General features: G+C 47.3%; 1 protein-coding gene across 1 annotated transcript; it reads left to right on the top strand.

Moving 5' to 3' along the window:
- The first annotated feature begins 14,300 nt into the window (after window positions 1–14,300).
- On the top strand, window positions 14,301–70,220 carry meis1b (Meis homeobox 1 b). Its single transcript, XM_028989371.1, is given in 13 exon segments — window positions 14,301–14,998; window positions 16,141–16,361; window positions 16,635–16,776; window positions 16,917–16,967; window positions 17,426–17,476; window positions 18,203–18,349; window positions 24,405–24,516; window positions 37,132–37,277; window positions 53,439–53,515; window positions 63,479–63,537; window positions 64,399–64,488; window positions 69,371–69,448; window positions 69,451–70,220. Coding segments are annotated over 13 exon segments (1,389 nt in total). The 5' UTR covers window positions 14,301–14,986; the 3' UTR covers window positions 69,654–70,220.
- Window positions 70,221–72,089: the final 1,869 nt, after the last annotated feature.

The following is a 72,089-nucleotide window of genomic DNA, read 5'->3' as shown; positions in this document are numbered from 1 at the left end:
TTAAATAGCTCTCAGACAATCACATGTGCATCGTGAGGGAGTTTCTCTTTGTGTGTCACCCCCCCCCTCCTACACGTGTTTGCACGTTTCATTGAGGTGGGAGACTTCCGCCCCAGGTCTCCCAGTGTCCCTGGCACAGGAGTCAGCTGTCTAACAACGCTTCTCAGCTCATTAAATCAAATCCCTTGGACCACGCAGAAGAATTTAAATTAGAGCCTGCGTTTGATGTGCGGCCGAACCCCCCCTTCCCCAGCTCCGTCTCCTGGCTCGCCATACGTGGCAAGGCTCACTCGGAGTCTGGGTGGCAAAAGGGGTCGATTAAGGCACTGGTGGGCGAGAGTCTCCAAGGCTGACCTTGGAGAACTCAGCTGAAACTGTATATGTGTAAATCCAGTGCAAATCCCCTGACCTTTTTTTTTTTTTTTTTTTTAAACAGCTCAACTCCCTACAGAAACCGGATCACAGCACTGTTTACAAGACCTCATGATTCATTTTGGATAAGAAAGGTTGACAAGACTGGACTCGGGTTGCTATTTGAAAAGTTGGTAACCTGAGCTCTCCAAGAAAGAGAGCACAGAGGAGTTTAATGGGGATGTGAGGTAATACCTATGAAATAATTGGTGTTTACCCCTTGTCTTGGTGCTAAGTGATGGGACGTTGCACACACAAAAAGACACAAAAATTATAACGTTGGATTAATGCAATTGAACGTTGTTAAATCTAAACTGAGTAAAGAACAAAAACAACCAGACAAAAGCCAGGATAAACCGTCTGTACATAAGTCCACAGAATAATCATTTAATTGTGCTGTTATTAAATCATGGATTAAACTGATTTAGAAGATAAAAAAGAAAACAACCAGTCTTTCTGAATTTCTCTTTGGGGAAACAATATTCGACTTTCCTTTCAACTGCTTCAGTTTGCTTCGCTAAATTCTAATAGCTGCGCTTATAGATCTGTAAAGTGAACCAGTCTGATTAAATAATCAAAACCTAATTACTCAGTCAGGATCCTTTATGCTCTGTAAGTCCACTTACTAAAACCCTGCTTGACAAAGTCAGTTTGAAATTCAACATGCTCAGCATCTGGGGAATTAAATGAAATTTGTTGTTTTTTTAAGCCCACCAGGATCTTGATACTCTGGCCGCAGGGTCTGATAGGAACATCTTTTCCCAGTTCCCGGTATCCTTCATCCCCTAACCCCCCCTGCCACTCAGCTCGGCCATCCTGCAACCACTGCTCCCAGCCTCTGTATCGGGTGTTGTCAGGGATTTGCTTCCTGAATCCCTCAAATCAACAGAGGATGGATGCCCATTGTATTTAATCAAAGCACTTCCTCCCCATAATCCCTCAATTTGAACAGGGAGAAAGGAAAAGTGAAGGGGAATGTTCTGGATGGAGCCATGACGGCTCCCATATTATACAGTATCATTTGGATTTCACCAAAAGCCAAGGCTCAAGGCGCCATTCTATTTTTTGCAGGCATTTAATTTATTTGCTTTTTTTACTTCCTTTATTTTTTGAGTGTTGTTAGCGTACCTGGCATGTTCAATTATGACTGCCTGTCACCTTCCCTGATCAAACCTGTTTACTCTCAGCTGCAGTAATTGACTTGTCACCAGTGAAAACCTGCTTATTGGCATAATCTCTATGGAGATCCTGTCATACACAAAATGTTTGACAATATCATATATATATATATATATATATATATATATATGCGCACCTCCATACTTGCATGAGTAGAGTGGAAGTCATAAATCTGCTGGAGTTGACAGCAGTTAATCCCTTTCAGCTGGATAAATGAGAAAATCCTGTTGACATTTTTCTCCCCTCAGCCTTAGGGAGAGGACCTCCCTTACCTGTAGATGTCTAAGAGTGGCTTTTTGGCCAGCTTGGTATGATGGTATAATTAGCCCTGCACAGTGTTATGGTTCTTTTAAGCCTCATAAATTGCACACAAGTGTAAACTTTAGACACAGGCTTACCATCCTTTGCTTCGGTGCCACAGAAAAATAACTCAAGAGCTTCTCACCCCATACAGTGAAGATGTACTGTATCAGTATTTCTTTGCACATTAGGTGTCTCTTTGCACGTGAACGTCCACAAACATCCCCTTTAAATTACCCAGGGACCATTTATATGTCTGAACACTCCAACCTACTGCATGCACCTCAAGAATGATTAAACACTAGCTCAAGAATGGAGTGTATCAAGAAATATTTACAGTTGCAGTCTTTTTTTTTTGCATGTTTAAAACTTTTCTCTATTTTATCATTTTTACCTGTAAAAGGAAATCAAATAAACAAATACATTTTTTAGCGCCATTCCAAAGTCTTTCGTTAACCAATGAGATCCGATGCCATATAGGAAGTACTTCTTTTGCATTAAATATACATTTCATAAATGGATGTATATTTTTCGTGAACAACCAAGTGCAGTTTTTTGTTTACATCTTGTTACAGGCATTCATTTCCAGCACCACCTTCTAACCCCTAGCCAGCCTTGATGGAAATGCTGTTATTTACACATTAAGATATTAAGTTGCATATCTGTATAAACAAAATACATGCTGGATAATGCATTAATACAGAAATGTGTGGTCCCCTTTAATGCTTCCATTCAGACTCAGTTGACATTAATTATCCAAGCAAACAATGTAGGCCTTGATGCCTGGTTTCTTAAATTACTTTTTCCAACCGAAAGAAGACAAAACAAATGGAAGCAGACAAGTGCCTTCTCCCAAGAGCTTCATTAGGACTTCAGGAGAGAGACCCTCACTCCAGCTGGCAACTTGGTCTTTATGTCTGCTGAACCTCTCATAATTTACAATATGGGTAACAGCCAGTCCTTTTCACCTTTGTCCTCTTTAGATTAATTTACCCCCAAAAGACTAAATAAGACACCAAATGCCATTGTGTCATCTGACACTTTAGAATAATGGTGACTGAACATTGTGCTCAAATACCCTTTTTATTACCCCCTTTTTATTTGTGAAATATGATTGCAAGCTAATCACATATCAGCTAACACCACACCACTCTTCCAGAGGGAGCATGCCTTTATCATGTGAGTAATAATGAGTAAAACTACACATGATTTGCAAAGATATCCCTGCACTAATACATTGCAGACAGTCCTATATTCTGATATTTTACAGTATGGTCAATATGGTCTATTGTTTACCTTTTAATGTTTTTTTTTATTAATTTAAAATCTCACTAAGAAATCCACTTGTTGTGCAACACTTGTCATAGACATAGGCATGTTGTAAATTCACCCCATTTGTTTTTCGCTCTCTGTTTCTTTCCCCCTCTCTTTTGCTTTCCCTTCCCTCACTGGGACCTACAAACACACCAATCCCTTTCTCAGCCTTTGGTTCCAACCCAGATCAAATGTTAGGCTTTAAAAAAAAAAAAAGCTAAAGTTTTGATGTGGATGAGCAACTGCCTATAAAACAGTTTAATCCCTAATGCTGTAATGTATTTAATTTCACACTCTCTGATGGCGTTGCCCCTTTTAGGATTACAGAGAGAAGGGGGTTGGTTAGGGCGGTGGCCACTGAAGCCCTTCGGACCCAAAGGGGGAAGATGGAATTCTAAAGAGCTGGAGGCCTTCGCTTGAGCTGGATACACACAGAAAGGAAGAATCCTGCTTTACAATTTGAATGCCTGTTGTATTCAAATAGGAAGCGGGAGCTTTGGAGTCCAAAGAATGCAGTGATATCTGCATTGTCACAAAAAAGCTCGGCTTGAAAAGGCCAAGCAAATCCCATTGTAGGCATGTGACTGTGGAGCTTCATAAAGTTAAGGACCAATATAGTTCTGGCCTTTATTAGATGTGAATCTGCTCGGGTGCTAAGGCCACGGAAGGGATATTGGATGCAATAATTCCCTAGTATGGGACCACGCATAGGCCCTTTTATATTGTCCCCTAGTATCCAATTAATGGGCTTGAGGACCTCAGCCAGCAGAGCTTAGAAAAGTTGAAATGAGAAATCTGCATTGCAAGAGAAAATTTAGGCCAAGTTTGGTTTGTCAGAAGTTGAAAGTTTATTTTGTTTATTTTTTATCCCATAGACCAATTCACATGTGTAATAGTTGCAAGTAATCTAATAGTTGCAACTAAGCTGCAAATAATATGCTATGTAATAAAAATGGATACTTGGTGGTTATATTTAATGGTGGGTGAGAGGAGTTATACACTGTAAACATGCACACAAACCAGTTTGGTACACACATAAACACGAAGCACAAAGATTAGCTGCACGTGCTCAGTGAATTTCATGCATGCACTTGCATGGAGGTGATCTCAGCTGTTGGATATATTTACTCATAATAAGAGCTTAGCGCCCCCTCCCCTATATAAAAATATGTGGTGATTTATGCGTTAAGCACTAAGGGATTGTGTTGCCCTGCTGGTTTGAAGGGTTTCTGCAGCCTTTGTTTTCCATGTCCATGTCCGAGGTTCTTAGTGAGACCTCAGCTGCTAAGACCCTGTATGGTGACACATCCCCACAGCTTCACACCTTGTTAAAGCCATACAGATACCATCAAACCATGCAATGTCCATGGCTGGTACCGACCATTCCAGGGCTAATGGGAATTTGCAATATCTAAATGAGTGCATGTACTTTTCATGTACTGTGGACCATGTGTGGAAGTCTGAGACAAGGAGATTAACTTGTCTCTGACATGAATAAAATGGAAATAAGATTTAAAAAAAAAATCTTATATTTTATTTCTATTTTATAACTTCATATTTCTATATTTTCTCCTGCGGGCTGAATCAGGTGACGTGTCCCAAAACATTGAAATGTGTTTATTTAAATATTTTTATCTGGTTCCGCCTGGACTCATCTCTGCTTGCATGCAAAAAGATGCGTCCAGTCGCAGGAGCATTGTGAACACACAACAAACACGTTGTGGCCCCTTTTTAAAGTACCTTGGCTGTAGTGGGTCTCTGTTTGAAAGTGAAGTGATTGTCATTGTGAAACACAGCACAGCACACGGTGACATAACGAAATGTGCCCCCTCATTTAACCTGTGGGCAGCCATGACAGGTACATGTGGAGCAGTGTGTGGGGACGGGGCTCAGTGCCCCCCTACATTATTAAATCACTGTTTGAAGAATATGTAAAGGCAGACACAAAATATTCATCTGAATCGTCCCTAAAACCCATTTGCTCCCTGGCTCCATCTTTATATAAGGATTGTATGTGGCTAGCATGAAATTCACATCCGTGTAATGCATTACATATTTATAAATTAATCGTACTGATTAACACGTTAATATTTGACAGCCCTAATTTTTATGCAAGTGTAGTACATCTGGCTTAGAAGTTGAGTTTGTACTGCTGAATGGGTCTGTGATGCACCGCTTTCCTCGTAATAAGGTGCCTTCCAAAAAGGAAGTGAAAGAGTTGTTTACCTGAACATGAATGTGCGCCGGTCATTCTGTGCTGTTAATTAATGGAGAAGACCTGGGTTCAGTCAATAACTCTGTTTGTTGGTGTGAAGTTCTTGTTTTCTCGGGCCCCGATAAAGCAGTCTGTAAGCATTTGTTCAATTCAACTCCAAGCAGTGAGATGTAATAAGCTAATAATAAGATCTGTTAAACAAACCCAGATTAATGCCACTAATTTCTTTTTGGGGAACCTGACCATTAATAGTCCATTAAGTGAACATGACCTCTTCCTCTTGCTGGATGAAATTTCAGCCGTGCTGAAAATAGGTGGAAGGAAATTCTCATTTCCATAATGCCTTGAAATAATGATTGAAAATCGGCAGCTTTATTCTTTATTTTCTTTGTATGAAAAGGTCACGCGTAGTATGCTGAAGTCATAAAGAGCCTCCATCTCATTATTTTGGCATTTCTTCTGCCAGGCCTCTGCTAGAACCCTGGAGCCCAGGAATGATATATTGCCCACAGTCAATAGCGGATCTATAATGACTGTGTTGTTGGCCATTCACTTTGGGATAATTTATCTCCCTGCTAATCAATAACTAATCTTGGCCATAGTCAGATGAGATGAAATAAAGTGTGGAATGATGAGCGTGAGTGGCGAGCAGAGCTGGGCCCACAACGGCATGACTGCACTTGCACAAAAAAGCAGCTTGGGATTTATGAGCATGCGCTAAACTTTAGCAAAAAAAATGGATGCCTTATGAAACAAAAGGAGTGAACTTCCTTTATCTCCGTTAATGAGTCTGGCCTGAAGAGCTTGATAGTAGATGGTGAGCAGGTGCTTGACAGTCAGCGTGGCGACTCCTACGTGAGTCACGCTGCCCTTTTTTTCCGTGACGCCATTTCAATGTACAGTAACGGTCAAGCAGTCAGCTGCTCGGGATTCTGGGTCTTGGCCATAAGGTTTTTTTTTTTAGTATGGCACCTGCTACTGGTCCCTCTAATCTCTTTAATAGGTCACTTCGGGCTCCGTGCTGACCTTTCATACCTGCACTGGGTTCAAAAGGAGGAGAGGACGTTGGAGAAAAACAGCCTAAAAGCCAGAAAGAAAGACAAAGCGAGGGAGGGAGGGATGGAGAGGGCAGGAGAGAAAGAAAGCAAGAGGGCAATGGCAGGGTGCTGTTAATTCTTCCATATCTAAGCTTCTTTGCTGAAACTCCCTTTGTCTTCAAAGTCCAAGTCATTAAAGACTAATCCTATCACTCTACCTAATCTGAAGTCATGGAGCCAGAGTCCAGCTTTCCTGAAACTGCCTTTGTTGCGTCCCATATAGATGTGGCGCTACGTTTTGGTCAAGAGAGCAGCTGCAGTCCTTGCCCTCATCCCTGTTCTTGCCTTCTTGGGACCTTTATAAAAGCCTGATAAAGTGCCATTACTGCACTGTGATCTCCTTGACTGTCGAAACATGTTTTTACACCCCCCTCCCAGGCTCGCCAAAACCCCCAAATCCAAGAGTAAGTGTTGTTGTCATCCTCCGTCATGAAGACACTCTGCGGTTTTAATTAAAAAAAGGGGCTCGGATGCGCATTGCGGGCTTGATAGACCAGCACAGCGTCTACCAGCCATATGAGGAGGATTTAAAAGATTTGTTTTTCACAAAGTTCCTGTTCCAGGGAGAGGAAATGGGTTACCGAATGAAACCATTAAAGGAGTGTTGCCCAACAAGCCTTGGTATTTTAATTTGGGATTGAAGTGCTGGAGCTGTTTATTCTGCGAGCGTCCGGGTTGCCGGGGCTTGTTAGCGGGGACGGCATGGAGAGGACAGGCCGAGCCGGCAGAGGGGATCTAGGCTCTTTTGGGCCGCCGTGCATTCCATTTGAATTCAGCCTTAAGTGTGGGGTTACTTAGACACAGCTGGAGCCCTAATCCACGTAACTTTCATAAACATGTCCGGGCAGCCGGCTGATTTATACCAGCCTTATCACGAGCAGAAAGCAGGCCGAGGGTCCAGACGCACTCTCCCCTGGCTGGACAGTGAAGACGGCCTGGCTCGCTGTACCAAGGGTCATTTCACCAATATCCGTTTCCATTCCTGCGCAGATGCCTGCATGGTGCAGCGGGACGCAATGAAAACGGGAGTCGTAGATTAAATGTCTAGGCCGCCTCTGCGGACCAAGCAAAGTGCATTCCACAACAATTCTGGGGCCAGCATTTATATTATGCAGCGCTGACGTCATTTCGGGTCGACTGTAAACCTGATTACTGTAAAAAGATGTTTGGGTTTCTGCACGGACGTACGCACACTCACCTATATGGCCATTATAACCATGCCTTTTCGCTTTTATCGTTAGTGGGTAATGAAATAAAAACCATGTGCAGTTCAAGTGAGACTGCAGTGCAGTAAATCGACGGGACAACGAGAGCTCAGTTTAAGTGTGCAGTAAACGCAGGTACAAGTCTTCATTAAGGGGTCTCAGGTTACACCGATGCTGTCAAATATTCGCTTAGCTGGAACCCGTGATGCAGCCCATTGAGGCAGACGCTGCTCTTGCACAGACCCCCTTTCCAGGCGCACCTTCGGGCCCAGGAGGTCAAAGGTAAACGTTTAAAATGTTTATGCACTGCCCTGCGATGTGAACTCTTTGGTGGATCAGCCTGAACCGTCAATTTTCAAAATGGTTCCAAATGTGTATTTTCTTCAAGTCTGAACTTTAGTGAACTGCAGCCATGTGTTTATATATCACTTTCTCTGAAGGTAAAGATCAATTTAGTGGTAGTTCAGTACCACTACTCGGCTGTGGTGGCCTAGAGGTTAAGGAAGCGGCCCCATAATCAGAAGGTTGCTGGTTCGAATCCTGATCCGCCAAGGTGCCACTGAGGTGTCACTGAGCAAAGCACCGTCCCCACACACTGCTCCCCGGGCGCCTGCCATGGCTGCCCACTGCTCACTTAAGGTGATGGGTTAAAAGCAGAGGACAAATTTTATTGTATGCACTGTGTGCTGTGCTGTGTATCACAATCACTTCAATTTCTGATTTATATGTATCTCTTTTTCTGTCTGTTGTGGGTTAAATAACCTCCAGAGGCGTGCATATAGTTTTTTTTCTCTTAAAGATCTACTTAGTGTCACTGCAGAGACAAAAGAACAGGGTTTAAATTAATCCTTTTTAATTACATATAAGACTTCATGTACAACAGAGTTACATTTGAAGACAATATCACAAAATAACATCTTCAGAGTTCATATATTTATATAAAACCTCATAATTAATTTTGTTTTTAATTATGCTGTGAAATCAAACACATATAATGATGGAGAACAAGAACTAACTAGGTTATACATGGCTCTCACGATTCTTGTGTAACACACACATACCCATACATGTCACAACGCCAAGTCATTCAGGTAGCACCGTGAAATGTAAATCCAGTGAATAAAACAACAAATCAGCACCATATCAGTGAAACAAAGCCTCATTGCTGAGAAGATTAATATTCATTCCATTGTTTCCAGTTATATCACGGGCCAACGTAATGATATTTTAAATTAATGAAGTGATGAAATCGCTCAAGGAGAAGCCAGTGATTTACCGGAGTGCTTTTAGCTGATAGAAAAAGGCCATTCCTTCAGATAAATCACCCGTTGGGAGGCCCGGGGAAAAGCATGCTGTCTCTGCCAGAGTTTACAGTTCAATTAGTAAAGCACAAGGACACAAGTTCTTTAGCACTGTTACATGGACACGTGGATTTTACATGTCATAGGTTTAAAAAAAAAAGGCAAAGGCAAAAAGGCATTCATTTCTATGATTTGCTGGACAGAAAGAGAAACAAAGAAAAAGTATGGCTGCAAGTCTTGAAAATGTCTGCACAGATCATAACAACAGCCCATGACCTCCAGATGCTCTTTCGCTGGTTTGAGCTCTGTTTGGATAAAAGGACCGTCGCCGTAACTGATGCCACCCTTCTGAACGGAATATTTATTCTTACCTTCCCCTGTGCCCCCCTCCCGAGTCCTTTTCACGTGTGTTTTGACCATCGTGCCGAACATGCAAGATCTCCAGGGGACCCAATTAAAATTTTTCTAAGGGCGCTCGCAAAACAAAACCCAGCCCCATGATGTGGTTTTAGCAAATTTGACCTCTTACAATGTCTTACAAAATGTCTTGCTATTGTAAGGTGCTAATTTTTTTAGCCAACGCCGTGAGCAGTTGCAGTCCTATAATATCTGAAAAGGAGCCTGTTTGATCTGGGGACTTTTTTTGCAGCAGGATTTTCCCTTCACATGCAGTCACCCATGGTCGGCCAGGCCGGCGAGAATGAGTTTCAGTAAAGCCTTGTGAATGGAAGTGGGGGAGCACGGCCTCCTCTGTCCTTTCGAGAACCCCCCCCCTTCTCTCTCTCTCTGCGGTGTAGCTTTCCTTTGGGGGTACGCGGCGGGACCCTCTGCGTCAGATCCCATTCAGCCATTGTTAATCGGAAGGGTCCGCAATCAAAGTGCTGAGTGTGTGGGTCAGGAGTTGCCGTGAGTCATCTTCTCCCCGGAGCCGAGGCCCGAGGGACCCGGACTTTGCATGCCCGCTGCATGTACGTGCTGATTATTCTTCTTGGAACTGTGATAATATAATTTTTATGTTTTTTAAATCTCACATTGCCTTCAGGAGGAATAATTTAAGCTGTTGTTCTGATACAAAGACGAGATAACAGGGCAGTTCATTATTAGAAGTATTTGTTAGGGTAATATGACGCTCTGTGCTTGTGAATAACGGCCCGGATTTCCACAATAAAGCTGCAGTGAGCAAATGAGTGTGTGTATTTAACTCTAGTCCAGCCTTATGGCTTCATTAACCCTCCCCTTTTTCACAGCCGGGCTGTTTGTTGGGGTGGGGTGGGGGGGGGCGGCGCACCCACCCACTGGTGACAGGGCCGACACATCCACCCTTGGCAGGTCATTTGTTATGTGAGCAAGTGTGAGGATGGTTGTGCGTTTGTTCTAGAAGTTGCCCCCTAATTCCAGAATGCGTGACCACATTTTGTCCCGCTCGGTGTGGGGAAGGCTCTGATAGGAACGGGCCCGGCGGCGCAGACACCCCGATGCAGATCACATACGGATCCATCTGAGCCGGGCGTGAGCAGAGGGAACGGCCGGGCCTGTCATTAGTGTCAGGCTACGCCGCTTTGAGGGCAGCCTAAAGTCTTCCTCACGTCCTTCCGCGGAAATCTGGGTCTTCACACGTCTCCCGCAAAACGCTCCCTCTCTTTCTCTCGCGCTCCTTCCCTCTCTGAGGTGCTGATCAATTCACAGCCTCCCTGGGAGGTGTGAGACTCGTCCCTGCACTTTGTGATTGGCCCCCACATGACATGGGCTCCCCCTTCCTCCTTCCCTCCATCCTCTCTCCTGCTCATCCAGGGCAGTCACTTCACTTTTCACCTCTGGGCCCCGGCAGCCTGTGCCCAGCAGACGACAAATGCAACCAGATGAAATCACACTAATCCGCTGTTCCCTCTCTCTCATGTGGCTCTGATCCCATTAGCACACCTGAAATAATAGCCCAAGTGACAAATGCTGCGGTGCCTGTGGCACAAAGAGCGAGCGAGCCGGGGAAAGGGAAGAGTGCGCCACAGATTCAGAATCACTGTCACTTTTGAACCACACTGCAAACCTTCAATTGTGCAGTCTGGTGACTTGTGGCCCAATGTGAAAATTGACTGGCCCAGCATTTAGGGCCGTTTCAGTTTTTATTTTTTCAGCCGTGTGTTTGCTTCCATTTATCAGCAAACCCCTAGATCCGATATTATACTGTGCAAAGTGAAATGAGCAGAGGGCCATCCCGACTCAGAAGCTAGTGCTTCACAGAAAGTTCTGCAATTGCAAGATATGTATACATAGAACGGTGTAGATTTTATGTGACCTTTTTTAAATCTGGGCTTTTAATACTGATGATCATATCAATATTTTAGCTTAAGATATAGTGATGTATCCATAGCAAAACTGCTATTCACGTGAACGTGTTTTCCTGAATAACCATACTGAACAAAAGGCAGTGTCAACTAAATAATTAATTATTAATATCCTATATTTATTTGAATATAGTCTTCAATTGGCCTCTTGATATACTCCTGTAATACTATTTATTTATTTCATTTCCACAAATGTTAATTAAGCAAAGAATATAACTGGAAATGTTCCGATGCAATACAAATTTTCTGACAGCATGGGTTTTTTTATAATGCAGTGACCAGTAATTATTCTATAAGAAGACTTTTTACATAATAGCTATATAATAAAATAGCAGTAATAACAAGTATTTTATATTTTATAACGTTAAGCACATTAAATTCACGGGAAAGCTTATATTTTAGAACTATGGAAATCCATTGCACGTAAAATTGTTAAAAACCATAAATGATCCTTACAAGCTTTAAATAAACAAGAAGCTTTTTATAAAGTGTAATGTATTAATATGAATGTTTTACAGTTGTTACGCTTCTGCCTTGATGAGGTAGGTCTGGTTAAAAGTCCGGGACTTCAGGCGCCTGGTGAAGCTCGGTGTCGTTCTCCTCGCCGCCGGTAGGAGGCGCGCGTGAATCGGCCGAGACGCGAACGAGCCGCCGAAGATCCTCCGAGGACCGTTCGTCTCGCCTCCGCCATATGGTCCGATTCTCGGACTGTTTACCCCGGTTCCCTCCCTGTCCCGTTGTCGGACGCGCCAAAAAAACACCAGCGAGAAGAAACGGGGCAATTTGGCCGTTTTTAAAAGCCCCTGCCGCTCCGGTAGCGCGGCGTCTGGAACCACCGCGGCGCCGGGAGCGTTTTGCGCACTTTGGATAATATAACTTACGCGCCTTGGTTTTTTTTTAATGCGTTCTACTTAAAAAAAAATAAAATAAAAAAAAAGCAATTCATTGCAATTATGTGATGCTTCCGATGTACTTTCACGAACGGTGGAACTATTGCGGACGAGAGTACGAGGTGTTTTACGAAACTTTTTTCAGATTTAAAATAAAATGAAATATATATATTTGTAATGATCCGCGGCCGTCGGCGGTGTAGGTGCGTGGCGCTGTTAATGCTTCACTTTTTTCGTCGAAAAAGTTCCCTGTCTGCGTGTGTCGGTGATTGCGGGGACGCGGGCTGGAAAACATAAACGACCCCCGTTTGACTCCTGAGCGACGAATGAAATACAAAAAATATTCATAAACCGATTAAAACTGATTGCGGCCTAATGATTATCACACGCGAGAAAAAAAAAAGTTTAATTCAGCCTAATAGTTAGTTAAGCGACTGAAAAGTTGCAGAAATGTTTATTTTCCTCCCCAGTATTCAACTGGATTAAATCGGAGCGGATTTGCATATTTTAATCAACCAACCAGCACGTTGTATGGAGTGAATTAAATAAAGCGTAAAATGGGAAGTTGTGGAAGTTTGCGGAAGAATGAGCCAGTCTGTGGGGCTGGGTGTGCGTGTGTGTGTGTGTGTGTGTGTGTGTGTGTGTGTGTTTGGGGGACACCTGCCTGCGGCGACATTTTAGGGACCCTCCCTAAAAGCAATAAGTAGTGAAAGTCGCTGGCTAAATTGCGCTCTTTTGCGTCCCTTTACAGGCGCTAATTGCAGCGACTTAATGGCTTTATGATGCCACTGACGGCAGTTCGGGGCTGTGCTGCAATGCGCCTTTCATTTCACTTCCAAAAACCGGACAACTTTTTTTTTTTTAAAGCAGTTTGGCCTTTGTTAATGGTAAAAGCACACGATACCAGATCAATAAGTTCCAACTCCAACCATATCTCAATTTGTTGTAATTATGTGCATAAGTGAGACGTGAATAGAAACCTCTGCGCATACGAATAAAGCGACTTACCCGTAAAACGACTACATTTCAAAACTTCAACGTCTAACCCGAAATCAACACACACAAAAAAAAGCCGAAACCAGAAGCCGTCTCCTGAACTCCCGCCTTTAGGTCCCCACGAGTCCTCTCCGGTGGACGGGCTTTTTAATCGCCACTTCGTGTCGGCAGATTCGGCTCGGATCGATGGCAGACTAGCTTCACGCACCTATAATAACGTTCACGAGCGTTATTAGAACGCATGATGTCACGCAGAATGCCTATATAGTTATATAGTTATGTTCCTGGTCGCCGTTCATACAGCGATGTACAGTAGACGGTCACTGGTATACAAAAAAAAAGAAATGTTCTTTCTGATTGCGTGAGAGTTTTAGGCGAAGTTCCACGTTTTATTCTCAGATGGTCGAAGCAGACTGTAATTGGCGTTCTTGAAGATGCACGGAACCTCCGAGCTTTTCCGGAGACCCAACGCCGCGAGTGCGCGTAACAGTGACGATATCGATCGATCACTTTATAATCGATCAATTTCTGAGCCTATGGGGAGCCGGCACCGCTCGCGCGCGCTTCAATTGGCTGTCGCCCCAAACTCTGGAAGCCTACCGCGACTCGGAACGAACCACTTCGGCCTGGCGGAGGGGGGTGTTTCAGTCAACGAGATGCCGTCATTTCCCCGCTATTACCACTTATTACAAAGTAATAATAATCCTCATTATTCACGGACAACAAGTACACGTCTCTGTTAAAATATTCGTATTAACTCTTGTGGTAAATATTCTTTTTTTTTACTTCAAACATGAGCGCCGTCCTGCGGTGTAATTCTGTACGTTATTGTGTGAGTTGTTCTTACCGGTCTTCCCATGAGACAGAATAACAGCAAAAAAACCCCCCAAAAACCGCCGATAACGTCGCACCGAGGCGTCGTGATTATTCCGGCGATCCGCGCACCTCCCGCCGCCGCCCGGTCGCCCGCCCCCCCCTCCGCCCAGCGCCACTTGCCGCGTCCCGCCGCGTTGTGTAACACGCGACCTGTTATGGCCACCGCTACTTCCGGGTTCGGGCAGTCTGGTCCAGATTGAGAGCTCCGCCGCGGCAGCGCGCCGCCGACCGTGGCTCCTTTAAGAAGAAGCGGGGGAAGCAGGAGGAGAAGAAGGAGGGGAGGAAAGAATTAAAAAACGGGAAAAGAAGAGCCGCCGAGCCGGAGTCGCCAGCCCGCCTCCTCGCGATCTCATTTATAGCCGCTATTGCATTAAAAAAAAATCAACAAAACAAAACCAAAAAAACAAAAAAAAAAAAACAACTCGGGAGCCGATAGCGACCGGAGACGCGGAGCGGGAGAAGCCGCGCCGGACGCCGGAGGACCGTCACCCCCGCCGCGACTTTGACAGCCGGAGCTCCGCGGCGGAGCGCCATGCGACTCTGACGGACGCGCGGCTGCTCCTCTCTCCCCGCGGAAGAAGAAGCAGACTCTGCCCGCCGCCCGTCCCCCGTCGCGGGAGGGAGAACCGCGGACGTGGTCGCTGAACTTGAGCTGCTCGCCGCGGATTAAACAACGAAAGAAAAGAAAAAAAAAAAAACCCGAACAACGTTTCCACTTGAGTTTATTTTTTACTAGTTTTATTTTTTCTGTATTATTTCCTTTGCTCTGCTGGAATTTGCCCGCTTGTCTCGTCTTCATCCTGGCCTCGTAAGGGATATATTTTAAGCGAAAGGAAGACGAGGGAGAGAAGAGGCGCGCGATGGCGCAGAGGGTACGTACTCCCCAAATTCTAATAATCATAAAAACAATACAATATAATACACATAGAATAATAATAATAAACCGACGGCAGCCGCGGGCACCTGGAACTTGGCGACTAAAAAACTTCTCCCCGCGTTTCCCTGAGAACTTCTGGGTATTTTTTTTCAGGGGAGGGGGGCGTCTGGGGGACAGGGGGTGGCCGTCGTCCACATGCTTCTGTACCGAAAAGCAGGACGATCGTGATCTTTTTTTGACGTCAAAAAATACAACCTGATTTATAAAACGCCAGACGCGTGTGAAGTGACATTTCACCGCTGCACAAGGTTTTTGTGACAAAATGAGACAAATCACGGATCATCACAACAAATAGCAACTAAATAGAAGAAGGAGACGAAGAAATCATTCATAATTTTGTGCGAACTCTGCCGCAAAGGATGCAGAATTTGCATTTTGTAAATTATATGTAAACTATTAGAAAGTGGGACAGTTTTGATTTTTTTTTTACTGGGACCAGTACAGAACCAGTCGTAGGACTTTTCGTCCCACTTTCTCTCACATTAACCTCACTGTAAACTACAACTAATGGCAATTATGATTTTTGAAAGTGTACCAGTATGCATGGAATAACTAACAACAACAACATTTCTACGTTAGCTGCCTTAATCTTCTTCTGCATAACTTTTACAGGCAGTGAAGTAATCCAAATGTAACGCCATTTAATTATTGAAGATTAACATTTAAAATATTTATATAATATATACATATATATAGTAATAAAATATATAATACGCAAGCCTTAGATACACACTCAGGAAGTTTTTGACACCACTGATTGTTTGGTAATTATTCATTAGTTATATATGTTTGCAGCAAGTGGCATAATTATTTCTAAAATTATTTATAGGAGTGTAAGTAACGTGTGATGCAGAAATGACATGAGCTGGCACGATTTCTTAAAGCCCTGTATACATTAAAATGTGCCATTTTAAGCGCTGCGTTAAGCGACCTCTCGTCGTTCGTGGGTGATTGTTGTGTTTTTTTATTAGATTTGTGAAAATGAAATATCAGTTTTATTACACGGTCGTAACGGCGGATTCGGGTCTGGGCCGCTGCTGAACTTTCACCCCCCCCCCGTGTTTTTGCTGCGCGCAGTACGAAGATCTGCCCCACTACGGGATGGACGGAGTGGGGCTCCCGACCGCGATGTACGGGGACCCCCACGCCGCCAGGTCCATGCAGGCGGTCCACCTGAACCACGGGCCGCAGCTGCACCCGCACCAGTACCAGCACAGCGCGCACGCCAACGCCATGGCGCCCAGCATGGGCTCCTCCGTCAACGACGCCCTCAAGCGCGACAAGGACGCCATTTACGGGTAACGGAGTCGCGCGCCAAACTTTCCCGAACTTTAACACTCCAATTAAACCGCGTGGATTTTGTCACGGATGTTTTTCAATTTAAACTTTCTTGGCGTAATTCATGGAGAATCAGCATCGGCATTTTGCACTATAAATAAATTTCATTCATATGTATGCTAGTTACATATTTATGAACGAGAATATGCAGAATATTTTAGGCTCACCAATAAATACGCTTTCTGACGTCAGCAGCTTAAACGAACTTTTGCCGTTCCCTTTCTAATTCGCAGGCACCCCCTGTTCCCACTGCTTGCACTGATCTTCGAGAAATGTGAATTGGCGACCTGCACGCCCCGAGAGCCGGGAGTGGCGGGCGGCGACGTCTGCTCCTCCGAGTCCTTCAACGAAGACATAGCGGTCTTCGCCAAGCAGGTCGGGACAGACGGACACTTTTATAGTCCTGCATGCTGCCACTGACTGTAATTCTGATGGAAGTTACCATGTTCTCACGTCGCACAGCAGTGCTGAATAAGCCTGAAGGTGCCAAATCTGACACATTTCTTACGTTTTAGATTCGGGCAGAAAAACCTTTATTTTCATCGAATCCAGAGCTGGATAATCTGGTGAGCAAAATTAAAACAAAAATCTATCTATCTATCTATCTATCTATCTATCTATCTATCTATCTATCTATCTATCTATCTATCTATCTATCTATCTATCTATATATATATATATATACACACACACACACACACACATACATACATACACACGAATATAATTATACCGATATTACACAACAGACCTTGATTGGATATTTGAAGAAATGTGAGCCGCTGTGATTTCGTGATAGGAGGGCTGTCACGTGGCTTTCAATCTCCTTTCTTCTCCAGCAGAAGATTTTTTTTTTTTTTACCATATCTGGCCATTTGCATTCGGCCCCGAGGCCCCAGACCCCAATTTATCTTTTACCGACATCCCTGCGCTAATTGTTAGGCCTGACAATGTGCGTAAACATAATTCGAAATACGACGAGGGTGATTTATTCTTTACTCTTGTTTTTTTTTTTTTTTTGCAGATGATACAAGCCATTCAAGTTTTACGATTTCATCTTCTGGAGCTGGAGAAGGTAAATGCACCCCTCGCCGCCAATGGCCGCTGCTGCTCCTCAGACCTTATGGGCTCAATTTGCATAAAATGTCCCCCCCCCCTCCCGGTCCGTTGTAATTAGTGTCAAAATCAATCACGCCGCCGATTTCTCTTCCGAGTTTAATTACAACGTGATGCGCCGAAACTGGAACAGACACCTATTAGCAATAATCTCACTTTACTGCGTTCTTCTCCACTTCTTCTTCTTCTTCTTCTTTTTTATTGGGAACGCGCAGCAAATATCACGCCGGCAAAAAGAAACGATCATGAGGAGCAACCTTCATCATAATAATTACACAGCAATTTATCAAGAAGAACTAATAAACTTAGAAGAAAAAAATGATTCGCGCTTCTGTGGGAAAATAAAAGCGTTATTGCATACATCGTAGGCACGAACGATGACGACATCGGAGCAATTCCTGTCCAATGGGATGGTTTTTGGGGACTATTTCGGCGTTCCTGCGTAATGGAACGACGTAAAGTGGACGTAACGTGACCGTTCACGTCGAATGCCACGCGGGCGGATGGATTTTGCACGGGTGCTCAGTCCTCTTGTCACTGTCAATTTTCTCAGATATCTTCATTTTTTAATTTTTACTTTGCGACCCCAGCGACGAACGTGAAGTTCTTCCATAACAAGGGGTGTTCCAGAAGTGGGGGGGGGTCCACGTTGTGAATTATTTATTTACATATTTTCTTCTCGCAGGTACACGAACTCTGCGACAACTTCTGCCATCGGTACATCAGCTGCCTGAAGGGCAAGATGCCCATCGACCTGGTCATAGACGACCGAGAAGGAGGCTCCAAGTCGGACAGCGAAGAAATCACGAGATCGTCGGGGGCCCTCGACCAGGTAGGTCTGGGGGTCCCACCCCCGCCCCATCCTCTCTGCCGAGGAGGGGGCTTATCTTCTGGGTCACCACTTTATCCCGCGCGCTTATTTGCATACTATTAGGGTCTGTTTTAGCCTCCCGTCGGAATGAGAAATTTGCGAATAATGCAGCCATTATTAGTTCATTAAGAGCTGCTCCCGGAACCGACCCGCGGAGATGAGCTCGTGAAGGCATCGCCATAAACTTGACCTGTTTCGTGTCGATTTTAATTTAGTCTCCTCTCCCTCTCCGCCCTCCCTTTTCTCCATTTTTTTCCCTCCCGCCCGGTTTAATCGCGCAGGGATGGCGGCGCATTATCCGGCCGGTGGAGACGGCGGTTCGGGGGGCGGGTTGGTGCGCTCGTACGCCGGTTCCGGCGGTGGACCCCGAGTCGTGCAGAACTAAGAAAAAACACACACAAAAAAAAAAGAAAGAAGAGGGAATAGAAAGTCATCGAGGCCGCCGGCGTCCGAGGGTCCCGCCGGGACTACTTTGTACAAGTTCGCGGAAGGCGCAGAACCGGACGAGTGTGAAGAAAGTGAATGAATTCGCGTGATAATCCGCAGCAGCGGGACTTTTCTTTGAGCGCGATCCTTCGGGGAGGCGGTTGACAAATGTTCGGATGGGAGAGGAATTAAGGAGATAGAAATAGACTCGGTGGAAGCCCTTGGGTTTCTAGGTGTGCGGCGCGATCAGAAGAAATTACGCTGCGCTCGGGGGCACCGGAGTCGGATCTTTAATTGACTTTTAAGATGAAGGCTCGTCCTATTTTTTTTTTTTTTTTTGTCTTAATGACGGTCCTGCGCGGTACCTAAATACCCGGACTGATGTCCTATATGTTTACCCCAGTTTCGTCGAGAGGTTGTGCGGTGGCGCGGGGTTCGGCCGAGGGTTCCTGCAGAACTGCGCAGGCGCGCTGAGCACCGGCCGCCTTGGTCTATTTTTGGGGACCTCGGTCCTCGGCTGTTAGCCGGCGACACCCCTAACGAATTTGCGTGGTGTGTGCATTATCTCGTTCCATATGTATTTTTAATATATGCCCTCGGGGCCTAGAGTTGAATTGGACTGGAAGAAGAAGAAGAAGAAGAACAAGCGTGAGGAGGAGGAGGAGGAGGGGAAAAAAATAAAACAGTTTCTGTGCAAATTCCCAACAAATGTTAACAAGAGGGAGCAGGCAGGCTCATTTATTCATAAACCAATTTATTCCAGCATGGAGTCTGTGGCAGAAGACGACAGGAAAAAAAAAATACATAGAAATGAATTTATTAAACTCTTTGGTCCGGCCTCTGCGCTAAACTTTCCGGCTTCTGTGCACCAAAGTCACCTACCAGTAATAAAAAAAAAACTATTTTGCAATTCCAGCGCTGCAGATCTCTCTCTCTCTCTCTCTCTCTCTCTCTCTCTCTCTCTCCTTTCACTCTGCTGAATGCAGCACAGCCAGTTTTGGAGAGAGGGGTTGCGTACTCCAGGCCGCGGGGACCGGCGCAAGTCCCCCCTAAGGTGCTGTGCGATGCCTGGAGCGGGTTTACGGTAGAGCGGTATTAACCCCTTCCGTTCCCGGACCTCTTCCCACGCGAAGGACTTGCCTCTCCTGTCGCAGCACGCCGCCGCCTCGCTCTAATCCCGCAAATATAATCCTGTTCAGTCACGTGCCTTAATTATGTCATCAGAGGAATTACGGTAAATTACGGCTTATTAAAGGCTGCTGGCCGGTGTGTTTGTGCGTTCGTTTTTTTATTTTTTTTTTCGTCCCTGCACTTGGGTTTGTAATCACACCCTGGAAATTGAAACGTGAGGCGCAACCCCCGCCCGGCCGGCCCCGCCCTCGACCCTCCGGCACGTTCATGCAGTTGTACTTAATTGCTCAGAGAACTAGGAGTGGCCCTGCAATTTGCTAATGAACTCAAACGACTCGAAACCCTTCAGAGCGTGGCGGTGGCGGCGGCAGGGCCGAGGGCTCACTCCAGAACTCGAGAGCTCTCACGCCAGTCAGCCTGGAGAGGGTCCCACGTAATTAAAGCGCTCAGTGCTTTTCTTTCCTTTCCTTTCCTCTTCTTTTTCCCTCTTCAGCCTCAGTATTCGCCAGTCGATGACGGAGTTAAGCGTCAAAGAGGCGGTTCCGCCTCACCTATGAGCTTCCAGGTTGTACTTTGTGTTGCGCTGCGGGTTCTTTACCGTGATGCCTGATCTACGTGCCGCTCGACTAGTCGGAGGGGGTCGAGATTGTGACCCCCTGGCCATGTGAGCGAATGGAAACCGTGACCGTCAGAAACGGCCTACATTTTCCTAATCAGCGCGCCGGCGCGCTTCTCCTGTATCTGCGCGGGTCGGGTTCCTCTGAATTTTGTAGGCACCTTCGCCTTCCGCCTGATTGGCCCGTTAGGGTTTGGTCAGAAAGGCCCGCCGACGTTTTCTAGCGGTTATTCAGTTATTTATTCTGTATTCAGGCTTGTTGCAGCGACTGTGAAACATGAAGTGAGGGGCGGCGTCCGGCGCCCGGCTCTCTTTGTGTGAACGCGGGTCGCCCTCGAGGACTCAACAAGTGATACAAAGACCGGACCACGTGACCGGAGCGCGACCGTGCGTGTTTTCTCCCCTCTTCTCCCGCTGCAGTTTGGCGTTAGTAGTTTTGTCCAATCTCTTTCATCCTTTCAAAAGAAGATTGTGATTATTTTTTTAAACTCATTTGAGCACTTGAAAGTTGAAATGCTCCGCTGCAGACGTCTCCTTCCTGCGTTTGGCACCCAGTCCGGCGCCGGCTCAGCTTTTGTCTTGTACTTAAGGTTTTTGTTGTTTTTGTTGCTGCTTTATTTGCTTGTTTGCTGTGCAGCAAAAGTCATTTGTCGTACAATAGCTAACGGATTAAAAACAACGGGTTACAACGTGTAATTATGCTTTCTTCACCGGTTCAGAGACAGACGGAGTCTGAAAGCTTTGCCGTTTCGCTGTGCAATTTTGATTTCACTGCAGCAAACGTTTTTTAAAATCTATTTTTAGAAATTTTTTTATTATTGAGAGCTTCGGGGTAAGGAGTAGGTGTACGGGGGAGGGGATTGTTCTTTTCTTTCTTCGTGTGTGTGTGTGTGTGTGTGTGTGTTGCCGTGCATACCATTAGCACATCCTTTCACGTCGCAAGCTCCAATGTTCAAGCTGCGGGTTAGAGGAGCCACATGGTCCCTTCTCAGCCCACTGGAGATCTCCACCGGCCCCGCGCTCTGTTCTGAGTAGGAGGGTGCAGGTGTGGTGACTCTGCAGGCTCACACGGGGGACATTGCGTAGTTCACTTACTAACTTTTCATTTGTACGATCAAAACTAAAAAACATAAAAAAAAATGTGCAAATCTGTATGAGTTCTGTATTGTTCTGAGCGTTTTAACCATATATATTTTTAAACAATTATAATCGCAATTATGAATGATCGTGGCAGCCTAACAGTTTTTGCATGTGTGCTAGTTTAATATGGGCAGGACTGTGAGAAAGGGAGCCTGGCACCTAAAACCCAACACAATGGAAACGCAATGAATTGGAATGCCTCACCGAACATAGCGGAATCAGAATTTCCAGCAAGGAAAATCTTTTCATGGCGAATTAAGTGGCGCAGGAAGAAAATGGTAAAAAAAAAAAAAAGAAGGTAGGCACAGATCACAAACGCTGCTCCCTGGGCTACGCGCCGCAGATTTAAGAACTTTAGCTAAAGCTACGCAGAATAGAACGCGGAAAATTGAATTTACTAAACAATTAAGCATTGAATTAATCTACGTCCCGCACTGTGGAGAGCGAGCGAGCGAGAGAGAGGGAGTCACAGGGAGGCGAGCGGAGGGAAATAGGGAGAGAGGGAGGGAGAAAAAAAATGTGTGTGTGTTGGTGGGGGTCTCTGGAGGGGAGGGGAAGGAGAGAGACAGAAAGGCTGAATAAATCCCAGCCAGCTCATTAGAGGGACAGTGAATATATCAAGTGTGCTGTTGTGTGCAGCGGGACGGCTTTTCCTCCATCTCTGCCCAGCCATTTTGGTCCGGAACGCTCCCGCAACCTCCGTGTGTTTGTTTGTTTATTTATTTAATTATTCGCGCATCTGCTTACGGGCCGGGCCCGGCTCCGGCGGCGGTGCCGAGCGAGCTGCGCTGCGCTGCGATCGCCTGTGCTTTCTATTAATTACCCGTTAGATCAGCGCTAGTCAGGAGTGTCCGGGCGGGTATAAATAGACTGAGTGTACCCTGGAGATGTCACTCGGCCCAGTCTGAGGCCCTCCCCCATTCCCATGGGCCCCGGCTTCAACCTCCCTCAAGCCTCGCTGGTCTTTTGTTCAATTACAGTTAATGCAATAGTTTGCCATTTTCTCCTTCTAATTATATTTTCAAGTGGGATTTGTTGCACATAAAAAACATCCTCGTACATGTTTGGGGCGCTGGGGCTTTTGTGCTTGGCATTCTCTGTCCCTGGGGTGCTGTACCATTCTTCTTCACAAAGCTCTGAATAAACAAGAAACCCCCCGCCTATTTTTTTTTTTGCTTTTTTTTTTTGTTTTTTTTTGCTTTCAGTCCTTTTCAAAAGCCAGAGTTGTAGAAACCCAGCAATTTCTGCTTTAACTGTTTGCTCTCTGAGCATGTGTTCTGGATTACCTCTTACAGCATGCTTCTGGTATGCTGCATAATACACAATTTTTTTCTTTTTGCTTCTTCTTTTCTGAAAAATACTAAAAGAGAATTCTTTTGCGCTAGCACATTTACAGTGGCTGGCACGACTGTTTAAAAAAAATGCTTGTCTTTACTTTTTTTAGATCCGAAAAACCAGAGTTGCACCAAATGGCACTAACGCACTCACACTTAGAGCACTGACTCCAAAGAGGCAATTCGTAATGCAAAGCGCCCCAAGACCCTGACGTGTTTTAACAGCGAACCAGCAAGGAAATAGTCACTTTGCAAGAATTAATTAGATGTAAAGCATTTGATGCCACACACAGTCAATAATATTATACTCCTTATTATCGTTTATTTTTTGCCTCATATTAATATTCAGGGTCACAGGAAAGAAATCTTACTCCACGTGGTATTACAAATCTTTTTATTTGTGAAAAATTTTTTAAATCTTACTTCACACACAAGCCTGTGTGTCATATGCAGGTCGGGAAGGGGGGGGGGTCCAGCCACTCGCACTTCCGTCCGAATCAACGTTGCTGATTCGGGATCAGCCCGTGATAAGAGGCAACATCTGTTTTGTGTTCTATAGTACAAGCCTGCCCGGCATGGGGCAGAGTGAGCCCAGGCCCGGCCACCCCATTGTTCCGCTCCTGTCCCTTTATCCTCACGTCTGCTCCATTTGCCACATAACATCCACCCAACAGCTGACGCCCGCTCCCCACTACACCTAAGCTCAACTGTCAATAGGATTTTTTTTTTTCTTCTTAATTTCCATTATGATTGACTGGGCCTGTAGAAACACCCTCCCTCGCCAACACTGCTATAAAAGACCTGGTCCCCAGACCCCTCTCCTGTCTCCTCCGCCGCTCTGCTCTCCTCACATCTCCGTGTCCTCCGGCCAGTGCAGAGCCGCCCGTCACCTCTGTCTCGGTCTCCCAGTCCCGCTGGATCATGGACTTCCTCACTCTGGTAACGTTGAGCGCTTACGAACGTGCGCCTGCCTGGCGTTGGTGGGGGACGCGGGATTATATTTAGCATGACCTTGGGCTGCAGGGTCACGCGCAGGCAGGAAGCGCGCGGTGGAACTTTAAATAACGGAGTAATTACTCGCAGCGGCGTAATTGCTTTTGCGGAGATGTTTTATGCGCGGTGTTGCGCCGGGCTGCTGAGGTCGGAGACCTGATCGGTAGGCCCGCCGCGGCGGAACAGAGTCAGGTGGACCACGGGGGGAAAAGCCGCTCCGCCTTTTTTTAAAAGGAGAAAAAAAGAGGCGGCTAAGTGAGGAAGATCTGATAGCGGCGCAGCCTTTGTGATGCGGCGGCGCGGAGCGCGCTTATCGCCGCGCCGAGTCCCTGCGGTCTGAAGGCTGATGGTTCGCCCCTCTCCTCTCTTCCTGCAGACCTCGTGGAGCAGAGACCACGATGACACAGCATCCACACGCTCCGGGGGCACACCGGGACCCTCCAGCGGGGGACACACGTCACACAGCGGGGACAACAGCAGTGAACAAGGTAAGAGCCGTGGATGTGTGTGTGTGTGTGTGTGTGTGTGTGTCTGTGTGTGTATTTGCTGTGGTCGGACACTTTTTGGGTAAAATCCACGAGTCTCCCCATCCCAGCGTATGTACATCACTGGAAAAAATTACACTTATTCTTTCACTTATTTCTCAGGTCATGGTGTTGTGTTTGTGTCAGATGCATCATGATCTTTAAATTCTTCCACAAACTGTTCATCACTTTTTAAACTAAATGTCAATTGTTGTCATAAACACTTATTAGCTGAATCTGGCTGAATGCAAAAAGGTTACATTAATATACATTTATAGCCATGATTAAATCATTTAATACTAACACTCTAATACTAATACTTACATAGGAAGGAGTTAAAACAGGATTTAATCAGCAGCTCGTCATGTTGAAGGTGTGTATCTGCATTTCCTTCACATCTATAACTGCTTCATTAACTTCAACAACGACTTATGCATTTATAATGGGCCTTTCCAGAAACCCAAGGCCGCTGAACTAATGCTATAAAAATAGTTTTTAATAAAATACAGGGCCATTGGCCCCTGCTCAGACGTAGCCTGCCTCAGAAATATCCTCAGCTCAATGCAAAATGCATGAAAATGAATAATTAGTCAGCAGAAGTGTTGGCTGCGATTTGGGCGGAGGTGCACTTAGGCGATAGGCTCGGCGTTTCTCCGTGTCACTGCGACAGGGGCCGCGGCGCGCTAAGGAGGGGCGGCGGGGGGTGGGGGGGGGTTCAGACAAACTGTAGGCAGAAACGCAACTTCATTTATTATTGAAGCGGGATGTCAAGGCGGCAGTTTGGGGGGCTGCGCAGCCAGCAGGCAGAGCTGGATGAGAGGAGAAAGGACCACATTATGTTCTGGATGACTGAGCAACGATTTATATACCAGCGCTGTGTGTGTGTGTGTGTTTTCTGTTCTAACATGGAGAAGGAGCACGGCAGTAAGAGGCGGTCAGATGGCCGATGACTAATGGCCGGGGTGGCCAGACTCGCCCTGATTGGCTGCCCTAATGAGCACATTTTGTGCCGCGTTTGGGCTCCTGCTCGCTCTGACCTTTGCTCTTTATTGACCAAACTGACACTTCATTTTTCACATACTTCCAATTATAGCAAAGGCTTTTAATGTCGAGCCCCATTCCCCCTCCCCGCCGCCAGCCTCACGTTTGCAGATATGCTTTTTTTCCTCCTCCACTTGTTTGTTGTCTAAGTTTGTTAGAGAGTGCAGTGCGATAACAACATGGAGCCATGCGCCAGTCTGTGAGAGTATGTGCGTGTGTAAATGTGTAAATATGTACATTAAATATGGCGCTTCGATCGTCTGGCGCACACTGTGGCGAACGCTGTCTCATGCAAGTGGACGTTTTGGACAAGCATCAGGATAATGAGTGTTAATTAGCGCCTGTGTGATGCATGAACAGCACTACCATGTTCTAATCCCTGTAAAACACACAATTCCCGGCGCCCATTTCTCCCTCTCCATTCAGCTACACATCCCTTCTTTTTTGGGCTATCTCGGTCACTTGCTCTCTCTCTCTCTCTCTCTCTCTCTCTCTCTGTGTGTGTGTGCTCCCCCTCGGCCCGTCTCTGCCGGAGATTGTTTCCTCCGTGACCTTTCTCCCCCCCTCTCACTCTTCCACTTGCTTTCACTCGGAATACTGCGGCGAGCTTGTCCGCAGCATCTCGACTGCGGCGGCCTGCGCAGCTAATAAATATCGCTTTCCGCCTCTCCTGGAGCGGCGCGCACTAAAGCACCGGGCGGGGCAGCAGGGGCGTCCCTCTACTCGCGGCAGGAGACCTTTCCTCCAGCAGCGGCGTGGGCGACGCACCCCCCCTCACCCCCCAGCGTCCGCAGCGGCAACAAAAGACGCATTAGCCCCATACTTATACCGCAATACTCAAAATATAGGTTTCCCGAGAGGAAGGGCAGAGCTGTTCCGTACAGGAGCCCTGCCGACCATCACAGCAGCCCTCCTTTAATCAGCTCAGCTTCGGGAATTCCGGCGCATTCCTGCCTTTGTTTCAGTGCAGTGGCCTCTGGGGAGCCCTTTTCTGGCCCGGTGCCTTGGATCCTACTGTTGTACGCGATAGGAAGAGTAAATCAGTATCGTGGCCGGTTTTTGCCGGGGTCCCGTGAGTCCTGGGTGTCGCCGGCTCATTTTCTGCATACGTTGGCTGTGAGCCTGGAAAATGACCAAAAGGCAGCGCGTGAATAATGCTCATTTTTGTCTTAGTTTTATTAAAGGCATATTGGTATTTGCCGAATTGATCTGAATGAGAGCAGCTCCCATTGACCCAGGTTTCGTTTCTGGCCTCTGTGAAGGTCAGGCGGACCGAGGGGGGCTCCCATTGGCCGCCAACCTGCAGCCGCTGTCCTGTGATTGGCCCGTATCCAAGCATCGAGGCATACAAGGCCACAGACAGGATGCCAGTCAAATGCCATTGAGATGAAAGCCGGGGCTTGTTCTGCCACGCTGACCAATCCCTCGCTTCACGTGTTCATCAAAGTCACACATTAATTGGAACGATTATCCAGCAGACCGGAAGAACCTTTCTCTCTCTCTCTCTCTCTCTCTCTCTCTCTCTCTCTCTTTCTGCCTCTCATCCCTTGCTCCATCGTCAGCCTCTCTGAGCTTGGTGAAAAGTGCCGGGCAGCGTGTTACAGCTTCATTTAACCCTGGCCGCCGGGCTCCGGGGAAGGAGGCGCGTTGCTGCCCCTCTCTTTCACCACCGCCGAGTTGCTACCTGCCAGCCGCTTCAAAGCAGCTCGCTTCCGGTGGCTTCAAAGGGCCTGGCGCTATCGCTCAGGTGAACTGAAGATGCACTGTGTGCCCCGTTGTGTCGGAGCACAGAGGGAGGCTTTTTTTCCCAGCAGCCCTGCCCCCTCCCTCCCGCTATGCAGATCTCCTGGAAGGATTCGTCCAGGCCCTCGCTCTCTGGCCTGGGTGTTTGTGGGGTAATCTGGTTAAATCGCTGGCATAATGGCTGATAAGAGGTGTGTGTCTTGGGGGGGTTTGTTACCGGTGAGATGTGAAACAGGCACCAGTCGGAGAATAGCTCTTGTCGAAGAAAGCGTGTGCTGGAGGGAAACTGACAGAAAGGAACTCTGGGTAGGATGTGGGTAGTCAAAAAGAGAGAATAGCAAATGACTGTCATTTTTTGAACATATCTGCATCAAACAATCTTACAGATAGCTCTGGCCTTTGGTGTTTCTGTGCTGTGAAGGAACAAACTGCACCATGTATCAATTTAATAAACAGTTACACAACCATTTCTTATTATAAGGAACATGCATACATTCATTTCAATGTCCAATGTTGTCTGTCGTTTTTTATTAGCATTCTTGCAGAGAACAGACAATTTATGATAATATCATATAAGGCCGAAGAAGAAGTTTAGTCATACTTAGCAGATTTAGTCAAATATGTAAATGATGACCATATAGTGTATATTATTATATATATATAATAATATTATTATTATATATAGTGTTATTAATATTTTTTCCATGACAATTAGTGGATGGATAAGTACACAAGGTATATGAGGTACATTACGATCAAATATAATTCTTCAGCTGCATGGACAATCTGAGCCTCTCACTTTTAAACAGCCATTGCTTTTACAGCTCAGTTAAACGCCAGTAGCAACGCATCAGCCAACACGCGGACGCTTGTTCCCCTGAAAGTTATGGCTGTCGATGGCTTTATTGCCCCGTTACTGATAAAGAGATCAGCACACCGAGGTATCTCATGTGAACAGAGGCAGCAATAGAAGTGGAAAAAAAAGAGGAAATGCCATACGTTCCCACAGAGATGGGACAGTTTACCTTCAGGAACATGGCAGTGCCATGCTGGTCGGTCCTGGTCATTGGGGGGGACGGGGACGTAGTTAAAGAAGCAGAGCAAACAAACATGCCGTTCATACATCAAACTCCTCTTCTGCTTTCCCGATAACTTTCTCAAACTGGCTTTTATGGGCCTGATTGAGCACCTTGCCTGCAGGGCAGATAATTGTAATAAAGCGGTGAGCGGCGGCGTGGCCGCCTGTGTTTGCTCTCCTGTTTGCTCAGGGGGGCTTAAGGCTCAGCTCAAGTGCTTCCTCCCAGCGCTGACCAGGCTAACCCAGGAAGAGGCTTCACAAGAGGCAGGGCCCTGTCTGTTTGTCTCTCTCTCTCTCGCTCTCCCCTGTCTCGCCGTGTCACTCCCCCCCCCTCTCCCTCGGCTCCCCCGGCCCCCCCGGCTCCCCTCCTCTGTGTTTTTACTTGCTAATGCGGCAACTGGGCCCTAGACAAACTCGTCCTCCTTAAGCAGCTTGTTTTGGCTTGGGCTCCAAGGGAGGGAGAGATGAGCTTTTGGGAACGGAAAAAAAAAAAATGAACGATGAGCACAAGTGGAGAAAATGTGTGTGTGTATTTCTAGGTCTGATGGTATAATTGCGGCGTGCCGTGGTGATGTGGATACTTCTGTCTGTCGAGAGGTTTACTGGACGTCTTAGAAAAATCATAATGGGTTGTGTGTTGGGTCCAGAGTTAAATTGCTGGCGTGTGCTAAACATTATGCTTTCTGGGACCAGCCGGTCCTTCTGGTTGTAACAATATGCAAGTTTTTAATTTTACTAGTGCATGAATGTTTGTTCTTTATTTCATGAGATTTTTATGCTTCTTGTAAGTCATGAAATATCCCAAATATAAACAATCTTTAAATTTAAATTATTTTATTGCATTCCATGGCAGTATTCATTGATGTATTTAGAATGCACATATAAAAACGTCCATATTTACTGTATATGAGACACCTTTCATGGTGGGACGCGAGTGTTCCGTCCCCATGATTTCCCGAGCCAGAGCTTCTCGTCTGCTTCGTGAACGTTTAGATGAATTTGACAGAAATCAGTGCGGCTCGCCACTGACGTGTCACAACGCATTACATCTGGCCGTAAAAGACCTGCATGCGCATTGCTCAGCGGCGCGGCCCCTCGAGGGCGCCATCAGATACATGCTACCCAACATTTCAGGAAGAACCTGATAGCGCCCAAAGAGATATGCTATCACTGAGCTGCTAGCTGATAGGGGAGGGAGGAAGAGGGGGAACATGGAAAGAGAGGAGGGAAGGAGTGACAGTAAACAAACTGGGCTTTAACACTTTGTTCATTAGCCTGCTGCTCCTGCTTGACGCTGATAGCTTCACTGTATTTAGTCTTTGATTTAAGAGATTAGCCAAGTAAGTCATCTTATGCCGTTAGATGCCTCACAGTAGATTTATTTATGTATTTGTTTTATTAAATCATTAATAATAGGATTGTCCAGGATATTGACAAACTAGGAATTTTGTGCATAGTGATATTCTATATTTCATTTTTATTACTGGTATAAATATTTTAAATACCTATATGCATTCTTTAAAAAGGTGAATACCACCTGTTTGGTTCAATGTTATCCATGTCTATTTATTTTTTGCTGATTATTAAAGGCCACGTATTTCATTTAAATGTGTTAATCCCCTGAAGCACATTAACCAACAGGATTATCTCGTAGTAGCCAGAGCCCGGCTTTAATGTGCAGCAGAGACAGGAGTGGGCGGCCGGCTGTCTTTTTTTTTTTTTTTATTAGGAGTATCTCTGTGGTTTGAGTCCAGCTTAAAGCCACAAACAGCACTCTGCTAATTTTAGCCTCTAAAGAGGATGAGGATAAATAGCCTGCTGCTAGTTCGCCATATGCTGCCCTGCCGATAATATTGCACAGGCAATATTTTCCTGCAGATACTCATTGTCTCTGAACGTGTGAGTTCCTCGTTCCCTGACCAAGGGTGTCTGCATCCCCTGTCAGAGATATGAGGAGAGAGAGGAGGATGTGGACGTACGTTAAAAGTTGAAGTTGTTTTGGGGGGCGATGGGGGTCTGTCTTTTCCTCTCTTGTCACCCTGGCACCTCATTGATTTTCTCCGCAGTTCCTTTTAAATATGGCCACGCACTTAATCTCATTCCCTTTTTGTCCATCCATTTTTTTTCCTTTCTTTCTTTTTTTTTTTCTAAACATGTAAATTTACCCGAGCTGAATATGAATGAATCTCCTGCTCTTGAATTGAAATAATTCAATTTGGACACGTTAGAACCTCCTTTGCAAAGTCCATTATGCATGAAGGCTAACAAAGAGCCGCAGAATTCACCAGGCCTGTTTGGAAATGACACCCCATAAAGCCAATTTCATGCGAGCAAACACCAGCAAAAGCCCCATATTTGGCAGAATTTGGCTTCTTTTGCGATGGGCGCCAGAGGTGTTTGACCCTTCCATTTGTCACCCCGAGCGCTTCACACTGGGGGGATTATTTGTGCGTGTGCTGGCGGGGAAGTGTCTCGGGCAGACAGTTGTCTTTGTAGATGGAAGATTTAAAAAAAAAAAAAAAAAAGAGAGGTGGCGTTGGTGGTGGGGTGCTGTGTTAAACACTGGCCAGAAGCTTGACCCAGGCCTGACCCTTGCCTAAACAGCCCCCCCTCGCAGCGTAGCCCCGGTCTTTTGACATGGATACCTGTTGAAGGGATTTGGGCGGGAGAGATAAAGGCCTCTCGAAGCTTTTTTAAGGTTTGGGGGGAAGAAAGAAAGATAACAAACAAACAAAAGTGACCAGAGGGGAGGGGTGCTGTGGGTGGAGTGTGTGTGGCAGGGTGAATTTGTATATCTGTGTGTGTGTGTGAGAGAGAGAGAGTTTGTTTCTCTGTGTTATAGCTTTTAGCCGGCTCTGTTTACGAAACACACTCTTAAGAGGTAACCTGATCGCCCGCTGCAGCTCCCAGGCTGAACGAGTCAAAAGAGGGCAGGAGTGGCCGAGATCCCCCCAGATGATAACCCCGGGAATAAAGGGGTTGTGGCGAGAGCGTGGTCCCCGGAGCGGCCACAGCTCTTTGTGTGCGTACGCGTGTGTGCGCTGGGCGTCTCTCCTGCGGTGGACCTCCAGAGAGCTGTTACCGGCCTGTCGGTCCTATCAGTCGCGTCCATACGGCCGCCAGCCCCACCCGTCACAGGAAACAGCTCTCCTTCAAACAACAGGGTGAGCGTGGAAGACAGAAATGAGCTAATGGTCCATTATATTTGACCGAGTTCCCAGTTGGAAAAATGATGTGGAACGGCCCCTGAAGTCGGATTTCCGACCCCTGACCTCATAATCCAAGATGGCTGCCTCGTGCATAGACAATAGTGAATGCTGCGTTGAAGTATTAAAACACCAGTCTTTTCCAAAATAAGACCTCTTACTTCTCATTTATATGACCTGTGAATATCTTCAGAGCCCACATAGATTTTATTTCACCGGGTCCCCCGTCTGGGAACCTGTAACACAACCAACCTTTCCTTTTCTGTCTCAGAGTATGGCTAAATTGTTGACCAGAAGGGATTTTACCATCGTAGAGATCATCTTTCGGCATCGGAGGCGTGGTCTCCACGTGTGTAATGTGGACTTACACGGCCCCCGCCACGCAGTCTCCGCCGCCAAACAAAAGCAGCGGGGAAGCATAGCCGGGCTATTATTAGCGATGAAACGTTCTTCTATTATCAACTGTACTTCAGGCCGACCGCGCTGATACGCCGCAGCGGGGAAAATCCCTGCGTATTACAGCACTTATCTCGGCCTGTGTCATTAAGATAGTCGCCATGTGGAAAATGATCTGCCAGAAGCCACTAATAAATGCTGCTCCGCTGAGCTGCAGACCCCAGCCCTGTCGTCGCTCACCACCGAAATACCACCACCACGCCCCAAAAAAAAGGGAGAACTTGCGACGAGTAAAAGGACTGACAAGTCTCAAAACCCTTTGACATGCCCTGGGTTGAGGGTGCGTTCTGCAAGGATTCTCACCCTGGAATCGTTGTGCGCTTAAGTGCTTCTGGCTTTTTGTCGTGAGACATGTTCCTTTAAGAAACTAGAGAGGGGGGGGAAGCACCCCTCTCTTCCAAGCCATCCGCTCAGGATTGATATTGAACAAAGGTTGGCCAAGTGAAGGTGTCAAAAGCAGTCTGAGAGCGTGTGTGTGTGTGTGTGTGTGTGTGTGTGCGCGTATACACTCTCACACTTGTATTCGTGTTTCTCTCTGCCTCAGTGGAATCAGAGAACGCTTAAAGTGTTCCCGTTTGAACCTCGGCGGCCGCCTTTTTCTCGCCTCCCTTATATCTTTAGATTAGAAAAGAATTACGAGGGGGGGGGGGATCGATAGTTACACAGTAAAAGTGCTCGACACGAAAGGGTAAAACCCGCGGCCCCCGCCGCACTTTCATTTGGCCGCCCCTCCCATCGCCGAGGCGCCGGGGCTGCGGAGAGAGCGAGGGGCCGCGGTTTAATGCGCCGCCCGTGCCCCTGGGCGCCGCTGTGCTTCTCGACGTGTGGCGCGGGGCGGCGGGTGGAAGTGACCCTTGCCGAGGAACAGCCGTAACATTTGCAGTGACATTTTTTGCCGTCACCTTTGGGTATGTCGGCTCCCTGGTCCCGTGGACCAGAGAATATGAGTTCACGCGGCGGCACATGCGGACGCACGGCCCCCGCTGTTAATGAGACGCGTGTTACCGGTAAATATGGAATACATTAAGTAGATATTAAATTGGAGTCTCGAGCGCAGCATGGAGACAACGGGAGGGCTCGACGGTGGATGAGTCATAATTACCAGCACCTCGTTTGTTTTTATCCTTCAAATTATGAATTATGAGCCAATCACTGTCATCTTATGGGGGGGGGGGCGGGCGCTGTCATTATTCCGGAAACCCACAGTTCTTTTAAAGTGTCGTTAATTACATCATATGAAATGAATTCGGAATAATTACAGAACGTCCCTCCTTTGTAATTAGAAATCAGAATACTTCTGCATTTCTTGAAGGGGTTTTTTAAACTTTCTGTGTGGTTAGGATTCATGGGAGCTGCAGTAAAAACTACGCGAAACAGGTCCGAGTTCGACTGCTGGAGTCGATATGTCTAGACCCGCCGGGTTATTGTGTTGACAGCACATGTCATTAGCTGTAGAATGGGAGGTGGCGCTTTCTTTCCTTACATTATTTTGTGGCAAAAAAACGCCAATTTCCATCTTGCGGGAAGAGCTGTTGGTGTTTGTTGGTGTTGAGGGGTGGGGGGGGCCCTCATGTCTGCCGGCCACGGCTGCGGACTCAGTGGAAAAGGCTGCCCCTCTTGTTGGGAATTCTCTCGCAGGAATTCCTGCATGTTCTGAATATTTTTAGGTGGGAGGGGCTTGTGACCCGTTGCAAAAAAGGAAACCCCCCACTGCCTAGGCCATTATGCCCATGTGAATGGCCCCGAATACAATAAACACTGTTTTATCCATTCTCTCCCTCCCCCAGTCTTCCCTTCCCCACTCATCCCTCTCTCATTCGTCGTGTGTGTGTGTGTGTGTGTGCGTGAGTGCGTATATGTGAAAGGAACCAGATAGCAGGCCCTTAAGGCTCAGGGATTTTTCTTAAACAGTGCAGGCTGTGGTCATGTGAGCTCTACGGTGTTTGAAACCTTAGGAGAGGAGAGCACGGGATCGGCCACAGGTCACCTGCGTCCCTCCGCGGGGAGAGAGACCTGAGTCTCACAACAAATCGTCCTTTGGCCTGGACCTTAAAAAGAAAGAAAGCCGTCTACAGTCCATGGCTCTCGCCACCAGACCATGGCCTATAAACCGTAGTGAAAACACCTTCTCAAAATGATTATTCAGGCGGGCGGAGCGGCTGCGTGCCGGGCCTGACTTCACTTCCTGGCTTGGAACGGGAAACCGAGAGCTCAGCCTCCCCAGCACCGCTCCCCCCCGGTGGCCGTCCGGCCTCGCTCTTTTCCGAGATGGAGATGTCACAATTACGCTCTCGTCATCGCCCGTCTGATGGACAGAAATGCCACCCGCCGCCAATCGGCAAGTCAACAGAAAAAACGCCCGACGCCTTCCTGCCGCGCGCCGCCAAACACAAAGGGAACAGGTAGCGGCAATTACCGCGGCCCGGGCGAGTAATCAGATCATTACGGATTAGCCCAGTTTCCACCGATAATGTCAGCAAGCGCCTTGAGTGAGCGAGGGCGAGGGCGAACGAGGGATGGAGACGCCGGTGAGGCCGTGGGACCGCGGCGAGGAGAGAGCGAGAGGAGGGAGCGCTAACCCGATTTGTGCACCCGCGCGCCGGGGTCATAAAAAATTCTCTCCCCGCCTCGCCGCGGGGCATCTCCCTCAGCCTCTGGCCCCCTCCAGTCCCTGGCCTGCTCCCTAATTGCCACATAGACCCGGCCACACATGGGCACATGAGATGCCATTTTGCGACTCTCTGTCACCGGCCGCCGCCGCGCCACACATCCCTTCGCGCGCCGGCTGCTAAGACGCTGTCACAAGCCATTAGCGGCTGGCCGGAGTCGGCCCGTGGCGTTTCCCCGTGGCGTCGGCCCGGGCCGGCGCAGCCCGCTGCCGGACTAATGAGGCTGCGAGCTTGTTTACGGACGGCCGCGGCGGCTATTTTTTTTTTTTTTTTCCTGTGCGATTATTTCCACTCCTTCACATTCGCCCCCGAATGATTATTGCCCTTGATTCGGGGCGCGGCAGAAGTGGAGCCCAGCCACGCAGACACCGGCGGTGACATTTCACAAATGCACCGCCCGCTCCGGCGCCTCGCGCCCTGCTCAGCGGGGGAAAAAGACGTGAGAGGAAAATTCGCCCCGGACCTCAGAAAAGGTGATTGGTATCAAATTGCGGCAAAAAATGGAAATGCCAATAAAATTGACAGCCGCCCCCCCCCCCACTCCACCCCCGGCACATTTCCTCCGAGGCCGGGCCCGGCGAGGCCGGGGCAAAACCAAAGTACGGCAGGGAGGAGGCTGAACATCACAGCGAAGGAAACGAGGAGGAAGAAACGGCCTACGCCGCCGAACATCAGAGCGAGTTCCTCCCCCCGCCCCCCTTCCCGGCGCTCGCTCCTGTTTCCCCGACTCACGGGGGACGAGCCCCGGGTTTATTGTTTTAGGCTTTGCTGAACACGAACTGGTCTTTACGCCGGATTGGGAGCATTTGCTTCCAATGAAAATCTGGTCTAAGGTTACACACCAGCGGTGCCATTTCCCTCCCAGACGGGAGCGGGAAACGTCCATTTGCCTAAAAACAGTAGGAAGTACAAACTGTTCATTAAGCCTGATGGTGTAATTAAACGTTCGCCTTTCACGTGACTTTGTCCGGTGGACTCCGGTCCACTCGACTGTACGTATGGCGCCGTTGAGCCGCGGAGGCGGGAAGAGAACGGCCCGGCCCAGCGTTTTATACGGAGCTCGGCAAGCGGCGCCTTCTCCTAATGGCGTATATAATTCAGGTACCCTAAAGGCATGCTTTCAGGAATTCTTCTGCCCGAGGTAATGGGGAGCAAAGATGGTTTCGGGGCCGTAATTATTCCATAGACGCACAAGGCTGGGCGAAAAAAGTCATCTCCAATCGGATTACCGCCGACACTTCCATTAATTATCAATGAATTGGACCTTTAGACGGGCACCCCGCGTCACTTAAAGAGGCGAACGGGGGAAGAGTTAATATGGAGTTAAAACCTCCACCCGCGCAGCGCTGAATAGCGCCAGGCTTCGGCAGGGCTTTATGTGTAATCAATAAGCTGCACCACAGCGCCGAGCCCCCCGCCCCGCCCCGCCCCGCCATGGAGCGGCAGAAGTGAGCGATCCCATTGAAATTTCCCGCCAGTTTTACCTGCCTCGCGGTTCTTTCATGGTTTATTATTTCATCAGGGAAGGATCGACGCCTATCTGGAATAACGATAATAACAATTATGCGGAGGATCGGGGAGGCTCTTTCTCCGCAGAGCGCGCCGAATAATCGGGGATGCGGGGCTAATAAAGGCCCGTTGACTGAAGGAGCCGACGGCCCCCGCGCGCCTCCGGTTCAAAAAGCGCGCTAAGCTTCGCCCCTTTCTCCCCAGGTCCGCTCCGGGCCGCTAATGAAGCCTTATCAAGCGCCCACAGGTTGCTGTAAGCAGCCGCGCAGCATTGTCATTAAAATGCGGCGCTTCTGAGAAAAGCGGCTGTTTCCCCCTGCAACCCCTCGTCTTCTTTTTTTTTTTTTGGTGTGTGTGTGTGTGTGTGTGTGTGTGTGTGTGTGTGTAATGTTGTGTATAGCCCCCACCCCACCCACCTGAGGTAAAATGCACCGGGGCAAGCCTCAGTAAATATTTCCTCCGAGGATAATAAAGACTAAACCTCGCTGTCATTTTCTATTCTTTGGTGACTCAGAGCGGCAGATAGTAGAGGGGGTGAAAAAGCGCGACCTTACAAGTCTTTTGTGCTCCTTCTCTCTCTTTTCTCTTTTCTCCCCCCCTCTTCTCTCTCAGTTGTGAGCATTGTGGGCGCGGGGGAATGGAAAAGGAGGTTATTTATAAAAGTATTAAAAATGAATGCATTTAGAGGTGCCGTCTCCCGCTCGTATAAGAGCACCATTGTCGCTTGCAACCAGATTGTATAAAAAACAGCCTCTGTGTAAGTTGTGTGTGTGTGTGTGTGTGTGTGTGTGCGCAGCAGCAGCTGAAAGAGAGCAAATAAAGCAGTGAGGTAAACAGCCCTTTGCCAACTCCGCGGCTTTGTTGTGTGTTTTGACAGGTGACGTTTTAGACAACAGCGTGGCCTCTCCCAGCACAGGGGACGACGATGACCCCGACAAAGAGAAGAAGCACAACAAGAAGCGAGGGATCTTCCCCAAAGTCGCCACCAACATCATGAGGGCATGGCTCTTCCAGCACTTGACGGTGAGTCCCATCTCAGCCAAATATACCAGAGCCCCCCCCCCCCCCCCCCCCCCCAATGAGCCCCTAAAGCCCACTTCAAACGAGGCCCGGATTGGTAATTCGGCAGGCGTCTGAGGGCTGCTCTTGCTCCTCATCTGGAGAAGCCAAGTTTGAAAGTTGCAGCAAAGCCTGCTACAGATAGCAGGGACGAGCATTAATAAGGAAGCTCATGGTCTCCACCTCCCCGTCACCAGCCCTCTAATCTAACTTTATTTGCAAAACGCTTACATTCGATGAGCTTGAAGGCCTCGCTGGGGTTCGCTGAGGTCTTTCTGAGAACACACAGAGCAGAAGGAGAGGCGAGGGCATCTTCTTGGAGGCTCTGTGTCGACGTCTGGGCAATTGAGGAACGGCGGTTAGCACGTTCACTGTGGCTGTCCCCACCTGCCAGAACGACAGAGAAGCGCATTGATGTGGTCGACTCTTCCTCCGCGTTTGATGGATCGTAGTTCCTCTATTCATTCACCGCAGAGTAATTTGAGTTTGACGTGCTGTAAAGCCACCACTTATCTTTACAAATCGACACTGTTGACTCTATTAAGGGCGTACTTGAATGGGGCTGCTGGGGGTTGAAGAAAGAAATCGCGAGGACAGCAGATCCTGTGTGCTTCAGTTGGACAGGTGGATGAAGAGATTATTCTCAAAGTGCAGCGCGAGATTCCTCTGGATGTCCTTCTGCCTCCATCACGTGCAGAAACAAAGACGGGTTTCTTGATCCGGAGTGGCAAAACTCATTTGATCGTTCTTGAACATTGGGCCACATCTGTGCCACAGAAATCACCCCTGCCCCCTTCCTGACCAGAACCTCCACATGCCCCTGGGCTCCCCCCTCCCCCCTGTGTTCCCACCCCACCACAACGTACACACAATCCCACTCCCCACAGAGCCCCGGGGGGAAGGTGTGTGAAGGAGTCCACTTGCCACACTTATAAACACACACACGGCCTGCACCATAAGGGTTAAATTAGACCCCAGATTTCGTCTGTGATGTCACAACACGGCCATTTCCGACTTCGATACTTGGTAGCATGTTTCATTGGCCAGATCTTTTGCAGAGTAACCGAGTAACAACAGGGGGAGGAGGTGGAGCAAGAGGCTCATGCGAGTGTTTGCGTGTTGCATCGGAAAGGAAATTACCGCCACTCGGTTCCCCCAGATCGCGCAGCGTGTCCTCGGTTTACGCGACCTGCCGGGTCCTGACCCATCGGCGCCGAAACCGCTCGCTCCCATCTCCCTGGACGAGTACAGGAGCCGAGCGGCTAAATCGGGATCTCCTCGCAGGGAGGCAGGGACTCTGGCAGCTACTGCCCTGCAGCCGCAGGAGGCCCAGAGAGCAAAAACCAGAGAAGCAGGCCGAGGGAGGGAGGGACCGAGAAGGAAGGAACTCAATAACCTAGAACCGAGCGTCTGCCAAAATGTGACCGTGCACCGCGGTGCAGCCCGCTCGCCGCTCGCGCTCTGCCCTCCGTCGGGAAAATCCGACTCGTTTCACCTCGTCCTTTTCACCGGGTCCCAGCGAGCCTTAGCGTTTGTGGCGTGGTCGGGCGACCCAGCGGACAATGCAGCCGGCCAGCCTGCTGTCCCCGTCCTCTGCAGCATTAGCAGTGAGACAGGCGCTGGCAGGCTGGAAGATGGATGAGAGGAGCCGCAGACGGACGTCTGACGTCCCTGCCTGTTGAATCTGCGAGGCTTGGCCTGGCCTTTGGAGATAAACACGGTCGTAATTAGCAGGCGGGCCAAACACATTGTAATTCGAGAGCGTCTTCTGGGCTGGCCTGTGTGGGGAGCTGAGGGGAGGGGAGGCGGGATTTAACTGCGACTGGCATGGCCTCCCCGTCGGATTCCTGAGTAGAATTGTCATGTAGCAACAGAATCGGCTCGAAATGATACCTGTTCCTCCCGCGGGTCAAAAAACCCAGAATTCCACAGCAGAGCAGGAAAGGTGGGGTTACAGCTGTCCAATTTCCGAACTCACTAGTGGTCAAAGTTGTATTTGTACGAGTTGTGTGTACTAGTCACTGACGTTTTCATGAAACGTCTTATCAGAAGCACTTGAAGGCAGAATGGTGGGAGGAAACGGCAGGGAGAGAGAAGAGGGGCGTATGAGAAGTTGTTGTTGTTCCACCACAGTCACAATCGAGCTCAGAAGAATCTTTTGTACGCCCATCCATCCTGCTTAAGAACTGCCGTTCGTTTAGCAAAAATGCAAAACCAAGACGTGTTTGCAGTGACCCAAGGGAAGTAAAACACAGGGAAGAGACAGAGCTAATTACTCACCGCTCGTGGGCGCCATTGTGAACGCACCGCAATAAAACCGCGGTGAACCCCCCCCAGTTCTCCCGAAAAACTTTTCCGAGTGTTTATTTTCCTTCCTCCACCTCCATCTTGTTTATTCTGTTTATCTGAACAAAAATAGTGTGATTGTGCCAGGCATCCTGGGGAGAAATGCCTGGGTACCCAGCTCTCTTTTCCTTTTCCTCTACTGTGTAATTGGGTTCTTCTTCCCCCCCTTCCTCCTCCCCACCCCTGATTTCCACCCTCTTCTCGCAAATGGTATTTTCTTGTTTAATTTAACAAGAAACGAGTAGTAAATGAAAGCCATTGCCTGAAATCCCACTGTGCCAGCGCTTTGCACTCCGCTCCCCAATGAAAAGGCAATTTGGGAAATTATGTGATAGAGTAATCCAGGCTTGAGATTGCTGCGTGGAGGCCCTTTCACTCCGGAGCAGTGGAATATTAGGCTGGCACACCGACTGCTGGCTTCCTCCTCCTATTTGTACACAGAGCTGTTGGAGCAGGAGGGAGCCTCGATCGCAGCTCGTAAAAACCAAACCGCAGCGCAGTGTGCTTTTTTTCTCGCTAGCGTTTTTTTTTTTCCCCGCTCTCGCCTTAACATGAAGCCCATGCACAAAGCTGGAAGGCGTAATCCTTGTTAATGCAATTAGGGCCTCGTTCAGCACCCTTGGCGCACAGATGTAACAATGGCGCTGCAGCTCTTTTTACCCCTGTAAGCACGGTGTACATTTTGGGGGTTGGGGGTGGGTTCAAGCCCCTCCGTGCAGCACGGTTTTGAGCAGAAACAGGTGTGAAAAGTACTATAACTCATTTCTGCACGCTCTGAGCTCGACCGTGTGGAGGGCCCAGGACTCCAGAGACAGAGAGACCTGGGCAGCAGAAGAAAGGGGTTTGTTGGTCAGAGGGTGGGGGATCTGGGCAAATTTGTTCCTCCGGTATAGTGCGCATCTGCAATAGCAGGGGGAACGAGTAAAGGGTTTAAGTTGGGCTGCTGGTGTTTTTGTAGCTCTCCCTGGCAGAGTTACAGATGTTCCACACATGACCTCTTGGTGCATTAGTGCTCGGAAAGCTTGGTGGGGTTTTCATGGGGTGGACTGTGTTGGGGGGTGGGGGTCTGGATTCTGAGTTTTGTCTTAAAATAACACTAGCCGCGATTCCTGTGTTAGCCATTGAACAGAGGGCTGTCTTGTACCCCGACTCTCTTAATGCACATTAGCACTTTCCGTATTAAACTCAAAGACGGCAATAGGGCTGTAATGAATTATGTACACACCAAAAAAGGAGGTAGGGGGTAGTACTTAAAAAGGTCATAGTTTTGCACCTCACTGGGTGCTATTGTGCCTCGCAAAGCTCTAAAACGATGGAGATCCCCAGTGGGGTACTAGGATTATTGAGTAAATATGCAAGGGTGGTTCTATGGTTCTATGCGCTATCATGACGTCTCATGGCGTTATTGGACGTGCTGTAGGTGTATGCTTATAATGTCGCCGTGGTGACACTGTTTTTGTTGCATTGGTATTTCCGCATCACAATTTTCTTATTAATGCTGAGAATGTCCTGAGAATATCCCAGATTTTTACTTTTGTCTATGCTCTAGTAATTTTCTATCAGTTTTTTGGACCACAAGGCCCCTGACTGGCTCATCGGAGTCAGCAAGACTGATGCCCTCATAAACAGAGTTCAGGCATGGTAGCAGTTAGCGAGGGAAGTCACTATGAATGGCCTCGTCAAAAAAGCAGCCTGGGTCCTTATAGGTCAGAGGTCACCCAGGCCTCAGATGCCATTAGTCACTGGATGTTTATTGCTGGAGACCCGGGATGTCAGCGCATTGGTCACCCATGGCAACCCCAGCACACCATGCTGCCAGTGGCCTGGCAGGGATTCCCCTTGTCCAGAGTCCCCAGATCTCCAGAGAGTCTGACTCTCTGCATTTAGAAATGGCAATCAAAAGAACATAGAAGAGTCGTGCCAAAAAGCTCCAATGGACTTTTGAGCTCTTGTCCTCTTACCAAACAAGGGCAAAAAGTCCATCCAGATTGATATTTGTAAATTTAATTTAGCAGCCTTAGGTCTCTGGTTATTTCTTAATTTCATCTAAGTAGGCAGAATTGCAGGCGCCACCATATAAAAGCTTAAAGGGATTTTTCAGACATCGTGGATCAAGCAGCCTTAACGTGCAAAATTAAAAAAACAAAGAAAAACGTTCAGTGCTTCCCTCGTGTCCTCCACGGGTGTGTAAATTTTGCGATTTTACCACATTTTTCACAGTTCACCGAAGCTCTCAGCTGTTCTGGCGCCTCTTGCTCTTTGGGAGAGATTTGGAGGGGGGGGGTGTGTGTCGGGGGGACATTTGGAAGCAATGACTTGATGCTTGTTATAAAAGTTGGTGTCAAAGAAGCGGCAGCTGAGTCAATCTCCTGGTTCAGGCTGCCCATTGAGCGGGGATGTGCCCCCCCTGGTCCCACACCTTGTAATGAAAACATCATCAATTACCCAGCTGACAGGCCCCCGGGACCTGAGGCAGCCAGCTCTTTGGGGCACGTCTTTGTGGAGAGACTCCTTGTCCACCCCTTCCCTTGGAGGCAGAGAGAGAAAGAGCAAAGAAAAAAAACGCCTGCATATTCATCATTGGCAACCGTTCCAGTGTGACAGGGGGAAAAAAACATTGCTTTCTGCTGGACTGAATTGGCAGCGTCCACATGGCATTGGTAATGGCGGATGGACGCCTCTGTCACTCTGACGTTGGCTTTTGAAAGGCCATCTGTGCCATGATTGATGACTGGGTGAGACCGAGACGGCCTTTTCTTCACCTTCCCACCGCAGCATCACTAATATCAGCTGCAGTTTCCAATTAGATCCCATCAAAGGGTGGGCTTCCCTGACCTGTGTTTTCTCTCGCCTTCACGCCCTCCCCCAGTTCGGTTATCCCTGCTCTTACACTCTGCGCCTTAGCGCCCCTTCGCTTTACCGTCCCTGAAGGGCAGTTAAGTTTTAATTCGTGTAACCTTTGAACTGTCTAAAAAACGGCCATATGAGAACTGACCAGCAGATGCAAGCCTCCATCCCAATAGGCTAAGCCAGTATGGTGGGGGGTGTATGTGAGAACTTTATAAAGCCAAAGAAGGGTCGCCCAGTCCTACTTTAAGGCAGTGGGCTGGTTTTCATCCAGCCTCTTAGCACATAGGTGGGCAACCCCTGAGCCCGCATTACCCCAGCCCCCTTGTTAATGCGGTCAGGAGAGGATATGCAGTTTCATTGTGTTGTTAGCTCGGAGCAGATACGGCCAAATGTTGGTGCTGTGTGTCAGGCCGGTGTTATATTTCATTAGGAGTTAAGTGTGAAGTGCGGGTGGGGCCGAGCGTGAGCCAGTAGGCTTTTCGGGCCGATCCTGGCCTAACCTTGTTCCACTTGCTACAGCATTAAGCACCATACACCATGCTGGACAGGTATATGGAATCTGGCCTATGAACATGCAGAACAGATAGAGTTACTCTCTGTGTGTATGTGTTTAGTTGCAGAGCCAGATTGGGCAGTTTCATGTCCGGTTTGAACAATTTAAACTCTTCTTTTAGGGCAAATAATACTTTAGGTATACTTTTTAGGTATACTTTTTCTTAACCCATACATGTGTAGGAATATGTTTCATAAATTCCATTATATTTTTTCAGAAATTGTGTTTTTTCCATTTTAATTCTTCTGAATTTTGTGTTCTATTATAAACGTGTTTATTCACATAATAAACTGTGTGATTATGAAGTGATTCCATTTGAAAATCATAATCAGAAAACTTTAAAGTAAAAAGGAATCAGAAAACTTTAAAGGAAATTGCATGGCCACGATGAGTCATGTGAAATGAAAAGTGGAGGATAGGGAGATGAGGGGAAAAATAAAAGTGCTTCACATTTGAAATTGACATAAAAAAGGTATCAAATAAATAAACATTGAGAAAATACAAAAAAAAGTTGTAACTTTATGAACTGGAACCATGATAATAAAATGACATTATTAATCAGCTAATTTGTTTGCATGAGCAAGAGTTTACTGAACTGTGTGGAGATTGCCAAGATCAGCAAAGGGTATGTTTCGACACTGACAGCCTCTTTGCCATAGCTGATCGTGCATTTAAATTGCATTGGTGTGTGCAAAAACCCTGCCTCAACCTGAAACACGTGTAGTAGGCTACAGTGGCCACGTTTGACAACGGATTTATTTGTTGGATTCCGTGAATCCTTCTGCGTTTCCTACATCGTGGAAATCATAGGTCCCTACATATGTTACTTCTGGAAACACCATTAATGCACATATACCTAGGCAGTATGACTGCATAAAGAACTAGAAAAGGGAAGCTTGTGAACAAACGTTAATTTTGGCTCGGAAAGCAATACAAATGTAAAAAGATGAGAGTGAGAAAGGATAAAGAGGAAGACTGGAATCATTGTTAAATTAGTTAATTTTGTGGTGGGATGAAAAGGAAAAGTGGAGGATAGTGGGATGAGGGGGAATTGGTTACATTGTTTAAATAGGTGAAATATGTGGTGGTTGGAAGACTGAAAGTGCGTCATTTGAAATTTGGTGAAGTTTGGACCATTTAAAAGAAAATCATGTTAGCATGCTAACATCAACAATGCTAACAGGGCATGACCACTATAAGTCATGTTAAATGAAGAGTGGAGGATAGGGAGATAAGGGGAAAGTGGTTAAATGTGGTCAAATTGGTTACATTGGTTGAATAGGTCAAATATGTGGTGATTGGAAGGCAAAAGTGTGACCACTGTTGCTATGTAAAATGCATGGGATTGAATGGGAGGATGGAGGGATTAAAAGGAGAAGTGGAAGTGGAAATTAGGTGAATATGTGTAATATTTTGTGTCTGGAAGGCTGAAAGTGTGACCCTACTGGCTTTGTAAAATGCATGGGGATGAATGGCAGGATGGAGGGATGAAAATGAGAAAAGGAGAATGGGGGATAAGAGGAAAGAAGTTTAATATGTTTGAAATTGTCAAATAAGTTGCCCTGTAAAATGCATGGGAGTGAATGGGAGGATGGAGGGATACAAAAGAGGATTGTATGGGGGATGACTGGTACGAGGTTAAATGAGGTTGAATAGGTGAAAAATGTGGGGCTTTGAAGGTGACCACTGTTGCTATGTAAAATTCAGGGGAGTGAATGGTAGGATGGAGGGATAAAGGAGGAGTGGGGGTGAAAGAGAAAGAAGAAAATTGGCCTCAGATGAAAGTATTTACCTTGTTTCATGTCAAAATGATGAAATGTGCAGAACTGGGGATGGGTTACATTTCCCAATATAAGTGAATAGGAAAAAGAGGGGATGAAATGGAGGAGTGCGGGCCTGGCCACTTAGGGGGAAAAAAAGTGATTCTTGGCTTTTTCTCTCTATCAGATAACACTTGTAAGGACTGCTAAGAGCACTATTGTAATAAGGTTGCTTTCAAATGGCACATGTTGTTTGTGTAGCTGTCTGTGTGCATCTTTAAATAATGCATTTTTTGGCTGCAGTACTTTAAAGAATGCCATAGTGTACAAAGCAGCCATGGCCACTGATGCACTTTTGAAAATCTATTTGCCTGGAAACCATCGTCTAAATCTGGCAACACTGTGTGGTGCAATGATATTAACCAGTTTGGGTGCAATCTTAGGCTCAGCTTTTGCTCCCCTAATTCCTCAAAGCCTTGCTGCCCCGCACACCAATGAAGGAAGTCCATATTCTTACACGTAACACTAATCTCTGCAGTGGCTAATCATTTTTGCCCAGTTCAGCTAGGAACATGCAGAGCCAAGCAGAAGGGCTGCTTAACCGACGACGGGCGGAGGCCTTCCTCGGGCACGTCGGCACTCTCGTAGTGGTAATCTTCAGCCTGCTCCACTCCAGCTCTGAGTGGCTTGGGTTTCAGCAGCTGCCTGCAAGAAAGAGAGCGCGGGAGCGAGCAGGGCAGGGCGGGGACTCACCGTGGATACGCTGTAATCTGCAGTGCTTGGGGATCTTTCCGCCTGTAGTCAGCAGCTCAATACGTTTTACTTACAGCGGCTGCAGATCATTCCTGCACACTGCAGTGCTGCAGCAGTTTGCCCCAGATACTCCTGGCTGGCTGTGTGTGTGTGTGTGTGTGCCTGATGGATTATATGGTAACACAGACATGCTGTCAGTTTGCACTGTTGCTGAACCAATTTATCAATTCAGCCTCTGCCATGTTGGAGTGTGTTGTTCATTTTGGCAAAGGAAGCATCAACACAGAACCAGAACTTGGAACCCTTGGAGAAATAAGCCAGAAATAAGCATCTTCCCTCAGTCCCCATCAAGCCCAGACCAGTGCTGAACCACTTCTTCTGGCCCCTCCCTTTTTTGGGTGGGTGTTGGGTGGCCTGAAACCCCTGGCACGAATTTTACAGTCTGTCATTAGTGCCACCATCTCCGACAAGAGATAAATTAAATGATTTTATGCCATCAGCTGTGAGTGCATAAATTGTTTAATGGACCTGGCATGGCAGCAGTGCCGGATCCTCAACCCCTTTCTAAAAAGCCCCTGTCTTTGCCGCCATTGATTTTCCGCAAGAGAAGAACAAATGTGGTAAGCAGTGCTAGACTGTGTTGTATCTCCTGCTGAATTATTTTAAGATCCGACTGAAGCTTGTTGCGGTCTGTCTGTGTTTTTTGGTAATATGGTGAAAAAGGTACCCGAATCACACAGTACCTGCTGGAGTACCCGTGGTTTTGATATTAAAACAAATTGTGTCGTGCTGGTCAAGGCTTCACTAAATCTTACCATTTACGTCAAATTATAATTTTTTTTAATGTGCACGTCTGCCTCGCTTCCCCTCACTCTCTCTTTTAGCAGTAGAAGTACAGGAAGTGGATGGTGGGGGGAGAAGGTGCTGCTCACTTGTTTGTTACAACAGATTAAGTCATTGATTTGTGAAAGCGGTGCACTGATGGAGAAGAGTGCGAGACGGAGAGAGAGAGAGGGGGGGGGGAGGGGGCGGAGGGAACAGAAAGGGGAGCCGAGATATGATTCTTTCCGCCCTGTCCTCTTTTCCATTCCTCCTCACAGGCAGAAAGCATAAGGGAGCAATTGTAAAATACCTTCACCTACTTTCTTAACTCTCCCCAACCATGACCAGGTTTTCCTCCTCTCCAGGCCCCTGGAGTGAACAGTAATTAAAATGGCGGGGCCAAAAGGGTAATTATGATAATAACATAATAATATCGCAGTGGGTTATTAGAATTTTCTGTGGTCCCAAAATTGCTTCCTTTGAGTATCGCGTTTCAGCGGCATTACCTAAAGCGCACTTTCCTTGAAAGCGCGGCCGATGGAGTGGTTTCCCCATTAGATCAAGGTGCAGCGTGTTCTGCGCTTGGCAGACGCAGGTGAGGGTACAGGCTGTGTATCCAAGCGTGCTCTAATGGACCTTTGTGGCGTTGCTTTGCATATTTTCTCTCCCCTCTCTTGACAATACGCAAAACGGCTACTCGTTTTTGCCATAACCGAATGCAGGCCTGGCCAGTAGAGCTTTGCATACTCCCAGGCCCTGACCCTGACTCCTTCTGCACCGCCGGGCCAGCTGTAGAGGCGACAGTCCACCCGTGATGCTACCTGCCTCAAGCCCGCCTCCCAACATTCTCTAATTTCTGCTGACATTACCGCCCCCCCGCGGACTGCTGTCAGCCCACCTCCAGCTGCGGCGGGCACGGCGTGGTGCGTCTCAATTGCCTTTGAATGCTCCCCCTGCTCAAATAGGCTGTAATTACAAGCTTAAATAGGTTTAGTGGTCCAGTAAACTACATAATCACCCCTGAATTAGCTAGGGCTCATCAGCCGCAGTCCAGCAAACTCCGCTCACTGTTAGCATGTGGGATAACCCCCCCCCCTCCATCCCCTCTTATTGGCGACTGGAACAGCAGGTGTGGACCAACACGCATCCCCGGTGACCACTGCCCTAAACCAGCAGCACCTTCACCTTCAGTGGCTTTCGCCTGAACTCCGCCCCTCCATGTCATTTCGCTTATCTGGAGAGCCCACCTGAAGATCAAGCCACACGGCCCCAGTGTACGTCTCTCCCCCAACACCGTGTCATCTTCCCAGATCTCCTGCCCATAGAGAGCGGGCCGATTTGCCGCCGCCTAATCCGCCCCACGCCACTGATTTAATTACATACTTCTGTTCCCGAGCGCTCTCCGAACCGACGGGATCGACTGCGTGCCCACCAGCGCTGCTTCTCTAAACCAACAAAGGATGTTTTTAACGTGGAAAAGACTAATTAAAGTGCTTCGTACCAGATTGAGCATATCTGCCTTTATATCTGAGGAATAGATTAAATGACAAAAAAGGGCTTCTGAAGAGAGCGTTTTTCTCCTTCCATCTTTTCTTCTTGTAGAACAAGGCTTTTTCTAAAAACGGACGGTGTGAATAATTCATGCGATGGCTTTGTGTTGATTTGGCTTGTTGTGAAGCATTTGAAAGGGGTGGGGGGGGGCTCTTCATCGTTCCTGTTTGCTCCGTTAGGGCATCTTAAACCCTGGCCTGCAGATGTTTTTCCCGTCTGAAAGGAGATCTCTTCCCGCCTCTGTTATGTTCTTACTCTTTTTGAGCACTGGAATCTCAGGAAATTGGGTTACCAAAAGCTTCTTTTTTGGGGGGGGTTTTGTTCTGTTCTGTCCCCCATGCCTCCCCTCGCTTTGCTTTCGATTTAATTTTACATCTAAATTCTGTGTTCTTGTTCCTTAATGAGGGACAGAGGCTAGTCCTTTATGCCACCTACGCATAAGGGAATTGGAAGTGGCTTACATCGCAGGTGGATTGTTTTCTGGGGGGTTTTAGCACTTAAAAAATAGCACCTAGTTTCACTGAAGCCTTAACAAAGCACCTTTTTGACCAAGACTACAGCTATTTGTACAGAAGAATGGCACACTCTTATCCAAATATTTAACGCCGACCCCCACCCCCCTTCCTGTGTGCTGTGGGTAGGTGGCATTATCTGTGTGGCCGGTGAGCACCGTGTTAACCACGGCGGAGGCCAAGTAGGAGGAACAGTAAACTTCGCTCCTAATCCTGTTTATTTGGGAGCCATACCAGAAAGAAGATTGATTCTGCCCGGCCGGGGAGGGGCTGGCTCGGGAGATGGGATGTTGATACGGCACTCTGATGCTCGGCGGCCAAAAAAACGGCCTCTAGGATCAAGCCTCGGGCATTCCTGAAGGGCAGCTTGGTTTCCATGGGGATTAGGACCCGGCTCGTGGAGCTGAGGCAGAAGCGGGAGAAACCGGGCCAAAATGCGCTCACGGCGGATCAACTGGCCCCTCGACCTTGGGTCGTCACTGCCACGCCTGCCACGGTACACTAGGTGACAAGCGGGGACGCGCATCGCGCAACTCCAGATTCCTTCTGAGGATCAGCTATATCACCTTGCGCCCGCTGGTTTTTTGGCGACCCCTCACCCGTCCTTCTGAGGACAGGGCATGATTGAGTGGCACACGGCGCACACAGTCGTCCTCTGTGAAGGGAATAAGCGGCGTTTTCAGCACACACTCATTTTATTAAGTTAATCTTGTGTGGGAAGGCTCTTTAATCCGAATCACACAGGATGCAGAGAAACATTCCCTTAAATAGAAAAATGATAATAATGCTAATGCGGGTAATGAAGACAGCATCGGTACGGTGGTGGGTGTGGGTGGGTGGGGGGACTGGAGGGGGGATTGGGGCTGATAGCAATTAAGTGGTTAAATGGGACACAGCGGGTGGAGGGGGAGGAGAGTCAAAGAAAGCGGGATGTCCACATCATGTTCAGGGAGGATGTTTATTCACTGTCCACAGCGATGGCTCATCCAGACGCCCGGTCACAGCCCGGCTTTCATGCGGGGGAGGCGGGAGGGGAGATAAAAGTGACTTCCGAAATAAGCTCATTCCACATGGTGAACCGGAGGATCCCAAACACAGGGGTGATAAGGAGGGACGAGTGAACACGGAGCTTCCTCCAACCGGGACATAGCAACAGCACCGCTCCAACCCCCCAATCAACCAAAAACACAGTCTGGCGTCTCTCTGCGCCTAAAAGCAACTCCAACCTTCAAACGGCGTGTTGTATCATGGGTAACATTAACCCTGAGCAGGGCTGTGCATCCAGCAATACAATACAGGGATTACAGGCCAACATGGTATATGGAACTGATAGTGTTATATATTTATTATAAGGTGATATATTTATGAAATATAGACTGTCTATATCTTGGGATTCCTACATTAAAGGTTCTTATTAAACCAGTAACCTATTAATTATTGTAATAGTGTGGCGCAATATTTTAGGTCCCAGGCTGAGTGTGTCTGTCAGTGCTGTGCCAGGTCAGGGATGGTGGGAGGAGAAGCCTGGCCTGGAGGAGCACCAGTTTTCCCTGCTCCGGTTCTTATCTCCCATAGGTCGCTGATGCAGCTCAACCCCTCCGCGGGTTGCCCTGTCTGACACGGTCTGGGAGGAGGACAAGCCGGGAGGGGCTGTTACTGATGCTCTGTTACCCCCATACACTCACACACACACACACACACACACACACACACACAGAAAGCGAGAGATAAGATACACAGTAAAGGGAAAAGAGCTCGGTGCAGCCCTGGCATCCACACATCCAAGTGGGGGTGGAAATTCTGATGAAAGGAGTAGTATATTTGGACAAGACGTATCATTAAGATAGGCGGAGGGAAGGAGGAGGACGCCTCGAAAAAATTTTCCATCTGTTCTCGTCTGCGAGATGTTATTGCTCTGCTCTCAAAAGCATCGTCAGAGGCTGAGAAAACAGTTCTCGCCCAGAGCCGCTGCCAAGGGATTAAAAATATCCAAGGCTTCTCCAGGAAACAATGAGAACTGTTTTTTTTTATTATTATTTTAACTGGCATCTAAATCTTTGTCTTTTGACAGATAGTGATTGTTTGGCATTCAGAAAGGCCGAACAAAAGCAGGGACAACTTTAACAAATACATCCATAATTCTGGAATGCTTTGATAGGGTCCAATCCGTCAACGGCCTTGAAATGAAATGTGTACTTGGCGGACGCTCTGAAGTGATGGAGCTAGGACACACACACACACACACACACACACACACACACTCACACCACATGCAGTCATGATTCCGTATAAAACCCAATGGCCTAAAAATCCAATCTCTAATTCAGCAGTTAATAAAAGTAGGCTTCCTCCGCACAACTGTGACTCACCGGCGCGCACCAGTTCCCCTTCCTGTTTCGGGGTGGGTGCGGTTACCTAGGAATCGCTTGGGGAAACAAAGGTGAGGTCGTGGCAGGTGTACATGCAGGAGCTCACCCAGCCGAGCAACAGAACAGAAAGCTTAGAGAACAAGTAAGGACGGGTAGGGCGGGATTCCAGCCAGGGTGGTGGGGATTTACACTGTTTGTCAGCTCCCTGACGGGCCGTCAATCTCCGAACACCGGGCCTTTGTGCCTCTTTGTCCGAGCAGGTTTTCCCGCGCCAGGCGCGCCGTGTGTAAAGAGCTGGTTTAGCCGGCGCGCCTCCGGAGAAGTTTTATTTTGGGCGGGTCGCCATTCCCTTCGCCTCAGAGTTTCATCTCCCCGCTTGCCCCCATGTCTACCGAGGGGTTTTTTCTCCTGCAGAAGCCGCGGCTGCAGCGGGACGGGCTGTAAAATGTTGCAGTAAGCACTTGGTATTTAAAACCCGCACGGCAGCCGCTCCAAAAGCGTTAAAAGTGTTAATGGAGAATGGCAATTAGGGGGCTCCGCTGACAGAGGGGCTGCGAGCCCAGCAGGGTTCAAAACCGGGTGGCGGTGGCTCTGGTGAGGTCCAGTTTGGAAGGTTGACTTGCAGTGTGTGTTCGTGTGTGTGTGTGTGTGTGTCTCTGGTCGCTCCAGAACAGGCTACGTTTGTATTGTCACATTGCCCCTGGCGTGGTGTTCCTTTCTCCAGTCACGAGTCTCGGGCTGCTGCATAGCTCACTTTCTTTTTAGCCCCTTTCCTTACACACACACACACACACACACACACACACACACACACACACACGCACAAATGAAGCACAGCGCGGACCCAGGGAGGAAAAGGATGAAAGCTGTAATGGCATGAAGTCATGGCATTCATGTGATTAGCACAATTATATTTGTTTCAGGGCGCGTCGCGGCGCTGCCAGCCAACCGTCCGAGCATCAGGGGGATCAGATGACTGGGAGCGGCGCAGGCCCCAGGAATCCTGTTTTCTAGCGTTTTCAGCCCGTCGCTGTCTCTTCACACAGACCTCATTATTGTGGTTTTTATAGAATTACCCAGGGGTCCCGGATATGGACGGGGTTTTATGCAACTTTTTCTGCATGAAATTGGCCACAGTTTGTTCCAGTTACCTACAATCAGATCACATGGAAATAATGGGAAAATAGACCTTCTCTATCTGCCATCCATTAACACGTAAATACGGGCTCTGGTTCACAGTCCCTGGAAACGAGAAGTCGCCCTGCTTGGGATATTTCAGTATTCTACTTGTGGGCAGGACTCACGTGGAGTCGTCTCTCCGCTCGGTTATCTGAAATCTGAGTCCAATTTTGGGGAATCACAAAGGACTTATCTCATCCAGAAAAGCAAACAGTTTGTTTTAAAGCGATGAAAGGAATGATATCTCTTTCCTCGACAACTCAGTGCACTTCTCATTCAAGCCGGAGAAAAAAAAAAAGAGAGAGAAGCTAATCTGCCGCTTCCCTCGAGTGCACGGATCAGCAGCGGCCGCTGTTTGGGTGAGTGAGTGACAGTGGGGCATTGTGGGCTTTGTAGTTTCCCGCTGAAGAGCAGCCCCCCCCCGACGGGCTGTGATCCTCTCTGGCCGCTCGGGGCTGATGACTCTTCACATCTCCAGCCTCTGGGCTGAGGCCCGACGGCCGGCGCTAATCCGCAGCAGGCCGCGGAGGGGGTAATGTGTTTCTAATGGCCGCCTCTTGGGCTCTTGGGGTGGGCGTCACCACGGCGACAACATTTATTGTGCTGACGGGGCAGAATATGAAAAAAACCACGGGACATGGGGTCACTTTGCCTCTTTCTCAGGTACAAATGCTCCCTGTCTGGTCACTGGCCTGCACTCCTGCCATTTCACTGGCGCGGCAGGAGCGGCGGAGCACAGCCGCTGTCTTGTCTCATTCATGAACAGCTTATTGTCTGGCGCTGAAAGGCTACATACGGCCACCGCTTCCACTGTGATATAAATCAACATCTAAGCGCAACATTTATTTAAACGGGCAGGGCGGTTCAAGCCCGGTTCGCGGGCGCGCACAATCCCAGCAGTGTTTCAGGCTCCTCCAAATCCTTTAACCCTTCGCGGCCGAGGCGAACCGACGTGCCCCCTCCTGTGCGCTTACGTCTCTGCTGCGACAGGTCGCCGCGATTAAAGAGTGAAAAGGCCGTGTCAGGTCTGTCGTGTGTGCAGCACGCACGTCTCCAGCAGCTCTCCCATCATGCATTCACGTCAGTGGCTGCCGGGAGAAGAAGCCGTCTAGAATAAATTTCAGAGGGTTTGCTCGGCGCGGCGCACTAATTAATGTTTCTGTTTCTACACTTCACTTAACTTTATAATTGGCTTGCCTTTTTCGCCGCCATTAATTACACAATTTCATATTCCATTAATGACTCTGAGAAGGAGACACACCTCACATTTTCACACTAATTAACAGCTGCTTTGCAACTTTTTTTTCCCTGTTGATGAAGTGCGACGTCTCTGTCCCTGCAATTACAGTAAAATAAAAAAAAATGTCCTTTTTTATGTCTATTCATTCATTGATTTATTAACAACCTTCCTCTTTTCCCCCGTTTTTTAGCATCCCTACCCATCAGAAGAACAGAAGAAACAGTTGGCACAAGACACCGGACTTACCATACTACAAGTGAACAACTGGTAAGTCAATTGTACTTTTCTGTTTACACGCAATCAATAGGTTCGCCTCTGGCGAGCAGCTTTTAATGATTTGAATTAATACACTCCCGCCCTCCCCCATGCCACCTCTCCCACTTATCGCCTCTTCTCCCCTCAAATCAATTCACCCAAAGGGAGATCGCCCCTAGGATTTTTCCACCTACGGACGGCAAAACATTTGGAGGCCCACTGCTGATATTTAAATGAGCAAAAGATGAACTGCACACCAAAATAGTCTGCATTTTGTTTGTGTATTATTTTTGTTTTGTAGTATTGTAAGTGTGACTTCTACCAAGGTTCCAGATCTGTGGCTTGTTCCCAAAAGTTGTTAGGAAAAGTCAGGTGAAGCGTACTTCAAAACATGACCATATTCTCAGATTCCATTTGTCCCTAAATTGTGTCCCTTACTCTTGGGACATTTGGTTCTTGGTTTAACAACCTTTCAAAGTTTAGGTGTTAATTCAAAGCTGATTTTGTGATAAAAAACATGGCTCATGTTCCAAGTTGTGATTTAGGACCTGACAGTAGAATGGTCAGAAGAGCCCAGAATTTGACACAATTAGATGCCTTTTGCAAGACCAAATGGTATTTATAGACTTGTCACAATACTGAAATTTCGATTAGTATCTGAGAATGCAGCCGAACGGGCAAAGCCATGGGCAGACAATGCGCTGTCCGTCTGAGGAGGCGTGCAGCAGAGTAAACAAAGTTCAGACAGTAAAACAAAGTTCTCTGCGCCCGCCGCGAGATTTACCATTCTTCTAAAAAAATCAGCGATTGATGCTCAAGGCACCACTCGTGGGGTTCAACACAAAAAATAGGTGTGGTTTTCTAAACTCCTGGTACGATGATAATGTGGTGGTGTAGATCTCTGGAGATTCAGATGCTGATAATGTCAGCCTCATCCATTCCTGCTTGGGGAAGACCAAACACTGCTCGCTTTGACACTTTTGATTTTATTGATTGCACGAAACTGCGTCACGCCGTACAGTGGGTCAAAGTTCAACAGACTCACTTATCTTCATGAGATACAGGTCATGTCCAACATAATTATTAATTGTATTGCTATGTATTGGGGCAGTGGTGGTCTAGTGGTTAAGGAAGCTAAATCATAATCAGAAGGTTCGAATCCCGAATGCCACTGAGCAAAGCACTTTCCCCACACACTGCTCTCTGGGTGCCTGTCATGGCTGCCCACTGCTCACTAAGGGTGATGGTTAAAAGCAGACGACACATTTTGTTGTGTGCACCGTTTGCTGTGCTGCAGTGTTTCACAATGACAATCGCTTCACTTTCACTTTTTCAATTCATCTAGACACTGGGCCTAAATCCATACAATACTGACTCTCTGCAACATGCTAGATTTACCAGGCATGGCTATCAGCACATGCTTGTCATTATTATTAGCCGTGTCTAATTAATGGCCTGAGAGCTTTGGAAGGGTTGATGAAACCCTAGAGGTGGAACAGTGGCTGCTTTTTTTATATGTGTGTTGTAAAAAGCTACAGTCTACTTTTTCTCTTCAGCAGTCCAAATCACACACACACACACACACACACACACACATTTTCGCCCATCGTTCAATAAGTGTCAGAGATTAATATTGCTAAGGCTCTGATTACAAGGCCTAATCTGTTTAACTGAATACATTTTGCCTGGATGCAGACATTAACAAACCCTTGGACACCGGGGGCCAGAATGGCGAGATCAGAGATATATTAAAGCCCATTACTGAAAATGCAATTTCTGTCAACATAATCCTGGCCATTGTTCAATTTGGTGCCTCGGAGACGCCTGGCTGCTAACAATATATTTGACTTTAGAGGATTAATTTCCAAAAGTGCCCTATCGGTGGGATACAGCCAGAGCGACACCAGGGAATCTTGGTGGGGGTTATCAATTTCTGTGACCTCCCAGCGACCCATGGGAGATCAATTTTTTCAGCCATATTAGGCCGACTTGCATAGCACAGTCTTTCCCATTACCAGCAGGCCTTCTTTTCCTCTCTCCACTCATTAAGATCGCTGTTCCTGTGACGGGGCAAGGCACGTAATGGAAGAATAGCAGCTCTGGTCGTATAGTGTGTGTGTGTGGGGGAGAGAGAGAGAGAGAGAGAGAGAGAGAGTGGTGATCTGGGGTTGGTTAATCTAGGGGGAATTAGCTGTTGATAATAGCTGGGATATTTCTGCACACTCAAAGATTGTGTGTATGTGTGTATAGTCCGTGTGCATTAAGTGTGTTTTTACTGAGTGTGAGAAAATGCAGAGACAGATAGAGAGCGAGAGGGCGTGTGTGTGTGTGTGTGAGTGTCTGTGTGTGTAAAGGGTTAGGAGGGAGGGAAACACACATCAGGGGTTAGAGTAGGGATCTGCCATTTCATAGGCCTGCTGTTGTGTTCCCTCGGAGGCTTACCATTGGGTGTCTCCATGGCAACCCCTGGTGATGTTACCTCCTGACCCACAGATTTTAAAAGGCAATTTCCCTAGCTGTGATTCCGTTTATCAGGCTAGTCAAAGCATGAGGCTAACACACGACCCTGACCAAACAAGACAGAAAGAGAATAAATAAGCAAAGTAGCTGCAGACAGCATGCAGATGGATTTAACCACCTGCACACCTACCAGCTGGCTACAAGTAGCTACACAAAAAAAGCATATACATGCACAAATCAAACTGTTTGTTGCATCATTTCACCGTGTTGCGTTTTAATGTGGCTAACACAAGCGTCCGGAGCGAAAGAAGTGATCGGCAGGAAATAAAGGCTCTTTCTCTATCAGACTTGTTAACACACATGTATGTGTTCATTATTGATGAGAGCCCTGTGAATGTGCGCGCTGGAGATTAAATAAAAATGCTAAAGGCCAGGCGGGGGGGCCGGATCACTCATGAATTATTGGCAGAGACACAGCATGAGGGAATGCTTCAAATCTGAATTTGTGTATGGAAAAAGAATGTTTTTTTTTTTGTGTGTGTGTGTGTGTGTATATATATATGTCTTTCTAATTACATTTTCACACACCTACATACACACAGTGAAATTCACTCAGGCATATGCTGAACACACCTATAGAAAACATGCTATGTGCACACAGACACAAAGCCACACCCAGTCACAACCATATGCACACACACACACACACACACACAGTCTAATGGCTGAGACACACAAGTAGTGTGACAAGGACACGAGGCCATGTGAAGAATGCAGATGGACTGGAGTCTGATTCTGCTGTGGCGAGGGATGGTGCGTGGAGATGCGCGGATCTGATAAGGTTAAAACTGTATGAAGGCGCGGCGCTGAATATCAAGCAGGTCGACATCCATTACCACATTCTCAGCAGCGGCAGCAGCAGCATCAGGCATATTTACTGTACAGTGGAAAGGGGGGCCGGCGGGCTGATGGTGGGCCTTCCGCCTTGAGAGACTGTTCTCCGAACACTCCATAAAGAGCGGTGATCTGAAATCAATGGCCAGGGTCATCGGGTTTCACGTGTTGTCCATTCTCCCCTTCCTGGCGGAATTTAATAATACCCCTTAAAGACGGTGTTTAAACCTTTGGGATGGATTGTTTTGTCAATAAGGCGGCTTTTATGAAAGTCTTAAAAGCATGGGGCGAAGTGTGGCGGGGCTACTTTACAGAAACGGCGTCCGCGTGGAACCTCGGATCAGGTTCCCCGGGCCCCGGAGAACAAAATGGGGGGAGCGGGGGAGGGGGAGGCCGAATGACTGGCATGCTTCACTTCGATGACAGCCAAGCCCGCCCAGGCTACGAGAAGTTGAAACTTGTTCGCAGAAAGCCGAGGATGATTGCAGAGTGCCGCGAGTGTGTGTTCTTTGGCAGCGCTTCGCAGGTTTAGAAAGGAAATCTGACCTTTGACCTGCTGGCGTATCAGAAAAAAAAGGTGACAGGGATCTTTTTGTTCTGTTGCAGTGCATGTGTGTGTGTGTGTGTGTGTGTGTGTGGGGGTGTTTGTGTTGGAGGAATGGATTTATGAATTGTGTGCAAAGGTGTGTGACTTATTTTTTTTGACAGAGACGTACGGTGCGTGTGTGTCCGTGGCCTACAGGACGCGCGCAGGTCTGTCTGTGTGTGTATGCGCCCGTGCCCTGGGGCCGCCTTCACACAGCCTGGCTGTCAAGGTGCTTTAGCATGAACCTCCGTGGCCTTTCACGAAATACCATCTCACCCCGGGGTCACACCCACAAACAAAAGGCATTTTGCACACAGAGAGACGGCGATGTGCTGGTCGTTACTGCAGAAAAAAGTGCTCTGGGAAAGTAAATATTAATTAGTTGTGATGGCTGCAGTTGTTATTTGGCCCTGCGCGTCACGCCTGGCTGCGCGCTGCTCTCCGTTGTTTGCCGTTCTGGAATTTCAGCACTTGCTCAGACCTGATCCCTATCTGTGTTATGTCAACAGCAGACAAGTTGGAGTGGTTGTGTGTACAGCTTTTGTGTGTATTTCTGGTATGCGTTGCTGTATATAGGGCTGTATTCTGTCACGCATAATGACTTTGAAAGAACATTTGTGTGTTAGTGTGTGTGTGCGCACTATGTAACACATCAGTTAGAATTGTTCTTTTGTTTGAAGTCGACTGTTTTCTTGTGTAGGAAGGTGCATGTGCACGGATGGATTCATATGTGTGTGTGTGTGTGTGTGTGTGTGTGTGTGTCTAATGGTTGTGAATGAAGAAATATGTATGTTATGTGCTGTATGGGTGTGTGTATGTGTGTGTGTGTGTGCACATTTGTGCAGATTCTGTGAACCATACAAGCAGCGCCCCCTCTCCCCCTCTGTCTTACATCACTCCCAGCCTCAGGCACAGCCTGCATTCCCCCCCCCCCTTCTCTCTCTCTGTCCCTCTTTCTTCTTTCATCCCCTCTTTTGTCAAGGAATCCAAAAAAACATGGCAGACCGCGGGTGGACATGGCACATTTGACGACATTAACCGCATTTGGACGTCTGGCCAGATCCCGGCCGAAGCTGCGGAACGTAACCCAACGCCACAGACAGCGGCATCTTTGTGCCGGGGACAGTATTTATACTCCTGCTGACAAAACAGAGTGAGAGGAAGTTTATCGAGTGTGTAAACCAGTCGTACCACTAAGGTCAGGATCACAGAGCTTTGGCAGGCGGAGGCTGGTTTGCTCGGCTGCCAGTCATACACAAGTTGACATTGGTTGCTTGTCATAAGTGGCCAGAGAGAGCGGGAGGGCGAGAAAACGTAGCCCAGCACACCCATAGACATGCATTTGAACTCTGTGCCAGTCTTTGCCCCGTTTACATTGAGAGAACGAGGGAGCGCGTGGCCTGTGCCAGCTCCTGCCGGAGCAGGACGGTGCCAGCTTTAAGGACCTGATAAAAACGGCCGGCAGTGGAGTCATTTCCTTTTCTCTTTACAGTCTCCCCTACTGCGCTGTGCAATGCCACACACACACACACACACACACACACACACAGGGAGGCTAGTTGGAGCTTGCTACATACTGTGTGCATGACTGTATGCGTCTGTTCTCGAGCGAAGAAGCCCTTCAGAAGATAGGAGAAATTCTGGCATGGGGTCGGGACCCTTCCAGAGTAGTGAGGTGGGCAAGGGGGCATCTGCGGTGCAGCAGTGTTCTTGTACGGCCTGGGTGGAGATGCTGTGTAGAATGAAACAGGGCGTTGCCAGCAATGACCTCACAGGCACCAGACCTCCGCTCTCTTCTTCCCTTAACCACCCCGTCTCTCGCTCTCGATCTCGTTTTCTCCCGTCGTAGCGATTCTGCTCCAGAGCTCCAGGCCCTGTCCTCTGGTTAGCGCGGAGCTGGACGTGCTGTCCACTGCCAATGGCTGCCTGCCACCCCCGGGTGGGGGCGCCGAGCTGGTCCAGCTGGGCGTGTGAGCTGAGCAGGCGTGTTTTTATGGAGTGGCGTCCTTGGCCCCCCCAGGCTTTAGAGGGGGCTTCGCAGCTCTGTTAATGGAGGCTGAGGTGTGGGTGCAGGCTGCTAGGTGTTGAGGTACGGGAGTTTAGCCGCGGAAACTGCCAGCGTATGGGACCACCAGAAGGATCTGTGCGAGCGCTGTGCTCTGGGCTTAGCCAAAAGCCCCTTTTAACTTTTCAACTGTTTTTGTAGTGCCGGCTGACCCGCGGCAGAGTGGTCAGATAATCCCTGGAACGTTACCGGGAATTAGAGGGCCAGTTCTTTCACAGAACACCGGCACCCCATCCTGCATGGGGCGCATGCAGACTCAGGGCAGTGGACGTGTGTATGACATTTTCTGGTTTAAGGCAATAAATGGCAGGGTGCTGAGGGAGTTGGTCGTTATTAGAATGTGAGTGAGGTCACGGGAAAAGGTGAGAAAGACACCATATGCAGAGTGTGTGTGTGTGTGTGTGTGTGTGTGTGTGTGTGTGTGTGTGTGTGTGTGTGTGAACAGACTGAATATGTTGTGGTATCACCAAAAAATTAGTACTGCATCCTTCCTAATACCACCCAATAATAAAAATGTGTGTGTGTGTGTGTGTGTGTGTATATATGAACTGTGTGTGTGTGTGTATATATGAACTCATTAGTACATTATTTACATTCAATAGCATATTTCATATTTTTAATGTAAAACCTTCCTGACCATGTGTCATGTGACTAGCCTTGTATCGAGTGGGTGTGTGGGATATGTTTGTCCATGGTGCCCACTCTAGACTGTGTTAGATGATAATTGTGGCCGGTGGCCCGGGCTTGCTCATGGCTGCAGTGCAGAGCGGCGTCCTGATTAAAACACGCGGTTGATGGAGGAGTTGGGGGATGTGGTGCTGGATTGGGTTGGGGGAGGAGGGTTGGCGGCGGTGGGGGTGTGGGGTGTAAATGGAATTTCTGCTGCAAACAGCTGGACTAGTTTATTTAAACACATCCAGGACGTGGAGACTGACCTGAGATTGACACGGTGCGGGGGAGGAGGAGCAACAATGGAATTTTATGACTTTGAGGCTCAGATGAGAGCGAGTGAGAGGGATGCTCTTACTTACGAATTCTCCCTTAAGGCATGTCGACATGTGACTGAACAGTAGAATAACTAATTACTTAAGTAAATGGATCTCTGGGTGAGACGTGGATAATAAAGTTCCTCTGACACTCAAGGGGCTGTGATAAAGGGGGAAGTGCTTTCTGTGTGTGTGTGTGTGTGTGTGTGTGTGTGTGCCTTACTGGGGATCAAATGTATTCACAAAGATGAACATGTAATTTCAATAAATTGAAAAAATCTACAATTGTTTTAATTAATACAAATTTTAATTACTATTATTAATTCTGAGCCTTGCTCGTTTATACTTGTTTATTTAAAATATTTATTAAAACGTTGGTTTTAATGGGTAGTTATTTATAATGCATATGTTAATATTCATGTGTAATATTTGTATGTGTGTGGTTGCAGTTGTAGAAACCATCGATGGCAGTACAGTAGCTGTGTGATTGTAACAGTACACCTCCAGTACTTTTATGACCTCTATGAATATACTTATGCATTGTACCTAAATACTAAAGCTTACATATTAAATATATTTCCATAAATGTGGATGGAAATGTGAGCGAGTGCCTGCGGTTATGCTCTGAAGGAGTGTGAATAACTGGATCAGCTCTGGAAAAATGTCCCGCTCCATATGCATTTAGATGGTTGTGGTGAAAAGTAACCTTTCGTATCTCTAATCTGGACCTTTCCAGCAGGGCTTATTAAATTATTCCCTAATTGGTCACGCAACAAAGGCAGCTGATGAAAAAGACAATTTCTTGCTTTTAATTGGCCATTTCACGTGCTGTTTGCGGTACACCTGTGCGTTTGTAATGAGAATGGGACATTAGCGCGAGCCGGGCAGACGTGACTGCAATCAGTTCCACCTTTTCAGAACGAGGGAAGCGGGGGACGTGAGAAAAGCAGCGAGGACCGTTCACGGACACAAACGCGTAGATGTGCAGGTTCATAAACACACACGGGGAGTGCGAGCGAAGGAGGAGAACGTGGCGCTGGTCGTTTTTTTTTTTTTTTTTTTCTTTCCATGCTTCATTTGACTCGTAAGTGCCCTCATTTCAATAGTTTTTAAGCCGACTTTTCTTTTCTTTTTCCTCCCTTGCGACCGACTTTAGAAGTGCCATCAGTGGCATTTTGCTCCAAAATAGCCCCCCATTGTCTGAGAGGCCGGCTGAATAGTTGGGCTCATTGTGCGGCGATGGGAAGCAGAAACCGAACAGGCCATAAACGCAGGCCTGTAGAGCAAAGGGGTCGGGGAAAGGTGAACTTTTCCTCCTGCTGGAGGGACGCGGCGCTGGCTCTCCCGACACGGCCAGCCCCGCGCTCTGATTGGCCTCGCCGGTGAGCAGCCTCTCGGTGCAAGAGCGTGGCCGTTCGTTCTCTCTCCTCAGACTCCTGCAGCACCCCCACACCCACCCACCCTTTCCTCCCTCTCTCTCTCTCTTTCCCTCCCTCCCCTGCCTCGCTCCCTCCCTCCTTCTCATCACCCCCCCTCTGTCCCCCCGCCTGGTATTGTGTAGCACTTGTCCTTTGTTCAAGTCTTTGGTGCATCTGGCCTTAGATATGGTACTGAGAAGGACTGGGAGAGGAAGCGTCGCATACTTTTTTTGTGTGTGTGAGAAAGAGAGAGAAGGAAAGAGAGGGAGAGAGAGAGCGAGAGCAAGAGAAGAGGCTAAAAAATGTATAAGAGAGAAAGAAAGAGAGCGCGGGGGGAAATCCAAAACGGCAGAGGTCACCAGATAGACAACAGTGACCCTCCCCTGACCCCTGCCTGAGAAGGGAGAACAGTAAAAGGAATGCCTATCCTGCAACTCCCCCAGCATTACAGGCTGGCGGTGATAAAACTCCAGACGTTCCCTCATTTGATGGTGTGCTGCCATGTCAGGACATTCTTCTTCTCCCATGTTCTACCCCCTCTGGAATACTTTAGGTTGATAACAAACATGGGAGATAAAATACAGAAGAGGGGGGTCGGTTGGAAGAAAAAAAAAAAACTCAAATCTAGAAGCGTGGATAAGCTTGCTAATTAGGAAAACCTAGCAGATGCCTCCATGAACATCTCTTTGTCTATAACTTCTTTTCTTTCTTTTTTTTTTTCCACCTCTGTTTCTCTCTCTCTCTCTCTCTCTCTCTCCACCCCACACTCTCCAGCCTGGCTTTTCTCAGCCTGAAAAGAGTGGTGTGGCTATTGTTTCCTTAAAAGTCTACTAATTCTCTTCTCAAAAGATGAAATGGAAGTGCCCAACTGTGGCAACAGCAGGAGGACATAAATCAAGGCGGAACCCCTGAGCTTGCTCTCCAGCGGGTCAGCAGAGGTCGCGGGGTCATTTGGGAAGGTTTTTTCGGCTGAGCCAGGCCAGAGAGGTCTTTAGCGCTGGGTGGGGGGCTGGGGTCAGAAGGTATTTATGATGGCACATTGTAACATATTTAATGCAGGAAACCTTTTTCCCTTTACCAGGCTCTGTGCCAACTGGCTTAAAAAAGGTCCACAACACTATTCACAACAGTAATAATAGTAATTATCATAATGATGAACAGTTGCTGTCTTTTTAACACATCAAGGGAGGGAAGGAGGGAGTAGAGGATGTATACTTTCACCTTCTGTTTGCTTTTGGAGATGTGGTGTATGTTGAAGGCACACAAGTTAGCACAGGTCATGGGCTCACGTGAGCTCTGCATACGTGGCTCCTGTTCCGTCTGAGGGGATTTCGCTGAGACGCTCCCACCCCGAGCAGCAAACACCCAGCGCTTACATCTTTACCTCTCGAGGCTGTCCGAGGCGATTTGGACAAAGCACTTACTCAAATTGCACATTTCCACAGATCCTGTTCCATTAAAACTCATGCTGATCTGTGCAACTTAACTCTTTTTTTTTTTTTTTTTGCTGTTGTTTAAGTGAAACTAACCACATTGTGCCGTGCTTTTATCTTCCGTCTCCTGCAGGTTCATTAATGCAAGAAGGAGAATAGTGCAGCCCATGATTGACCAGTCCAACCGAGCAGGCAAGTCTCCCATTGTAACTGTTTTCAAGCCTCGCAGGCAAAAGCCCTCCACAAGCCATGCACTCGGAGGTCTGGCCAACGGTAAATACGCTGTGTTGCCTGGATGCTGGGAGTGACAGACCACTAAAATCTCTCCAATTAACCCAAAGCACTAATCACGTTGGCTTGAGCCCCGACATAATCCAATTAGAAGTAAACAAACAGACGGAGCAAATTTTAAAAATATGAAATGAAAGTGTAACTAAATGTGGTGCCTCGGAAACGCACTAGAAACGAGGTGAGAGAAGAAGGGAAAAAGTACGTGGTTTTCAGCTGCGCTTCACTCTTGCTGCTGAGCGGGGCTCTGGTGCATGGCTTGTTGTGGACTGCTGTAAACTTTATTACCTGTAATGGGGGTCAGGGGGTCAGGGTGGCATTAGGGACTCGGTAAAGTTCAAAGGCATCCACTGGGCTTCTGTTTTTTTTTTTTTTTTTTTTTTTTGCTTGAATAATCCCCAGAACAGCACATATCTGGTGTAAGTAGATTTCTAGTGAAAACAAGTCTGTGTAGTTTTGGAAGTAAAAGTATAGTTTTTTTTTTTTTTTTTTTTACAATAGTTTCTTGCAAAGCCAGCAAAAGAAGTCATAAAAATGTATATGAAACCATATACATTCTAGGCGAATGGGAGGTTCATTATTTTTTGGGGAATTTTCCACATCAGAGGATGTGTTCTAGACAGCGGGGTCACAGTTAGACAGACAGAAGCTGGGGTGGATGGCTTCAGACTGGGCGTACATTAACAGATGATGTAGCTTCAGCCATGGAAACTTAATTAAAAGCTCTAATTGACCACTGTCTCATGCGCCCCCGCCCTCCTCCAGTAAGTCAAGGAGCTCCCTACAACCCAGATGGCCAGCCGATGGGAGGGTTTGTCATGGACGGACAGCAGCACATGGGAATCCGACCACCTGGTAAGACCTTGGCGTTTCTCCCTGTACTCATATCTCACAAATCCCCACCTTCTCCAGCCTCCAGCATGGCCAACTCCCACGGGCGTCTCCAAGATTGCGTGCCTGCAGTGCAGCGCATGTGTAGGCCACCATAAAGGCCACCACTTCTTCCTCATGCACGCCATCACCTGCCTCATCCTCACAGAATTCTCCTGGATACCCATAAGCCCGTCTCACCTCAGCTTCCTGGTCACTCTCTGTAGCTCTACCCCCCTTCCCCTTCGGCCAGTTCACTCTGCCTATTTATCCTTAAACCCTTGATATGGTTTGATGTATTTTTTTATCACTCCAGTCTCCTGTTCTTCCTTTATAAATGTGTGGGATGTTGTGCTTTTGTGCACACACTTGCGACACCTTTCTCATCTCCTGCTTTCTTTCTTTCCATTTTTTTCTCCTTCCAGGGCCTATGAGTGGAATGGGCATGAATATGGGAATGGAGGGACAGTGGCACTACATGTAACCTTCTTCTAGTTAACCAATCGCAAAGCAAAGGGGAAGTAAGTACAAACCACGGGTGTTCAAAACTTTTCACTTAAATGTTCTTTTTTGTATGTGTGTGTTTGTGTGTATGTGCCCAGTGTGTTCTGATGATTTAGCTTAGTGGGTGTTTGACTCAATTCTTCCAGATTAGGGTCCTTAAAATCTGCTCACTCTTTCTGCTTACCCTGACTCTTTCCCCGGTTAAGTAATCTGTCCTTATCCCCCTCATTCTCTCTCTCTCTCGCTCTTCCCTCAGTTTCTCTCTCTCTTTTATTGTGATAAGCAGCTCGATCAGGGACTTGTGTCTCTAGTTGTCTGCTTTCGCACAACACATCGTCCACATGACTGAAGGAGGAAAGAGAGAGGGGGAAAAACATTGCTGAACGTGGGCAGAGAGAGAGCAAGAGATGAAAAGGGGGGAGGAAAGGAAGAGGCGGGCTGAGTGAGAGGGGAGCATAGAGTGGCACAAGGAAAGGCGAGGGGGGGGTGCTGGGGAGGGGGGCGAGGTTGGGGTTCTGTGGTGGTGGGGTGGTTATGGTGGGATGTCTCCATGGCAACAGACTGATTGGCAAAATGTAAGCAGTCTGCATCCGTGCAAGGAGACGGAAGTGCATGTCCCCAAAGTGTCATAAATCTGCCTCGCCGCAGTTGATGCATGAGTTTATTACACTAATTATTATTACACATTAATACAGGAACCTGCGAGGCAGCGGCTCCAAAGTCACACTTTTAACCCCGCGGCGGAGCAGCCATTTAGCTCCTCTGAGAAATTATGTCGGCGGATAGTGTATGTTGAGATGGCCATATTGATCTTCCCTGTCTACTCAGGATGTTGTGTGCATGTGTGTGTGTGTGTGTGTGTGTGTGTGTGTGCTTTTTTTCGTCTGTCTGTCATAATAGGATTACTTATGGCAAAGGGAGGGGAAATAAACTAGTGCAAAATGGAGGTGTGCTCAGCAGGGTATGCAGCTTAGCTCAGCCTAATTGACTATATCCAAATTAAATATGCCATCACGGGCGGTGTGACGAATGGATTTGACTTATTCGGTATACAAAAATAGAGATCATTAACACAGACACGCACAGAATGCCTGCGTACTCGCAAATACTCACGCCACACACGGCCACTGGCCAGTGGCAAAAACCCAACTTATTGCTAATGCATTCTTTGCCATTTTCAATTCATTTCTTTTTCGGTATGAACAAGCAAATGTGTGTGTGTGTGTGTGTGTGTGTGTGTGTGTGTGTCTAAACATGTAAAGTGACTCTGTGTCCAAACGGCCTCGTTCCAGCAGCTGCCATGGTTCCCAGAAGACTGAGCAGAAACCTGCTTTAAACAGACTCAATTTGCTTGCTGAAATCCGTAATTGGGCCGCGCGTGGAATCTTAGATGAGACGGGAACAGGGGGAGAAAAGGGGAGAGAAGGAAAGTGGGAGACTGAAGGAGAAAGAGGTAGAGTGTGACAGAAATATGTCGCCGCGGCTGGAAGTGCGCGGCCTTTATGGCTTCATCACTGCAGTCCGCTGGCTTGTCTAATTTAAATATTGTTACTTTAGTTTCTAGGTCAATTAAATGTAAGTGATGTGTTATATTCTTCACGACCAATTAAATTAATAGGTTATTACAAAAAAAAAAGTTATCTCATTTGATTAAGAGACCAAGGGTTCATTATATTTTATAAGCAATTTTCATTAGTTGGGAATTTTTCCTCGAGGCAAGATGGAGCAGTTATTTGCTGGGGAGTCTCAAGACCTGAAATGAAGGTAACACTACAACGTTACTTAAAACCAAAGCCAATTAAACCTACTTAGTGAGCGCGTTATGCTTTCTACCCATGACGATTATGGAGCTTATAGCTTTCAGAAACAATACACCTGTCAATGCCGATAAGTCCGAGCAGCTCATGCGGAAGAGCGGAGACCCTTTGATAGCAGGGAGGAGGTCCTGTTTTTGACCACGTTCCCCTCATTTCTTGCTTCCTGTTGTTGCAACAAAATTAGCCGGCGGTGGGCAAACATGCTGTTTTCTTTTTCCGAGACAATGGTGGCGGCGGCGAGCGTTAATTACAAGAACGTAGCGGATGTTCCTAACCCCACTTCCCAAATGCTGCCGCCAGGCTCGGGTGAACCTGCCCGCTAACCCCGTGCAGCCCCGTCCCTGCTGGAGATTCCTTTTGTCTGAGAATTCATTCTTCCCAATTATTAAGTGCAAGTTTGTTAACCTTATGTAGGGTCAACATTCCCCTTTTCGGTGGATGAACTTTTACTTTTAAGTAACAGAAAAAAACAGGGCCCTCGGGGATTTAGCCCTTTTATTGTCTGAGCAAGTATCCCCCGTTGATTTAGTCCCTCGGTACCTCTGAAAATGGACAAGGCAGGAACTGGGTGTATTGATTGGCTTATTAAGTGAAAAAACGTATTAGCGATGTGGGCCTTTTCAAGCGCACACTGCTGCTTCTCCTGCCGGCCACTAAGCTCTCATTAAGAACGTGTTCGAAGATTGAAATCGGGATTGGAAAATTGACAAGTGGCAAAAAGGTTCACGGGAGGGTTATGTGCAGTTGTTCACTTGCTGAATGTTTCGTTCACTGCAGGCAGTTAATGAAATTATTGAGTGTCGCCTTCCCTTGTTTGTATTTTTTATGGTCCTTTGCTTCAGGTTACAGGTTACTGGCTATAGGTTATGGGCTGGTAGAAAGATAACAATATTTGTCAAAATATGCACTACATTTTCCTCTATGTTAATAGAAATTAATGTTTGTCAAGATAATAGTGTTTGACACATCCCCCACCCCTATGGGCATCAATTTGTCTTGTTTAGCTTGTTTATTACCCTGCTCACTATATTCTAAAATAAATTCTATGTTATTAAAAATTACCGTGCCATGTGCCACTGGTGTGTAAAAAGGACTGATTTGTGAAAGAAGTTATTATCTCTGTGAATTGTGTGATTCTAAAGCCCCTTTGATTAATCCAGAATAATATTAATCCTGTAAATATATGGTCGTGGAGGGTGGCTTTGGAGATCTTCGAAACTGTGCTCGTAAGGCATTGAGGATTCATGTCTGGCTTTTCGGAGGTTGCGAATGCAGCGAGAATGATTAGTGCTTTAATGAACACTTTTTTTTCTGATGCTGCGCATACCTCAAGATTAAGAGATTAAGCCCGAGAACAGACACACAGGAACCTTTAGGGTGACCTCGATGAAGGGCAGGCTTCTGGTTGGCTTGTTTTTCCAGATTATGGCCAATTCCTGGCCTGATGGATATTCCGCTGAGCAGAGCTCCCCAGTGAAAGCTGGAGCAGAGTGCCTTGTTCAGGGCAGCCGAACGTCCCCAGAGACCTGGTCACATTCACTACATGTGCTTCACCATTTATTCATCAAAGAAAGGGCCTCTTTGAGCCGGATGGCTATTTTTGATATCACTCCAACACCTCTATAATATGTAGAAGAGGGATCATAAAATTATAAAAAAGTGTGATTATTCAAAAGGGGCTTATATATTCTGTCACATATATATAACAAAATAACAGATTGATCTACATGCAAGTAACTTTAACCTACATCTCCTGTTACCATATACAGTGACATAGTTTGTGTTGGTTATCTTTTGATGACTGAACATTTTGAGGGTGGAACACTCTATCCGACAAATGACAATGACGTGTATTTAAAAAAATTTAAAAAAGCATTATCCTCTCCATACAACACAACACGCCACTACCACACTGAAAAAAACGTCCAACATTCAAAATTTAAGCAACGTGTCACACCTAATAGAACTGCCGTAATGTAAACTTGCTGTCAGTAGCATTATTGTAAAGTTAAAAAAATAAGCCTAAATTAGATAGCTTTGTTTAAAAGAGCAAATGTACATATTTTAACTACTGAAATAAGAAGAAACACATTAAACAGGGTGGTAGTAGCCTAGTGGGTGAGACACTCGCCTATGAACCAGAAGACCCAGTTTCAAATCCCATTTACTACCATTGTGTCCCTGAGCAAGACACTTAACCCTGAGCTGCTCCAGGGGGGACTGTCCCTGTAACTACTGGTTGTAAGGGATAAGGGCATCTGATTAATGCCGTAAATGTAAACAAATGACAGCTATGGTTTGGTTAACTTTTTTCGGTTCACGTCAGTGTCACTGCTGTATTGAGAAAAGCCCCAGAATCGTATCTGGACAGTAGTGCTGGTCATCCAAGTGTAAGGTTGGTGTAACACAAGCTGATGACCTGTAAAGTTCTGCACACTGGCTCTGGATAAGAGAATTCTCTAAATGAAATCATTTAATTGTAATGTATTGTGTATACATTATACTGAGCCACCTCTCTCTCTTTCTCTCTGTGTTTGTCTCTACAGGATTTCAGGGCATGCCAGGGGATTACCTGCCACACTGCAGCCCGGTGGGCATGGGCATGGGTCAGCCGAGCTACAGCTCCCCCCGATGCCCCCTCACTCCGTTCAGCTGCGACACGGACCTCCCATGCGCTCCTACATTTCTGGACACCCCCACCACCCAGCAATGTTGATGCATGGAGGACCACCACACCCTGTCATACCCATGTCCGCACCCAGACCCCCGATGCTCAGCCAAGGCGACCTCACCATGGGAGGACAAGTCATGGACATAAACGCCCAGTAGATTAAAGGGATTCTTTAAAATGAGTTGTGTTTTGAGAGAAACTAATCTGCGATACATTGGTTTTCCCGGGATAAATCGGCACCTATTACATACTGACTTCTTGCAGAGCTCGGACAGCTCAAGTCTTGGCAACTCTTGGACCAAGAATGAAGCCAATGTCTGTATACAATGGGACACTTATTACAAAAAAATAAACGAGAAGTGCCCTTTACGTAGCGAGAAAGAGAGAAATGATTACTATATCAGCTCCTGGGGGGAGGGAGGAGGACATAATGTATACTGATGTAAAATTGCATTGGACTCTCAAAAGAACTGGGAAATAAGTATTGTAAATGCTGTCGTATTGTTCTGCATATTATGTTGTTTCTAATAGATTTTTAAAAAAGGATGTGAACTTTTTTTTTTTTTCTTTTCACACTATGTGTGTGCCATCTCCATTGACTTTCGACCTCCTCCCTGAATCACCATGCATTTCAAAACAAAACAAACAAACAAACAAACAAAAAAAGGATAAAAAACAAACAAACCAAAAAAGACATGAATAAATCTGTAATTCATTCAACAAAGCATTTTGGCAGGCGTTTCTTTTGATCTGTGAATTGTTGGCCTGCTCGGGACACCCGAGGGTTATATCACCGCAGCTCTTCTGAATGAAAGCCCCCCCAGTCCACTTTAGAGATCCTTTTACTTTCTCCATCACATTGGATTTGCATGTTTATTTCTTTTTTTTTTTAATAGCTGCCCCAGCTAAATCGGCCTTGAAAGACGAACACGAGCGTTCGTTGGACTATAGCGGTGTAATACAATATACAGTACAGTTTGTGTGTGTGTGTGAGAGAGAGTGTGTTTGTGTGTGTGCGTATGAGAAAGCGTTTCCAAACAGCCCATCAATATTAGTTTTTTTTTCTCTTTTATTTAATGAGCTGAACTTTTTTTTTTGTAGGACATCAATCAGTCCCTCTGTGGAGAGCTCTGTATACACTGTAAATTAATAAATTTTGTGTACAAAAAAAAAAGAATGAAAACATACATGCTCTGTAATGTTATTGTTTTTTTTTTTTGACTGACTTGACATAAATGCAATCGCTGTCTTTCAGTTTATTTATTGGACACGGCCTCATTTAGTGAACGTGGTAGAAACCCACCCACGGCCACCGGAGCAGCAGGGCCTGCTCAGTCTTTTTAGCACCCAAGCCCAGTTTTGATTAATACAAGGGGGTCCGGCTAAATGATTTCGGCATAAATCAATCTGCGGTGGCTCGTGGCCAGTGCACATGCGCGTGTAGTAACAGTGCGTGTGTAGGCTTGTAGTAACAGCCCGAGACCCGCGTGTGTAAGTTTGTAGTAACAGCGCGTGTGTAAGTTTGTAGTAACAGCCCGAGACCCGCGTGTGTAAGTTTGTAGTAACAGCCCGAGACCCGCGTGTGTAGGCTTGTAGTAACAGCCCGAGACCCGCGTGTGTAGGCTTGTAGTAACAGGCCGAGGCCCGCTTGTGTAAGTTTGTAGTAACAGCCCGAGACCCGCGCGTGTAAGTTTGTAGTAACAGCCCTAGACCCGCGCGTGTAAGTTTGTAGTAACAGCCCTAGACCCGCATGTGTAAGTTTGTAGTAACAGCCCGAGACCCGCGTGTGTAAGTTTGTAGTAACAGCCCTAGACCCGCGTGTGTAAGTTTGTAGTAACAGCGCGTGTGTAAGTTTGTAGTAACAGCCCGAGACCCGCGTGTGTAAAATTGTAGTAACAGCCTGAGACCCGCGTGTGTAAGTTTGTAGTAACAGCCCGAGACCCGCTTGTGTAAGTTTGTAGTAACAGCCCGAGACCCGCTTGTGTAAGTTTGTAGTAACAACCCAAGACCCGCGTGTGTAAGTTTGTAGTAACAGCGCGTGTGTAAGTTTGTAGTAACAGCCCGAGACCTGCGTGTGTAAGTTTGTAGTAACAGCCCGAGACCCGCGTGTGTAGGCTTGTAGTAACAGCCCGAGACCCGCGTTCGCGGCGGAGGAGCCCGTGGGTTGTGGTCTTCTCCACCAAGAACTCCTTCCACCCGTGCGCGTCTCCGGCTACGGCTAATGCGCAACAAATGCGCAGATTGTGTCGGGATTTCGGGGGTTCGTTGGGGGGGTTAAAACGGGGTGGAATCACCCCTCGTTTAGCATTAAGATTCATTTCGATAAAATTGCCGCAAACGTTTAAATGGGGAGATTAGTTCCCCCTCACGCCTTCTTGCACCCAGTGAATGGGTTCGGCGGGGACGGTGGAGCGCCTCTGTTCTCCAGCCGCCGGTTTCCCCGGTCAGGGACCGAGAGGAAAAGCAAAATGATGACTGTCGTGGGACGTCTGTTGCTTTATAATAAAAAAAATATTCTTCTTTATTCTTCGCAGCACTTTTGAACGCGGTTGCGTATTATTATTATTATTATTATGATTATTATTAATATTATG

This window comes from Denticeps clupeoides, chromosome 8 (assembly GCF_900700375.1).
Source record: "Denticeps clupeoides chromosome 8, fDenClu1.1, whole genome shotgun sequence".
Classification (NCBI taxonomy): Eukaryota; Metazoa; Chordata; class Actinopteri; order Clupeiformes; family Denticipitidae; genus Denticeps; species Denticeps clupeoides.
The sequence above is the reverse complement of the archived record's forward strand: the minus strand, read 5'-3'. Positions and strand labels throughout refer to the sequence as shown.